This window comes from Bos javanicus, chromosome 29 (genome assembly GCF_032452875.1).
Source record: "Bos javanicus breed banteng chromosome 29, ARS-OSU_banteng_1.0, whole genome shotgun sequence".
NCBI classification, from domain to species: domain Eukaryota; kingdom Metazoa; phylum Chordata; class Mammalia; order Artiodactyla; family Bovidae; genus Bos; species Bos javanicus.
The window spans coordinates 9,326,312-9,398,400 of NC_083896.1; the positions used below are offsets into that span (position 1 = coordinate 9,326,312).

Genomic DNA, 72,089 nt, shown 5'->3' on the forward strand with positions numbered 1-72,089 from the left:
ACATCTCTGCATTACACCGTGAGTGCTCCCAAGGCAGGCAAGGACTGAAGAGGTCTTAATCTCCAGGTCACTAGCTTGGTGCTTGACACAGACTGAGAGTCAGTACTGCTACCCAGGGTAACACATTGTAAGTTCAGGGATTTCCCTGGTGGTCCAGTGGCTAAGACACACATTCCCAATGCAGGGGGTCCCGGTTCGGTCCCTGGTCAGGGAACTAGATCCCATGGTTCACAACTAGAAGATCCTGTGTACTGCAACATAGACCTGATGCAGTCAAAATAAATAAATACTTAAAAAAATAAATTACAAGTTCAGTTCCTACAGTAAAAATACCTATAAATCTTTTCACCCAAACATATCAACATTGCCTAAAGTCTTTTTTTCTTTAACAAGGCAGTCTCTCTCTCTATAGATATATATTCATACAATGCTATTATAGGAATTTATTATTTATTAGAGACAGAGAAGTACTCCAAGGGTGTGGCAGGGATGGGTTTTTCAAGCAAGTCAAGCAGTCCTGGGGCCAGGCTATTGTTTCAAATATTGGGGATGATGGAACCCCCATGGAGGGGTCTTCTGGGGAAATGGAAGGAAGAGGTTAATACAGGATGCGGGAGGGGAGAGCTTCAGACAGTTTCAGTCACCAGAGAGCATACTTGTTTCAACAGAAAAAGATAACGTAAGCAACAAAATTTGCCCAATATCAATTTAAGTAAATACTTTCCCAATTATTCAAGGCTCAAAACATTCCTATTTTGTATTTGGAGTAGGGCAAACAATGTTCTAGATTGTTGTTTAGTCAGTTATGTCTGACTCTTTGTGACCCATGGACTGTATCTTGCCAGGCTCTTCTGTCCATGGGATTTCTCAGGCAAGAACACTGGACTGGGTTGCCATTTCCTCCTCCAGGGGCTCTTCCTGACCCAGGGGATCAAACCCATGTCTCCTATGTTGGCAGGTGGATTCTTTACCACTGAGCCACCAGGGAAGCACAATGTTCTGTGTCTCCCCACGTTTCTTTCTAAGAAAAACGTTGCAGGCAGAAAGCAGAGTGTCTAAGGGACTTTCTGCCTAGCTTTTACATATCAGAAATCCAGACATCGCTCTGCTTTGTTCATTGTTTCACCTGAAGTGGTAGGACAGGACAGGGAGAAGAAAGCCAAAGGGTAAAGATAAGTGAAAAAAATTTGGTTAAGAACACATAAACCATAGGAGGTGAAAGGGAGGTTCAAGAAGGACGGGACATATGTATACCTATGGCTGATTCTTGTTGATATTTGGCAGAAACTAACACAATATTGTGAAGCAATTACCCTCCAATTAAAAGCAAGCAAATTTTAATTTTTTAAAAAAGAAAATATTTTTTAAAAAGAGCACATAAACCTTAACTGAAAATCAGTCCCTCAACACGAAGCTCTTCCTCACCCATAGCACGTACAGCTTAAGAATGGATGCCAGGTACACACGGAACCTAGACAAATGGTACTGATGAACCTATTTGCAGGGCAGGAGCAGAGATGCAGACATAGAGAACAGACACAGGGAGGGTAAGAGAGGGTGGGATGAACTGAGACAGTAGCATTGACAAATATATACTACTATGTGTAAAACAGACAGCTAGCGGGAAGCTGCTCTATAGCACAGGGAGCTCAGCTCGGGGCTCTGTGATGACCTAGAGGGGTGGGATGGGGATGTGGGACGGAGGGAGGCTCAAGAGCGAGGGGACATATACATACATATGTGTGTGTCTGATAACACTTTGTGTTAGTAGAAACTAACACAATTGTAAAGCAATTATACTCCAATAAAAAAAGATTGGATGCAATGAGAGAAGAAAGTGGACCCTGGCAAGCCAGCCAGGCTCCCCTCACAGTATTCACTTATCCAAACAATAAACCTACAGTCAGTAGTGGTGCAGAAACGGGCAGAATGGTGGAATGGTTGGCCAGAAGCTCACCAAGGGAAAAATATCCCTGAGATCCCAACAAGTCCCAGGTGTGTCATCAACTAGAAAACTCCAGAAGCATTGCTATGACCGCCTGAGGCAAATAGCCTGACCTACCTTTGGGAGGTTCACACATTTCCAGCCTTGGGAAAAATCTAGGGCTGGGGGAGGCGTGGTATGATTCACCATCACTTTCTGCACAGTCAAAAGTCGTACAAAGTATTTATTATGACACTCTTCATTATAGGTGAAGAAAAATAAAGGTTCCTAAACAAAGTCACAGAGCGGGTGGTGGGTTGGGTCAGCACCCCCCTCTCAAACACAGTGAAGCAGGGTTCCACTTCCCAGTCCAGGCTCCTTGGTGGCCTGGGGAGGGATGGGAGGGAGACGGGCAGGGAGAAGCCGTCTATAGGAATCCAATCTACTCCAAAAAGCACCAGAATGGCACAGTAATTTTTTTTTTTTTTTTTTTCCTCTAAAGTAAAAACATGAAGTTTCACCACCACCCTTTAAAAAAAAAAAAGAAAAAGACTTTCCCCAGGAGACGCAGGCCCGGACTCCGGGTTTTATACGAACAGCCGGGAGCCGTGCATGTACTTGTTGAGGGGCCACAGGTTGCTCTCGCCCCTGTTGGACGTGCGCCTCTGGCACTGCTTGCAGCGCCGGTACTTCTCACATTGGTCCAGCAGGAAGAGCTTGTCGGAGGCCCTGCAGAGACGGAAGAAGAGCGGTCATCGGCCAGCACCCCCTGAGTCCTTGCTGCGTGCCTCGCCTGGAAGCTGGAGCCAGGACGGCGTGCAGGAGCAGCGCCGGGTCCCTGCCCTCCAGGAGCTTCCGGTCCATCCGTGATCCCCTGCGCCGCCACCTGCTGGTCACCCCAGGAAAGGCATGTCCTGTGTCTCCTTCCGGGTCAATAACAGGCTCTGAGTGGTACCTTCCTGTCTGCCCCCAAGTCTTCTCCCCTCACCCAACCTAAACCCTCAGCGCACACAAGACCTGCCCAGAGTCACACAGTCAGCGGCAATGGGAAAACTCCAGAGGTTTGGTGTTTGCTGCTTGGCCCTGTGTGGGGCCTTCACCTGTCGGGCTTCCTAGGAGACAGCTTTTGAGAGAAGATCAAGCCATTGAGCTGCTGGTTATCAGCAAACAGTGAAGACAGGGAAGACTAGATTTCAGTGAAAAGACCCAGAGGGCCAGGAGCCTCTGGTGAGTGGAGGGCAGGAGAGAAAGTGGAGACAGAGAAAGAGGACAAAAGCAGTTGAAAGCAGAGATGAAGGGATGGCAATGGCTGCTTTTCCACTTCAGCCATTTTCCTCTATGATGCAGGACAGTCTCCATGGTGTTCTCCCCTACCCTATCAAAATTCCTGTACAGGTGGGATTCTATAAAAAAACACATCAGTGATAATCCTCCAAGGGGAAAAAAAAGACGGCCTTGTCAATGGGCAGGGGAGACCTACCTGGCTTCCTTTGGGGATAGGAAGGAGTATCACAAGCTAACTGCATAGAAAGTGAAAGTCGCTCAGTAGTGTCCAACTCTTTTCAACCCCGTGGATTATACAGTCCATGGAATTCTCCAGGCCAAAATACTGCAGTGGATAGCCATTCCCTTCTCTAGGGGATCTTCCCGACTCAGGAATCGAACCGGGGTCTTTTGCATTGCAGGTGGATTGTTTACCAACTGAGCTATCAGGGAAGCCAACTGCATACACATGAACCTTAATTTTGCTTTTACTTTGTTTTCTTTTTAACACCAACCAATTCCTCCTCCCTGTCTGCCGTTCACTTGAGTCCCTGCCCACAGCTTGCCCTACGTCTTCAGGTGAGAGGTCCATTTTGCTGTGGCCATGGAGCAGTCAGGCCATCCTGCCACTCAAGCGTGTGTTATGTCGCTATCCTTTATCGCAACATTAGCCAAGCCTTCTTCCAAAATCCAACTAAAATCTCCCTGACACTAATTAATCTTATTGCCTTTTACCTGCTTTTTCACATTAAGACAATGGTTTAAAATATCCAACTTCCCTTTCTCTTCCTCTTCTCTAGGCCAAACAACCCCACTTCTCTAGGCCAAACAACCCCACTTCTTTGAAATCTGTTTTCCACATCATCCCTCATACTTTCATTGTCACAAAATATGGGTTCTGCCCATTAGAAAGATAGGTGAGGAATGCCTTAAAATCTAAAAGGAAAAGGTTAGTTACAAATCAAGATCCACTGTAACAATTTTTTATGATAAAACATTGTTAATAATTAGCAATTGAATGTTACTTTGGTATTTTCAGGTTTTTGTAATGTTTGATTGTATAGACTTTGTTTCTTCAAGTTTTTAATATTCTATGAAATTGTACCTTACATGTGTAAAGCATTTTCAATTTTTAAAGTATAATGATTTTCTATCTCTTTATTTGATCCCCCAAATTCCTGTGTTAGCCAAGCCAGGCCAATGTTTAATTTCCCCACCTTAGAAATAAGAAAAAATAAGGCAAAAAGTATTAGCTGCCTCTCCAAAGTTAGTGTTAATTCTTAAAAACATCTGAATTCCCTGACTCTAGATTGTAAATAGATAGCAGGGGAGAGAGAGCGGGAATATAATACATTTCAGGAAGGTGTTCTTGGTTGGGCATCTCACTTTTCTGATTGCCAGTCTTAACCAAAGCCCCATGACTCTGTTCTTATGAGATCATTCCATAAACCTAACATGCATTCAGGCAGAAACACTCTATTTCTAATTCCTATTTCCAGCTAATTATTTCCAAAGAGAATTTCCACACTCTTTCCCTCTCCCCAGGCCTTCCTAGCCTCCACAAAAAGAAAACAAACCTATTACACAGAGGCAAAGATCAGCACAGAGGTGGCAAACATATAGCATACAACACAGCAGTCGCCGTCCCAGGTCACAGCAGTATTTCCCACTGAACCCAGAATTCTTTCCTCCTCTCTAAGCTCTCTAGGCAGTCAATGCTAATAAACTGAAGTTGACACTTAAAACCTATCTGTCATCCCAGGGTTAGTAGGAACTAAACAAGATGCAGAAGGGATTTGCTTTGCAAATAAAACTTCAGGTGCAATCAGGTATTACCGCTCAAAAGCCTTCTCCTCCAAGTCTCGATGCTTCTTCATGACAGCACTCCTTTCCCAATTGTCCTGTAAGCTTTGGTTGATTCTGTTCACTCGCTCAAGCTCAGCATTTCTGTCTGCCAAGTGCCTAGAGAGAACAGAATAGTCTGATTCCATTTGTAATACTGGGAAAGGCAGCAGCCTTAGGAGCCCCATTCCTTTTATTCTAAGTTAAACAGGAAACATCCTGGTTTTGTTCCCCACCCTTTGAAACAGACTAAGAGACATGAACACTGTAAAAACATGGTGAAACTCCTGCAAATAATTTATGGATCTAAGGCTTTTCATCATCAATCTGGGTTTAAATTAGTAGTATTAAAACCTCCTTCCAATTAAATTCAGCTTTTAAAGCCATCTATTTCCTTTGAGGCTAATTTAGCTGATCTGAAGATTCATCTCACATGGTTTCCCATACTTTGTTTCTTTCCTTTTAGTCCAGACTCTCAGTAGCCGGCCCACCAGTTCTTCCAGGAGTTTTACAAGACAATGTAGACAGGCATACAAATGAATGGTTAGAAAGGTGGGGGCGGGGGGGTGGGGGTGGGGGTTGCGGTGTGGCGGGGACAAATGACTAGGCAAAAGAAAGTGAATGGAGAATGTATCCAACATTGTGAAGAAGGTTTAAAAAACAAAAGTGTTTGAGGGTCACGTCATCAAAGAAATGACTGCAGTATAATATCTCCCTTCAAGTAGAGTGTTCCAGCATTCCCAATGTTGTTTCTACCTCTGATCTCCAAACACATACTCACGGCTGTTGTGAATCACCCTAAACTGGCCTCAATATAAATGTGTCTCTTTCTTGCCAAGCTAAAACTCTTACAGTCAGTTCTCATTAAATTCTGGAAGGGACTTCACTGAATGTGACCCTTGATTCAGCCTGCTGCTCTGAAGACTCTTGTGTTACTGGTACCAACCACCACTAGGTGTCAGGACCCGCCGATAAAAACCTGTCACGTGCTCTGTGCTGGTTCACTTCTAAAATAGCACGGCCACATTATCCTCTAACAAGCCTTGATTCAATAGCTACTGTGTGGTCATTATGGAGATTAAGTAGGATAACGTACAGAAAGTGCCAATTCCTATCACACAATGGGAGTTCAATGACTGAATGGTACCTATTATATACATTTTTCATAACATTTTTTATCTTTTCAGTTTTTTAAATTGTAGTAAAAAAAAACAACACATAAAATTGACTTTCTTAACCATTTCTAAACATACAGATATATGGTGTTAAGTATATCCCCACTGTCGTGCAATCAGTGGGAATATATCTAACATAAATAAAATATCTTTTTTCACCTTGCAAAATTGAAATTCTAAACCCATTAAACAACTCCCTACTTTTCCCTCCCCCAACCTGTCAACTACCCTTCTACTTTGTTTCCATGAATTAGACTACTCTAATTACTACTCTAATTACCTTATGTAAATTAACTCGTACAGTGTCTTTTTTTGTGTGGCTGGTTTATTTCACTTAACATAGTGTCCTCAAGGTTCATCCACATTGTTGCATGTGTCAGAACTTTCTTTATAAGGCTGCATAATAGTCCATGTATGTGTGTGCCACACTTTATTTATCCATTCATCTGTGATTGGATATTTGGGTTGCTATTCCTTGACTATCATAAATAATGCTGCTATGAACATAAGTGTACAAATATCTCTGAAAGAGTATGCTTTCAAATATTTTGGTTATGTACACAGAAGTGGAATTGTGGAATCATACAGTTCCAGAAAAACATCTATTTCTGCTTTATTGACTATGCCAAAGCCTTTGACTGTGTGGATCACAATAAATTGTGGAATATTCTGAAAGAGATGGGAATACCAGACCACCTGACCTGTCTCTTGAGAAACCTGTATGCAGGTCAGGAGGCAACAGTTAGAACTGAACATGGAACAACAGACTGGTTCCAAATAGGAAAAGGAGTACGTCAAGGCTATATATTGTCACCCTGCTTATTTAACTTATATGCAGAGTACATCAAGAGAAATGCTGGGCTGGATGAAGCACAAGCTAGAATCAAGATTGCCAGGAGAAATATCAATAACCTCAGATATGCAGATGACACCATCCTATGGCAGAAAGTGAGGAAGAACTAAAGAGCCTCTTGACGGAAGTGAAAGAGGAGAGTGAAAAAGTTGGCTTAAAGCTCAACATTCAGAAAACGAAGATCATGGCATCTGGTCCCATCACTTCATGGGAAATAGATGGGGAAACAGTGGCAGACTTTATTTTTTTGGGCTCCAAAATCAGTGCAGATGGTGATTGCAGCCATGAAATTAAAAGACGCTTACTCCTTGGAAGAAAAGTTATGACCAACCTAGACAGCATATTAAAAAGCAGAGACATTACTTTGCCAACATAGGTCCATCTAGTTAAGGCTATGGTTTTTCCAGTGGTCATGTATGGATGTGAGAGTTGGACTGTGAAGAAAGCTGAGCACTGAAGAATTGATGCTTTTGAACTGTGGTGTTGGAGCAGACTCTTGAGGGGTCCTTGGACTGCAAGGAGATCCAACCAGTCCATTCTAAAGGAGATCAGTCCTGGGTGTTCTTTGGAAGGAATGATGCTAAAGCTGAAACTCCAGTACTCTGGCCACCTCATGCGAAGAGATGACTTATTTGAAAAAACCCTGATGCTGGGAAAGATTGAAGGCAGGAGAAGGGGATGGATGACAGAGGATGAGATGGCTGGATGGCATCACCGACTCGATGGATGTGAGTCTGAGTGAACTCCGGGAGTTGGTGATGGACAGGGAGGCCTGGCATGCTGTAGTCCATGGGGTGCCAAAGAGTCAGACACGACTGAGTAACTGAACTGAACTGAACAGTGATTCTAATTTTTTTTGAGAAACCACCACTGTTTGCCATAGTGGTTGTACCAATTTACATTCCCACTAACAGCAACACCAATTTTAGGAATTTATCCAATAGAAACAAAACAACCAGTATAAGATATATAAGAAAAGTGTTTAATGCCAAATTGGTGTAGTGGCAAAATACCTGGGAATAAAGTGAATGTTCATCAATGGTGCAAAAGTTAAACTATATAAACCATATTATATATTATAGATAATATGCTGTTATTAAAGAAAAATGAATTTTTTTATATATGTACTGACCTAAATACAAATTAATGGCACATTATTAGGTTAAAGAAAGGTTGGGTTGTAGAGTAATATATAAGATCTCACACACCTTATTTTCATTTGCAAAATGGAAGGAAAATATATATATGTGTACATTTTTTAACGCATTTGTAAAAGAAATAGGAAAAAATGTAGAAAGCTAATGACTGCAGCCATGAAATTAAGAGATGCTTACTCCTTGGAAGAAAAGTTATGACCAACCTAGATAGCATATTAAAAAGCAGAGACATTACTATGCCAACAAAGGTCCATCTAGTCAAGGCTATGGTTTTTCCAGTGGTCATGTATGGATGTGAGAGTTGGACTGTGAAGAAAGCTGAGCACCGAAGAATTGATGCTTTTGAACTGTGGTGTTGGAGCAGACTATTGAGAGTCCCTTGGACTGCAAGGAGATCCAACCAGTCCACTCTAAAGGAGATCAGTCTTGAGTGTTCTTTGGAAGGAATGATGCTAAAGCTGAAACTCCAGTACTTTGGCCACCTCATGCAAAGAGTTGACTCATTGGAAAAGTCTCTGATGCTGGGAGGCATTGGGGGCAGGAGGAGAAGGGGACGACAGAGGATGAGATGGCTGGATGATATCACCGACTCGATGGACGTGAGTTTGAGTAAACTCCGGGAGTTGGTAATGGACAGGGAGGCCTGGTGTGCTGTGATTCGTGGGGTCGCAAAGAGTCGGACATGACTGAGCGACTGAACTGAACTGAACTGAATCTTAACATAGACTACTTGGTAAGAGAGATTATCAGCCTTTTTAAAAAAAATCTCTCCACCCATTGATAATTTTAGTGAGCATGAGTTGTTATATTTTTTAAAAACAAAAACAGGAAAGTTTAAAGAAAAAAATGTAAAACAAGTAAAATTACGTCAGCAGGCATCTTTGGATCACACGGACTAAATCATTTCTCTCTGAAAGAAAGTGACTTTCTATTTGCCACAGGAAGACCTAAATTCACATCTTGAGATGGGCTGAAGGTGGGCCAGTTGGAAAAGAAAAGAGAAGTGAGAGAGACTGGAATAATTAGTAAAGGATATAGAAACAGAAGACAAGGACCTGGCCCATACAGAAAAGGAAGTTTATGATCAGAGCTCCAACAAAAGAGATAACCAAGTAAAGACCACAGTCGTGTTTGCTCAGAGCTCTGATTTCCAGAATGTTCTCACCTTCAGCACCCCTGCACCAGCAAACATCAGCACAGCTTACTATATGCACAGTTCTCTGCAGAAGGGATTTAGTGGAGGTTGAGAAAGGATCTGAGTTTCATATCTTTGTGTCCACTTGAGCAGGACGGCACATTTGTGACTCACCTATGGACAATGCTGGGGTGGACAACTCTTTTCAGACATTGTCCTGAACAGGGAAAGAAAACTATGGACAGTTAACTTGAGGGAGAAGTAGGATCAAGAAAGTTTGTTTGAGACTTTGTCGCTATTGTTTAGTCTCTAAGTTGTGCCCGATTCTTTGCGACTCCATGGAACTGTAGCCCGCCAAGCTCCTCTGTCCATGGGATTTCCCAGGCAAAAATACTGGAGTGGGTAGCCCATTGCCTTCTCCAGGGGATCTTTCTGACCCAGGGATCGAACCTGTGTCTCCTGTATTGGCAGGTGGATTTTGTACCACTGAGCCACCTGGAAACCGCAACCAAGGAATACATAGTTCCAAAGGGACATCCTTCTGAACCAAACCTGCAGAACCTAGATGTCACCCGTGAACTTAGCTGCCCAATGCAATCACCAGAAAGCTTTTAAAACTATGAAATGCTGAGTACTTCAATTAAAAAAAAAAAAGGAGGTTAAAGAGTATTTTTAAAACTCTACAGTAAGAAAGCAAACAACACAAAATAGTAAATATAGCAAATAAATAATGTGATAAGAATTGGTATGAGACTCGAACAGATACTTCTCCAAACTTATGGTTACCAAAAGGGAAAGGGAGTAGGGGAGGGGTAAATTAGGAGTTTGGGATTAACAGATACAAACTACTATATATAAAATAGATAAGCAGTAAGAGAACTGTAGTCAGCATCTTATAATAAACCATAATGGAAAAGAGTATGAAAAAGATAATGCATTTGGAATTCATTATCGGTTATCTTACATCATTATATAATATGTATGCTTATTAATATTCCTTTTAAATGGGTCTGTTTTCGATGCACGATACTGGATGCTTGGGGCTGGTGCACTGGGACAACCCAGAGGGATGGTACGGGGAGGGAGGAAGGAGGAGGGTTCAGGATGGGGAGCGCGTGTATACCTGTGGCAGATTCATGTTGATATATGGCAAAACAATATTGTAAATTTAAAAAAATAAAATAAAATAAAAATAAATAAATGGCTCTGTTATTAATCTAAAAGCTTTTGTCCATAGGTTGAGTTGTAGGGATGAAACGAGATAAAGCATATAATAAGCATAGAACAATATTTTGCGCATGGTAACTCTTCAGCATGTTCCCTGTTATGACTGCTTCTCTGGAGGGCAGGAGAGGAGGAGGAGAGGAAAGCGCCAGGGGTCTCACTCTTGGTGTGTCCTCTGCAGCATTAGCAAATCCCGCTTTTGATCCACCAGCTGGTGCAGGATGGCTCTCCTCTTGTGGTTAGCTGCGGCCTCCATCTGATGCTTCATGTAGTTCTGGTCTCTCTTTCGCTTTTCCACCATCATCTCACCCTCATTCTTACCAAAGATGGGCTTAGAAGAGTCTGGCTCAAACACAGGCAGCTGAGGGCATCTGTTCTTTATCTGAGGCAGGGACACACAGAATGCAGATTATGGTTATACCAGGGACTAGACGTCAGGCACAGGCCGTGGCATGGCAAAAACCAGCACCTGGGCGGGAGGAACAAGGGCCTCAAAAAACACCAAATGGATAACACAGAAGGGCATTCATAACATTACAGGATTCACACATGTTTAGAATGCTATGGAAACACTGCACACCTTTTTAGGGGAGGGTGGGGATTCCAGCATTTCTATTTTTTCCGTAAACAAAGTAGGAAAAATAACAAAGGAATAAAACTGCAAAAGTAGTTAATTGGTAGAACACACACACACAAAATCTGGATAGGAGGAGAAGCTTATTTACAACAAGAAAACACATGTAAATTACAGTAGTTTGCAGTGTATACGGGAAACATTAAAACAGTTTAACATGTGCTACATGGACATCACTGTTTACAGCAATAAAGGGGAGAGAACACTTACTTGGGGACAGATATACCCACACGGTCCAGATTTTACAGCATCAGTGCAATCTATATTACAGCTAGTTAATCAGTTTAAGAATTGTTCCCAAATATGTCATGTTTCCAGCCCTTGGAGGTTCATTCCTACAGATTTCAACTACTCCATCCATGGGGACCAAAAGCAGCCAGAAACACTGCACAATTTTAAAGTAATAATATGTCCCCTTACCTGGGCATCCAGAGCCCTCTTGTAACACTGTGTTTCTTCCATCTTATCTTTTATATATTTGGCTCTTTGCGCAGCAAGTCTGGCAGTTACAAATAAGAGAAGGTGAGGGCACAGTTTCTTAGAGTCTTTCGTAGCACAGATTAACATCAACAGCACGTGTTTAATAAATATTAATAGGAATAAGAACCTGATAAACAAAAAGCGATACTTTTTTCCTTCCAGGAACTTTTACTTTAAGAAAGAAAAAGAAATCCAAATCCATAAGCTAGTAGACAAGGACAGCTGATGCTGTTGCTAAGTTACTTCAGTTGTGTCCAACTCTTTGCGACCCCATAGACTGTAGCCCACAGGGTTTCTCTGACCATGGGATTCTCCAGGCAAGAACACTGGAGTGAGTTGCCATTTCCTCCTCCAGGGGATCTTTCTGACCCAGGTCTCCTGCATTGCAGGCAGATCCCTATCGCTGAGCCACTGGGAAAGCCCGCAGACAAGGACAGACAGGTAGAGAATAAGCAACTGACCAACCATATTTTCCAAATGCACTGCCAGTAAGTCAGGCACCCCTTCTCCCCCCAGGCTTAAAAAATCTAGATAGGAAAGCAGAAAATGTCTGTAACACAATAAAATGATTCATCACAAGATTCCTTTATAAGAGTGATCTTCCTATTGTAACACGCATCTATTTTATGCCACCTCCACATGATCTGTAAAATGAATATAACAAAACATATGCATTTTCTAGAAAACAGCTTTTTGGCCACAGAATCTAGCTGCTTACTTGTTTTGGAGGTCTCTCTCTCACCCCAGCAGCCTCCCTAATTTCTCTCCAGTAGCAGAAGTGTATCCCCTCTAGCATGTTTGAACTCTGTGGCCCTGGCCCTAACCTAGGTCTCCAATAGCCCATGCAGGACCAATCAGATTCTTTCCTAAAAATTTGGAATTGAAATTCATCCAAGTGCCAGCTGGAATACAGACAATGTCACCTAAGGAGCTGTGGATATTAGCAGATGGAAAGCGTTTTTTACAAGGATTTTAGACCCTGGTTTCAGCCCTCCTGGGTCTCCCATACATTTCTGCCCTTGGGTTCCACGGGACCCCCCTTCTTAGTTATAATAAAACTCAGCTTTGCCTTGTGGTCATCTGGGAATAATGGAATGAAGCCTGCTCAAGCAGGTCCTTTCTGCCATCTACAAGGATTAGTGACCACAAAACAGTTCAAAATGGGGACTTTCCTGGTGGTCTAGTGGTTAAGAATCTGCCTTCCAATGCAGGGGACGCAGGTTGGATCCCTGGTCAGGGAACTAAGGTCCCAAATGCCACAGGGAAGCTAAGGCTGCAGCCCTAGAGCCTGCATACCACAGCTAGAGAGAAGCCCACAAACCACAATGAAGACCCGATGCAGCCAAATTAATAAAGTTTAAAAATAATATCTCACTTAAAAATACAAAATGATACTCTGTAATCAAAATGATTATAAGCAGCCATTGTTACTATAATGGTAGTTATAATAATGCTGGCTTTTTCTCGTTTCTAATGAAGTGTTATGCTATGGTACTGGCTGCTAGCTGGGTTAATGCGCACAGCTGTACTAACTGGACTGCCAGCGATGATTCAATCCTACAGGGGAAGAAGTGTCCCATGAACATTCCAAACCCGTCTTTTCGGAGACTCACTCCTCTGTGAGCTGCACTTGTTCCAGGCGGTCCATCAGCTCTCTGTTTTGCCTTTGCTTTATGTCCTTTTCCCGTCTGTGATCCATTTGTTTCAGGAGACTTTGGGAATACTCCTCTTGCTTAAAAGCATTAATCTCAGGACTGAGTGGCCGTTTATCAAACAGGAAGGATTTCTAGAATGAAAGAGAAGCAACTCATTTATTCTAGAATCATAAAAAGCATCAAAGAAAGTGAAAGTGAAGTTACATGGACTGTAGCTTACCCGGCTCCTCCGTCTATGGGAATTTCCAGGCAAGAGCACTGGAGTGGGCTGCCATTTCCTTCTCCAAAAAGCATCAAAGAACAAAGGTAATCATTCAGAAAATGTCAACCAGAAAACATTAAGTTATCATATTTGCCCAGTCTTCAACGTGGCAAATAGCTAGTGACCCACAGATTAATACGAGCACACTTAAGGATGAATCTGAATAGTACTGACCACAGCCCCATAACAGAGAGGGAGATGAAAAAGGACTTCAAGTAGTAGGTCCTCCACTTGTACGTACACATTCGTACTGAAAGAAGGAATTGAGTGAGTGCAGAAGCATCAGCAGGAATGCAAGGGGGTGGAAGAAGGAGAATATAGCACCTACTTGGGCCTGGCCACTCTCAACACAGGGAACCCAGCCGTGACCAAGAACAGAGACCAACAGAGAGCCTCACTCTCACTGATCCCACACGCTGGTGCCAGAGACAGCCAGTCAACAAGGAACAGTGCACAGATAATTTAAGAAATTAATGTGTGCTATGAGGGCTTCCTCACGGCTCAATGGAAAAGAATCCACCTGCCAATGCGTAAGATGCGGGTTCCATCCCTGGGTCAGGAAGATTCCCCTGGAGAAGGAAATGGCATTCCACTCCAGTATTCTTGCCTGGGGAATCCCATGGACAGAGGAGCCTGGTGGGCTTACAGTCCTTGGGGTTGTACAAGAGTTGGACATGACCTAGTGACTGAACAGCAGCAAGGTGCTATGAGGTCTTTGTCATAGCAAGTAACTGGATGGGAACGGGGTTAACTGGTTATTAGGGAAGGCTTTTATTAAGGTGGTAACTGGGTCACCTCCACTGCAAACATCAGGGACCCATACAGAAGGAAAGCAAGTGCAAAGACCCTAGACGAAAACAAGCAGAAAGAAGGTCTACATGGCTGAGGCATAGTGAGCAGGGGGAAAACACGGCAGGCGGGCTCAAAGAGAGAGGTGGGCCAAACCAGGGGGATGTGAGAGGTCAAGGTCAGGTGTTTAGGCTTATTTTAATTCAGTGGAAGGCCATTAGAGGCTCTATACGGAGAATGATCTGTTCTGGTGAACAGTTTTAAAAGATCACTTTGGCTTCTAGGTAGAGACTAGATTGTAGGAAGGCAGGCAGCGAGCCTAACTAGGAAAGCATCACAAAAGTTGGACCTTCTAGAAATGCAGCTTGGGCTAGGGTTGGATACCATTGAAGGTGAAGAGATGCTGGATACATTTTGGAGGTGAAGGCAAGTGGGCTTGAAGATGGCTGGATAAGGGGGGACGGAGGAGAAGGGATCTGGGATCACTTTAGGTAAGGGTGCATGAAACTGTCTGGCTGGTGATGCCACTTGCTAAAATGGGAAGGCTGGGAGAAGAACAGGTTGAGAAGGGGAATCGAAACTTCTGTTTTGATCTGTTTCACTTTAAGCATCTACAGTTATAACAAAGAGGAGATTCAAATTGGGCAGTGATAAACATATAATCTGAACCTTAAATATACCTAAGAGGAGAGAGAGATCGGGCCTACAGCTCAAAAGCATGGTGCTCTCTCTTCCTCACTCCCTGCTGCCCCTGACCGGAAGGTTTTGCCTCCATTCACTTCTTGACCTAACTCCTGTATGCCAGGAAGTCTTCCCAGATCTCTGGTCTCAGTTAAGTGACTCCCTTCTCTGCCCTGTTCAAAGATTTATCATAGCATTTAGTTTATCACACTCTTGTCTCTTTAAATCTGTTTCCCCCATTATCCTGAAATGTCTTTAGAGAGGGACTTTGTCTTATTCTTCATCCTTGTATTCTTAGCTACTGGTACAGTGGCCAGCACAAAATGAAATGTCTGATGTTAAATAAAGAAAATCTATTTTATTAGGTGTACATCCAGAGTGTCACATTACCTAGATAGTGAGGTAAAAAGAAGCAAGAACAAGCAGAAATAAAGGTGGGCACATCATGATTGAAAACAATTAATGGCAAGGCAGGTGGCTGACCTCCATCTGAAGCTGGACTTCTCAAACTTATTGCTTAGTCTTTCAGTCGTGTCCAGATCTTTTGCGAACCCATGGACTGTAGCCCACCAGGCTCCTCTGTCCATAGGATTCTCCAAGCAAGAATACTAGAGTGGGTTGCCACGCCCTTCTCCAGGGGATCTTCCAAACCCACAGACTGAACCTGCATCTCTTACATTGGCAGGCAGATTCTTTATCACTGAGCCACCTGGGAAGCCCCTCTCAAACTTAAGGAAGCTACAAATCACCTAAATATCTTATTGAAATGTAGATTCTCATTCTGTGAGGTGTGAGGTGGCACCCTAGATTCTGTATTTCCAGCAAGCTCCCGGGAGATACTTGTTCTCTATTTAGATCATCTAATCCTGGGGCAGGAATTAATATACTGTTCTCCTAACCCCACCTCTCCCAGGTCCCAGCTGAGAATCACCATCTGGGACAAGCACTGTAGTGACCCACAACAGGGACTGTATTGTGAGCGTGACATGCAGAGGCAGACAGTGGACCACTCCTGCCTTAGAAGGAAACTTCACCCCTGCACAGCCTTACCACTTTTTAAAAATGGCACAACATGCAATATGAGTAGACCCCAATGCTCACAACCAGGGCAGGTATCAGCAACAGAAATTTTGAATAGATTCTTACATAAAATTCAGGTTTCTCATTCTTGTGGATCCGTATAGCTTCAGCAACTCCAAGATTATAGGCGGCATTCTTTTGATTCTGTTCTCTACTAGCCAGATTTCTCATCTTTGAAAAAAAAATCATTACATGTTGAAATAGAGTCTTTAAAAATTTAATTCTACTGCATTAAAATAACCCAACTAAGGTAGAAACCTGCCTTTGGGAGGTAATGGTACTTTCTGATGTGTTTATATATTTTTTTTAAAGTGGGCTTTTGTTTCCCATTCTTGGACTCTAGGCACCACTTCTACAGGGATCGTAAGAAGGAAGGAAGGTTTCAGGAATGGTTCCCTATGATATCGCAAGAAGGCCGCAGAGCCAGTTATTGAAAAGTTCAGAAATCAGGACAGAGCAAAGATGAAGGTGCCATTCCATCTTTACTCAAGACAGGCCATGAACCTGAAGGGAGAAGACTTGCCTGGGGTTATATTTCATGATAAATCAAAAATAAAGCCACATACATCCAGGAATTCCACCTTTAAAACTCAGTCCTCAGGGAGGGGAAAAAAATCAGTAGCAGGTGCAAACACCAACTACATGGATATTCATCCCCGGGCTGTTTATTATTAGTGAAAACTTGGACATAACCTAAGTTCGAATTCAGCAGTAGGTAAATGATTAAATACACTACCATCAAGCTACACGCTGGAGCTTTTTAAATGGCCTTTGATAATCATGTTCTCCTGCCCCATGTTAAACATTCCTTAACCGAGGTGCGGAAGTACCTGCTCTTTGAAGATAGTCTCTTGGTCTTTCAACACGAGATACTCCTGGATGAGTTGCTCATCTTCCATCTCTCTCCTCCTCCTCTCCTCGGTGTAGTACAGCGGGGAATTTCGCTGTGCTCGTTGCAAGCATATGTAACACATTTCCTATAACATCGAGTTTTAGGGCAAATTGACTTTTACCTTTTACTTTTTTTGCTCTGCATTTCCTTCCCAAGCTCTCCAAAGGCTAGGGGTGTCAAGAAGTATACTTCATAAAAGGATGTATTCGTGATATTATCCAAATGGGATTTTTCAGAGAGGGCCCCACAAATATTCCAGAGGATTTATTCAAATCTTACTTGAACAGATGTGTTTAAAGCAACTGAAAATTAAAGATTTCCCAGACGTATTTCTGTTAACTAGTAGATTTTGACTAGTAGATATATTTATCACAGTCCCATTATAGGTCCTGTGTACTTAAGCCATACCCGTGTATTAAAGAAAGAGCAATTCCTCAAATTCTCTTTGAGAAACAGAAGTCAGAAGGAGATTCTGTCTGGGCTCTGTTTCTTTGAAGACACTGTACCTGTCCTGCCCTATGATGGTCCTTGCAAGAAGTGCCTGGAGAAATTTTAGGCTTCATTGCATGATCATTTTTCAGTCCACCTGGAAATGATGCACTATAAAAACAAGGCAACATTAATTAATATTAATATATAACATCAATTATAATCAATGATGAATGATAATTTTAGAAACAAGTATAAATATAAGAGGGCTTCCGAGATGGCACGAGTAGTAAAGAACTAGCCTACCAATACAGGAGACATAAAAGATGCAGCTTCGATCCCTGGGATGGGTCGATCCCCAGGAGGAGGGCATGGCAACCCATTCCAGTGACCCTGCCTGGAGAATCCCATGGACAGAGGAGCCTGGTGGTCTGCAGTCCATAGGGTTGCAAAGAGTCAGACGTGACTGAAGTGACTAAGCATGCATGCACAAATAAATATAAGAAAATAAAAAATATCTCAGCAGTTTTCTTTAGAGTATCTACATGTATAGAGATTAAAAACCTAACCTTTATATCAGATAAATTTGGGTTCAAAACCCGGTTTTCCTTATTAGAAGCTGACTGGCATTAGACAAACTGGGTAATTGTACAAAGTCTCAGTTACCAATTCAGTGAAATTGGGATAAAACTTACTCATTCTACAAAAATTTATGGAGTTTTACTAAGTGTACTGCTCTCAGCATGGGAGAGGCACTGAAGAACAAAACACACATACCAAAAAAAAGCTCTGTCCTCATGGAATTAACATGCTGATGGGAGTGGACAGTTAATAAACAAGATGAATGAATTATATAGTCTGTTCTATGGTGATAAATACCATGCAATGCTGGAGGAATGGAGTATTAAATCATGAATACAATGGCCAGGGAAGTTCTCACCAGAAAGTTGACATTTGAGCAACTTGAAGGCAGTAAAAGAATAATAATAATCATATATCTGATGGAAAAGAATCTAGTAGAGCAAATGAGTGCTAAGGACTTGAAGTGGGAGCATGTCTGTGTTCAGTGTGGCTGGAGGAAGTAAGAGAGAGATCAGAGATCAGGCAAGACATTGAAGGCCATAGTAATGACTTTAGCTTTCACCCTGGGTGAGAATGGGAGCCATCGAAGAATGAAGAGGGAGCCATTGAGAATGCAGCCATTGAATGGGAGCCATATCCAGTATTAGCAAAGCTACAGAGAACACAGCAGTTCTTCATATTTCTGTTACTGGGAAGATAATTTTTGGTATTATCTACTTGAGGGTAACTGGTGCATGGTGCATGCATGCCAAGTCATTTCAGTTGTGTCTGACTCTTTACAGCCCCATGAACTATACTACACCAGGCTCCTCTGTCCATGGGATTCTCCAGGCAAGAATACTGGAGCAGGTTGCCATGCCCTCCTCCAGAGGATCTTCCCGACCCAGGGATCCAGCCCACATCTCTTACATCTCCTGCTTTGGCTGGTGGGTCCTTTAAAACTAGCACCACTTCAGAAGCCCTGAAGATGATTGGTAATGCATATCAAAAACATGAAAAATGGACTTATCACTTATCTCTGAAATTTCACTTTAAAGCTTCTTTCCTATAGAATATGCAGGTGTGTGCAAAGAATTATATGATTATATTTGTTTCAACATTTATAAAAAACTAAAAATCATCTATGTATACAGGAGATTTGTTAAACAAAAGGTTTAATAAATGAGATGAGAAATCATTTGTTTATGTTTTAGAATATTTAAAGCCATAGGGAAATTTTCACCACTTAAGTTGTTAAGTATAGCAAAGGTTCATATGATATAATCTCAGTTTTCTTTAAAATGTATGTACATGTTTAAAGTATAAATATATGTCCGTGTTATAATATATATGCATTGGAATGAAGGATATATACTCATAACATTACAGAAAACTTCTTCTGTTTGGTGTGCTATGGGTGATTGTTTTTGTATCTCTTGCTTTTCTCATTTCTTCTAAAATTTCTTTGACAAATGCATATTACTTTAGTAATCAGCACACAAACAAAAACAAACAAACAAGAAAAAAACATTGGTTGTTTGGTCAACTTCTATAGGAAAACTTTACTAGGAATCACTAATAATTAGGAATTAGAATCCCAAAGGAAATCAACCCTGAATATTCATTGGAAGGACTGATGCTGAAGCTGAAGCTCCAACAGTTTGGCCATCTGATGCGAAGAATTGACTCATTAGAAAAGACTCTGATGCTGGGAAAAATTGAAGGTAGGAGAATAAGGGAACGACAGAGGATGAGATTGTTGGATGGCATCACTGACTCAATGGACCTGAGTTTGAGCAAGCTCTGGGAGTTGGTGAAGGACAGGGAAGCCTGGTGTGCTGCAGCCCATGGGGTTGCAAAGAGTCACACAAACTTAGTGACTAAACAACAACAAAGCCATGTTTGGCAAAAATGCTTTCCAATTTGATCTAAACATGAACCTGTATCATATTATAATATCCACACACAGAAAACAAGAGAGGCTTTCCCGAATTCATAAGGGAAGTTAGATGTTTCTTCCTCTGTGCTGTTTTGTTTCCACCTCCGTGGTAGCATTTATCCTACTGAATCATAACTTATTACTCTGGTTTTCCCACAGGTTGTGAGTGCTGGTCATCATTACCACCTTCATCACCTGGCATGCAAGTGTATGTTAGATGCTAGAATGTGGCATTAGGAATAGTGGATGAAGGAATGAATGAAAAAATGAATGCTTATTTAAAATTCCCTACATCAAGAAAGGGCGTGAAAATATATTTAGCAAAATGCAACAGAAAAAAAATACCCAGTGCATTACCTTTCAAGGTTCATATTCTTCCCACCACTCCCATTCTGCTCCAGTTTATTTGGCAAACGGACATTTGTCCCTTTGGCAGAAAAGACAGCCGGTCTATCTTGAGCTGTCTTGGGTGATAAAATCTCTGTAGAATGAATGAAAGCAAGTTTCCTTTTAACTCTAAATCAGTGGTTTGTACGTAACACAGATTTTAAAAACTCATAATTTTACTTGGGAAAATTTTCACATAAAATGCACTTTCTCATTTTAAATTATTGTCCCTTGGCCCTAGTGTGGTTAAAATATCTATTTTGCTGTATACTTATTACATGTAAAGGCTCTGGCTGGGCACTTTAAAAAATACAAGAGGCAAGTCTCTGCCCTTGAAGATCTTTCAATAAATATAGTTGGAGAGGAAAAATAAGATACAGACAGAAAACACAAGAGCTCTCAGTTGTGGAGGTCTTTCCACCTGCTAAAAATACTAAGTGTTTTATACACATTATATAAATAGCAACTCAGGACAAGGATGCAGAATATCTGAATCTCAGATAAATGGTGCCATCTTTAAGTCTGACAGAGGAGATGAAGGGAGCCAGTTCAGAATCCATTGATGAGAGAAGTTTCCATGGAGGAAGTGAAATGTGAAAGGGCTACTAAGAGAAATAGAGACACAGACATAGAGAACAAACATACAGACACCAAGGGGGAAAGAGTGAGGGGCGGAAGGAACCGGAAGACTGGGGTGGACATATCCCAATACTACTATACTATGGTACTATACTATGTACAAGAACTTCCCTGGTGGCTCAGACAGTAAAGTGTCTGTCTACAATGTGGGAGACCCAGGTTCAAGCCCTGGGTTGGGAAGATACCCTGGAGAAGGAAATGGCAATCACTCCAGTATTATTGCCTGGAAAATCCCATGGACAGAGGAGCCTGGTAGGCTACAGTCTATCCGGTACTAATGCTACTACACTATGGTACTATACTATGTACTCCAGTACTAATACTACTACACTATGGTACTATACTATGTACTCCAGTACTAATGCTACTATATTATGGTACTATACTATGTACTCCAGTACTAATGCTACTACACTATGGTACTATACTATGTACTCCAGTACTAATGCTACTATACTATGGTACTATACTATGTACTCCAGTACTAATACTACTATACTATGGTACTATACTATGTACTCCAGTACTAATACTACTATACTATGGTACTATACTATGGTACTGTACTATGTACTCCAGTACTACTGATGCCAAGTATAAAATAGATAATGAATGAGGACACACTGAATAGAAGAGGGAGTACTACTTAATGCAATCACTGTGGTGGCCTGAATGGGAAAGAAGCCCAAGCAAGAGGGGATATATGTACAGATACAGCTCAGTCACTGTGCTCTTGAGTAGAAACTAACACAACACTGTAAGGCAACTGTACTCCAATGAAAATTAATTTAAAAAGAAAAAAAAAAGGTTGATAAGAGGAGGGTAGGATTGGGATAGACTGTAAGAAAAGGAAGGGAATTCCAGGCAGGAGAAGAGTGAACAAAAGCTTGAAGTCAAGGAAGAGCAAGGCATGTTAGGAGAAGATGAACAGACAATTTAACCCTAGAAAGAGTCCATAGGAAACTGACAAGTGAAGCTAAAGAATGAAAGCATCTATCAGGCTAAAAGCTGATGTGTAATCCTGTAGGCCACACGTCACAAAACCAACATTCACAAGCCAACATTTACCCATCGATAAATGTTTTGTTTGGCCTAGTTAGTATTTTTTTTTGAATGTCAATTAGTAGTGAACACTGGACTCAGTGGGAGAAGGCAAGAGTGGGATGATTTGAGGGAATAACATTGAAACATATACCTTACCACATGTAAAAGAGATGACCAGGGCAACTTTGATGCATGAAGCAGGGCACTCAAAGCTGGTCTTCTGTGACAACCCAGAGGGGTGGGGTGGGGAGGGAGGTGGGAGGGGGTTCAGGATGGGAGGGGACACATGTATACCTGCGGCCGATTCATGCTGATGTATGGCAAAACCATCACAATATTGTAAAATAATTATCCTCCAATTAAAATAAATTAAATAAAAACAATTAATAGATTTCACAAGTCAGGATCTCTGCTTCTCTTGAAAAATCAGGCAATTTGCTACCACTTGGCTGACATTTGCACTCATCTCACATGCTAGTAAACTAATGCTCAAAATTCTCCAAGCCAGGCTTCAGCAATACGTGAACCGTGAACTTCCAGATGTTCAAGCTGGTTTTAGAAAAGGCAGAGGAACCAGAGATAAAATTGTCAACATCTGCTGGATCGTGGAAAAAGCAAGAGAGTTCCAGAAAAACATCTATTTCTGCTTTATTGACTATGCCAAAGCCTTTGACTGTGTGGATCACAATAAACTGTGGAAAATTCTGAAAGAAGTGGCAATACCAGACCACCTGACCTGCCTCTTCAGAAACCTGTATGCAGGTCAGGAAGCAACAGTTAGAACTGGACATGGAACAACAGACTGGTTCCAAATAGGAAAAGGAGTACGTCAAGGCTGTATATTGTCACCCTGCTTATTTAACTTATATGCAGAGTACATCATGAGAAAAGCTGGGCTGGAAGAAGCACAAGCTGGAATCAAGATTGCCAGGAGAAATATCAATAACCTCAGATATGCAGATGACACCACCCTTATGGCAGAAAGTCAAGAGGAACTAAAAAGCCTCTTGATGAAAGTGAAAGAGGAGAGTGAAAAAGTTGGCTTAAAGCTCAACATTCAGAAAACGAAGATCATGGCATCTGGTCCCATCACTTCATGGGAAATAGATGGGGAAACAGTGGAAACAGTGTCAGACTTTATTTTGGGGGGCTCCAAAATCACTGCAGATGGTGACTGCAACCATGAAATTAAAAGACGCTTACTCCTTGGAAGGAAAGTTATGACCAACCTAGATGGCATATTCAAAAGCAGAGACATTACTTTGCCAACAAAGGTCTGTCTAGTCAAGGCTATGGCTTTTCCAGTAGTCATGTATGGATGTGAGAGTTGGACTGTGAAGAAAGCTGAGCGCCAAAGAATTGATGCTTTTGAACTGTGGTGTTGGAGAAGACTCTTGAGAGTCCCTTGGACTGCAAGGAGATCCAACCAGTCCATTCTAAAGGAGATCAGTCCTGGGTATTCTTTGGAAGGAATGATGCTGAAGCTGAAACTCCTGTACTTTGGCCACCTCATGCGAAGAGTTGACTCATTGGAAAAGACCCCGATGCTGGGAGGGATTGGGGGCAGGAAGAAAAGGGGACGACAGAGGATGAGACGGCTGGATGGCATCACCCACTCGATGGATGTGAGTTTGAGTGAACTCCAAGAGTTGGTGATAGACAGGGAGGCCTGGTGTGCTGCAATTCATGGGGTCACAAAGAGTCGGACACGACTGAGCGACTGAACTGAACTGGCTTACATTTCCACAAATCAATAATCTGCTAGAGGAATAAGTCTCCAAGTATATAGTCTGGCAACCCCTGGGAACCCCTAGGAGTCTTTCAAAAAGTCTTTGAAATCCTAGGATTTTCCTCACATGCCCCAACCAAAACAATATATTACAACAGATTGTATGATGACACAGATATGAAAATCTGCTATCTTCTATAAATCCAGGTGTCAAAGATGTAAAACTACCACTCTTCATTTTTCATAAAAAATATTGATACATGTCTCCCTACCATGTGACATCCAGCCCAGTTCATGCATTTATGTTACCTGCCTAGATCTTCCAGGCAGCTGAGTTTTGAGTAGTGGGGAGTCAGCAAAGAGATCACAGTCTAAAAGTCTGAGTGTCATAAAATGGTTAGGGTGAGATACAGGATTCCAGGAATAGGAGATGTTTGTTAGAAGAATACAGTGATTATTCATGAAATGAACTTTATTTTGACCATCAGAGTTGCTAAGCAATATGGTGTGGCTCACAAGTAGTAAAGAGGAACGGATTATACCCAGAAATCAATGACCTACCTGGGACACCCTCTTCTTTGTCTGACTGGTCTTTTAATTTGTCCTTCTTCTGTTCATTCTGTCCATCTTCTTCTGCAATGGTCTCCATAGGTGGTTTGTTCTCCATCTCCTTGAGCTCAATCCTGGAATGAGCCAAGATGTGTCCATAGGCAAATGTGTAAAGCCAAGTTAGCTGATGGATTCTGAATGAAATAAGCTTACGTGCCTCAAGGAGGAGAAGTGCTTTTATTCGCTGAGTATGAATCATGGACTCATTCTCTTTGAGGTTAAGCCTGGGAGCCAACCAAGACCCTTTCCAACCCAAAGAAGCTCTTATATAGATAAACTGCTCTGAAGGCCTGGATTAAAGTTTTTGGGTTTTATTTCAGCTTGGATTCATTTGTCTTTTCTAGCTCTGTAAGCAGATGCCACAGTCCTGAAACAGTGGATGGTGGCCACTGGATAACTTGGAGGCATGGATTCAGGGACTGGTAGGCAGGGTATGCCCAGAAGTGAGCACTCCTCTCCTCCCTCTTCCTCCTCCTCACTGCTCCATTCTCTCCCCAGGCAAAAGTGAGGGGCTTACAAAGGCGAGGGGGAAGAGGTTTATTCAGTTGATGTCAGTAACTGCAGCTTTTCTCTGGTCCCAGGAATGGGGTGCTGGGTTAGAGGTGGGAAGGAAGGGTGGGGCGGGCATGGTGCTTGCAGTACATTCAGAGGCCAAGCTTCACATAAAGGAAACGCCTACATTTGCTTTGAGGATTCGAGCCCTCCTGTCCATTGCCAGGCTCTCTAATGGACAGGACCGTCCATCTGTCCCTTAACTAACTACAATTATTTCCCTCCTGGAGTGCTTAAGCCAAACTATGTCCAAGGGGACAGCCAAATCTGCCTCCCAAAATACAATCAAAATAAAGTTATTTTGAATCCATGGATTTCTGTTTAATGGGTAAGACAACATGCTGCAGTGGAAACAGCACTGAGATAGTCAGGGGCCACGGTTTCCGACTGGGCCCCCCTGCTGTGTAATCATTTCATCTGGAAGATGAAGAGGCTGGACTAATTAATCTTTAATGCTTATTCTCCCCCTCACACTGATTATGCTGAGGTCTGTATCATATAGCTTTTCCAGGAAGGACTGGTTCCAAACCAACAAACGGAAGAGGATGTCACAGACGCCCTCCCCCTCCTCCCCTCCCCCGCCGCCAAAAAATATGAGAAAATACTCTGAGACAAAAAAAATGAGAAAACTATTTTGGGAAATAGTTTACTATTTCCCAAACTTCCTTTCCCCAAAATGCATAGTAGTTAGTGGCACAGCAATTAAGATTAAAAATATGATTAAGAGCTCATAATGGGTAAGTAATGACCAAACTGGAAATAAAACCCAACTCTCCTGACTCCTATTGAAGTGCTTTTAATGCTGCATCCTGAAACTGCAGATGTGACTGCAGCCATGAAATTAAAAGATGCTTGCTCCTTGGAAGAAAAATTATGACCAACCTAGACAGCATATTCAAAAGCAGAGACATTACTTTGCCAACAAAGGTCCATGTAGTCAAAGCTATGGTTTTTCCAGTAGTCATGTATTGATGTAAGAGTTGGAATATAAAGAAAGCTGAGTGCTGAAGAATTGATGCTTTTGAACTATGGTGTTGGAGAATACATTTGAGAGTCCCTTGGACAACAAGGAGATCCAACCAGCCCATCCTAAAGGAAGTAAGTCCTGAATATTCACTGGAAGGACTGATGCTGAAGCTGAAACTCCAGTATTTTGGCCACCTGATGCAAAGAACTGACTCATTGGAAAAGACCCTGATGCTGGGAAAGATTCAAGGTGGGAGGAGAAGGGGACAACAGAGGATGAGATGGTTGGATGGCATAACTGACTCAGTGGACATGAGTTTGAGTAAACTCTGGAAGTTGGTGATGGACAGGGAGGCCTGGTGTGCTGAGGTTCATGGGGTCGCAAAGAGTTGGACACAACTGAGCAACTGAACTAACTGGAGTGATACTTCACTTGTTAAAAAAAAAAAAAAAGAATTAAAACTACATGCTGAACACCAAAAACTAACACAACATTGCAAATGAACTATACTTCAATAAAATTTTTAATTAAAAATAGAATTAAAGTTATAATTAATTTTGCTCCTTTATAAAATTATAATACGTATCTCAAGTGGTTGTAGTAAAGATTAAATGCAAGACTATTAAGAAAGGGCTTAACAATATCTGGCAACTAGTAAGTGCTCCATAGATGATTGCTATTATTATTGTCATTGTAATATTATCATTGTTATCATTATCATTATTATATTCAGCAGCATCAGCAGCCATTGAAAACACTCACTATGCTGTTGGGGTGAAGCTATACCTTGTCTAGCCCCTTCCGTGGTAAAAATCAAATCTTAGACAACTGTTAGTCTAGAGTGCATGATGAGGAAAGGAATAGGTCAGAGGAAGGGGTGAAAGGTAGAAGAAAGCCTAGTGGATGAGAAAAATTTTACTGATACTTGCAAGGACTAAGGTTGGTGGGAGGCAGTAAGAGAATTCCCAGGGAACCAAGAGTTGGTTTTTTTTTTTTTTTTTTAAGTGTCCATTGATTTTTAACTACAGAAAGTGCATACAATAAATTCATTTGCTGGAACACAGAGAGAGAGCAAGAGAGAGCTGCACTAGATAGAGCATGAGCTAGAGAATTCAGGTGCAAAACACTGTCCAATTCCATCAACAGGTCTGCAAGGACGGCCACGCCCGGAGGAACCTATAGAGGAAAGCACTGACCTTGGAAATGCAAGCACGTTGCTGGGTCGCTTCCCCAAGTTCTCTCTGCTAGACAACACTGAGTCCACTGTGTCAGGCCTCTGGGGACAGGGAAAAAGACAGGTTACATTTGGGCTGTGGTCCAGGACACAGACAATCAGAGCCACAGGCTGCTCAAAAGCCTCAGACTACCATGATACCCTCCACTGTTATTTCTGTTTAGGGCTTAAAGTCTAGAACTTAACATCCAATGAAGAATGATCTCATTTATCAAAGAAGTCACCTTGCTTGGTCCCATCCCAATTTCATTGATGCTGCCTTTTCTCAAACCATTTCCTCCTTGGAAACTGCCCTCAGGGTTGACAGCTCCTCATGTTTAAGAGGACAGCCAACTTCTTGAAACTCTCAGGAATATGAGCAAGCTGGCTAGTTCCACTCTTGACCCAAATAACTCTAAAACTGGGTAGCTGAGAGAAGGACTTTGGAGTCAGCTATCCTCATGCTTAAATCCCCACACTACTAACGCAAGAAGATCAAACCAGTCAATCCTAAAGGAAATCAACCCTGAATATTCTTTGGAAGGACTGATGCTGAATCTCCAATACTTTGGCCAGCTGATGCAAAGAGCTGACTCATTGGAAAAGCCCTGACACTGGGAAAGACTGAGGGCAAAAGGAGAAAGGAGTGACAGAGGATGAGATGGTTGGATGGCATCATCCACTCAAGGGACATGAGTTTGAGCAAGCTCCGGAAGATAGTGAAGGACAGGGAAGACTGGCATGCTGCAGTCCATGGGGTCACAAAGAGTCAGATGTGACTGAGGGACTGAACAACAACAGCTATAAAGCTTTAGACCCTAGATATGTGGGATCAAATTCACAGGACTTTTAGGAGGTACTATATATAAGTGGCTAGCACATAAAAGCACTCCACAAATAGTGACAATTACAATTATTATAAATAATATATATTTACTATAATCTACAAATCATATTTATAATATAATTTATAAAATTATTTAATAATTGTATATTATATATAATAATCACATTATTAAATTATACTAGTATAGAATAACAGGTAAAATTATTCTTTTTGGATTAATGATGTGGTTTACAAAAGGCTTTGAAGGAGATTCTAAAGATCTAAGTTTTAAAAATATTTTGAGCTAACGCAGCATCACTGAAATTAGCACACAACTTCCTAAGAGAACTCTTCTACAAGACAGCACTTGGGTTTACGTTATGGAACGTTTAGGGAAAAAACAGTCACTCTCACAACTTTACAGCAGTTTCCCGAAATGTGTTTTACAGGTATTAATGAATATTGACTCAACCTAAAGTTCCATGATTAAATACTTACAGGCAGTTAAAGCTGCTTCTTTCCAGCCAGACTTCTCAGGTACTTTAACATACCTATGTGCTTTGGCCTATAGAGCTTTTTTTATAGGATATCCATCAAAAGCAGTTCTTTTGGAAAACTCTCCTTAAAAGGTACATTTTAGAGTACAGCAGGCCAAATGAAGCATTATCCTGTCTTTTAAACATGTATCAAAGCTTACAAAGCTCTGCATTATCCCTGAGGGTGAGAGATGGAGCAGCACTTTGGCCTTGTTTCTGATTTTGCACATCCTGCCCATGTTTCAATAAAAACGAGAGGGTGATACTCACGTGTGTGTGTCTCCACTCTGCACACACAGGGTTGGCATCCCTCTGAGCCATCCTGTATGAAGCCAGGATGTGGAGAAAACACCAAGGGCCTAAGTATGCATGATTCTCCTAAACCCCCATCCCAGAGCACCACAAAAGGATAAATCAGAAGGGAGAATTAAACCATATGTATAACATTTTCTTTCATAGCTCTTTTTTAAAAAAAAAAAAAGAAAGTCAGGCTTTTGTTCTATGGGTCACAAGATTATATAACATTCATGATAATCCAATCCATCCATCCCAAATTAGTACATTCAGATTCAATTAGTTCTCAACAAGGACCTATTTGTATATATAGCACCTAGAACTCTGCTCAATGCTATGTGACAGCCTGGATGGGAGGGGAGTTTGGGGGAGAATGGATACATGTATATGTATGGCCAAATCCCTTCACTGTTCACCTGAAACTATCACCCCAAAACAAAATAAAAGATTTTTTAAAAGTTTCACAATTTCATTCACTTAAGAATGAAATACTTAAGAATATATCTACCTAAAGAAACAAAAGACCTATATATATAAAACTATAAACCACTGATGAAAGAAATCAAAGAGGACACAAATAGATGGAGAAATATACCATGTTCATGGATTGGAAGAATCAATATAGTGAAAATGAGTATACTACACAAAGCAATCTATAGATTCAATGCAATGCCTATCGAGCTACCAACGGGATTTTTCACAGAACTAGAACAAATAATTTCACAATTTGTATGGAAATACAAAAAACCTCGAATAGGCCAAAGCAATCTTGAGAAAGAAGAATGGAACTGGAGGAATCAACCTGCCTAACTTCAGGCACTACTACAAAGCTACAGTCATCAAGACAGTATGGTACTGGCACAAAGACAGAAATATAGATCAATGGAACAAAATAGAAAGCCCAGAGATAAATCCATGCACATATGGACACCTTATCTTTGACAAAGGAGGCAAGAATATACAATGGAGAAAAGACAATCTCTTTAACTAGTGGTGCTGGGGAAATTGGTCAACCACTTGTAAAAGAATGAAACTAGAACACTTTCTAACACCATACACAAAAATAAATTCAAATGGATTAAAGATCTAAATGTAAGACCAGAAACTATAAAACTCCTAGAGGAAAACATAGGCAAAACACTCTCTGACATAAATCAAAGCAGGATCCTCTATGACCCACCTCCCAGCGTATTGGAAATAAAAGCAAAACTAAACAAATGGGACCTAATTAAACTTAAAAGCTTTTGCACAACAAAGGAAACTATAAGCAAGGTGAAAAGACGGCCTTCAGAATGGGAGAAAATAATAGCAAACGAAGCAACTGACAAATAATTAATCTCAAAAATATACAAGCAACTCCTAAAGCTCAATTCCAGAAAAATAAATGACCCAATCAAAAAGTGGCCCAAAGAACTAAACAGACAGTTCTCCAAAGAAGACATACAGATGGCTAACAAACACATGAAAAGATGTTCAACATCACTCATTATCAGAGAAATGCAAATCAAAACCACAATGAGGTACCATCTCACAACGGTCAGAATGGCTGCTATCCAAAAATCTACAAACAATAAATGCTGGAGAGGGTGTGGGGAAAAGGGAACCCTCTTACACTGTTGATGGGAATGTAAACTAGTACAGCCACTATGGAGAACAGTGTGGAGATTCCTTTAAAAACTGGAAATAGAACTGCCATATGACCCAGAAATCCCACTGCTGGGCATACACACCGAGGAAACCAGAATTGAGACACGTGTACCCCAATGTTTATCGGAGTACTGTTTATAATAGCCAGAACATGGAAGCAACCTAGACGTCCATCAGCAGACAAATGGATAAGAAAGCTGTGGTACATATACACGATGGAATATTACTCAGCCATTAAAAAGAATACATTTGAATCAGTTCTAATGAGGTGGATGAAACTGGAGCCTATTATACAGAGTGAAGTAAGCCAGAAAGAAAAACACCAATACTGTATACTAACACATATATGTGGAATTTAGAAAGATGGTAACGATAACCCTATATGCAAGACAGCAAAAGAGACACAGATGTATAGAACAGTCTTTTGGACTCTGTGGGAGAAGGCGAGGGTGAGATAATCTGAGAGAATAGCATTGACACGTGTATATTATCATATGTGAAACAGATCTCCAGTCCAGGTTTGATGCATGAGACAGGACACTCAGGGCTGGTGCACTGGGATGACCCTGAGGGATGGGATGGGGAGGCAGGTGGGAGGGAGGGTCAGGATGGGGAACACATGTACACCCATGGCTGATTCATATCAATGTATGGCAAAACCCACCACAATATTGTAAAGTAATTAGCCTCCAACTAAAATAAATTGAAAAAAGAAAAAAGGAGTTTCAGTTAGCTCTGTTGAATGATTGTTTCACTGCCTCCTTAAAGTCTGCAATGTCCAACTTGGCATGAAGGTCACACCAGCTATAACAGTTAACGGTGAATGGTCAACTATGAAATTTCTTCTAAACAATGCAAATTAAAAGCTGAATATACATTTCTATGACTTGAATTAGATTTTTCTGTAGACTTTCATTAAAATAAAATAGTGTAATCGGCACAAAAAGAGTAATTAGGAAGTCTTGGCTTAAATTTCAGTTCCACTGCTGAACTCCTAGACTTCCCATACAACCTCTCTGAACCCCATTTTTCTCACTGGTAAAATCAGGATAATAATTCTGGTTTTATAATGTTTTGAGAGTCAAATGAAATAATATATGTAGAAAAAAAACTTTTTAAACTATAAGATACTATCCTATAAAATGTTCATAATTATGAGTTTCTACTACTGTTTATAATTTTTCAGTTGGCACTGACACAAAACTTAGTTCTTTAACCCTTCTAACTTTTTTGTCAAAGAGTTAATCATCTATAAACAAGCACTTCTTTGACTTGGGGTAACTGCCATTTAAAATATGTCAACCTTGTTGTTGTTTTAGTTGCTAAGTCCTGTCTGACTCTTTACGACCCTCTGGACTGTAGCCCACCAGGTCCCTCTGTCCATGGGATTTTCCAGGTAAGAATACTGGAGTGGGTTGCCATTTCCTCCTCCAGGGGATCTTCCCGACCCAGGGATTGAACCTTCGTCTCCTGCGTTGGCAGGCAGATTCTTTACCACTGAGCTACCAGGGAAGCCCTTGTCAATCTTAAAGATAACACATTTACAGATTCGGAAAGGGGTTAGGAGAAAGAAAACAGTAATTTACATTTGCTAGGGCTTTTGCCAAAGCCCCGCTTCCATCCATTGTACAAAGGAAGTCCTTATAGAATCTCATCTTGACTTTGCTGTCTTTGATCATGAGGACCCCGATTCCTTTGAATGTAAACTCCACATTTTGTTTGATGGAAATGGATCGTGACAAAAAAAGCAGCGTCTCCTTCACACATCCTTCCACTATATCTCTGCTAAATGGACCCTCCAAGGATATCATGACAAAATTAAGCGGAACTATTGGGATATCACCTAGAGGAGAAAGGGGGAGAGGAAAGAATTGGAGATTATAACAAAGACATAGCATACACACTCATAAATAATCACTTGATTCTCACTTAATACTTAAAAACAGAACTGTACCTGTGAAGCCTTTAGTTGTACTCTTTAATGCTCAATTAAATTTTCCCTAAAAGTAGAATGTTTTTGCTCAGAACAAGCACAATTAGCTTTCTAAACTGTGCTACAGACAAGCTTTTAATTCTCTCTTGTTGAAAGAGAAAGCCCACCCAAAGCAATGAAGACCCAGTGTAGTCAAAAATAAATACACTTTTAAATGGTTGAAAAATCCATCAAATTTACCATACAGAATACAGGCATAACAAATTCTAAGTATAGCTTGTTGGTATTTGTTTTTCCAATATATCATTTTTCGGTAGAAAGTTACTCTGCAAATTAACTTCCAGAGATGTTAACATAAAGGCAAGTTCCAGCCTTTTCACCTTGTCGGCATTGGGGGTAGACGAACTCTCTTCATCCAGATATAAGTTTGATGCAGGAGGGCATGATTAGGAAAGTCAAAAGGAACACAACCAGAAATTAGGAGAGAACCCTCCCACTCCAAGTAACCAGGGCAGGTATCACATAAAGCCACACCCTGAAACTGGAATGCAAGTATCCTGGAGAAGGCGTCATGTATCCCCCCATGTCTCTAGCACCTGGGACAAGACTGCCATGTCGTTGGCCCTTAGTAAATATTTGTGGAAGGGAAAAAGGAAGGAGGCAAAAGGAGGGAAGAAGGGAATAAGGAAGCAAAGAAAAGAAGGAGATTTAGGATGTGAGAGGTGTATAAGGTATTAAGTCTTTACAGAATTATTAACCTGCTGCTAAGTTGCTTCAGTCGTGTCCAACTCTGTGCAACCCCACAGACAGCAGCCCACCAGGCTCCGCTGTCCCTGGGATTCTCCAGGCAAGAACACTGGAGTGGGTTGCCATTTCCTTCTCCAATGCATGAAAGTGAAAAGTCAAAGTGAAGTCACTCAGTCGTGTCCGACTCTTCGCAACCCCATGGACTGCAGCCTACCAGGCTCCTCCATCCATGGGATTTTCCAGGCAAGAGTACAGGAGTGGGGTGCCATTGCCTTCTCCATTAACCTTCTAACAACTTTTAAATTTCAATAATTTCGATGATATACAATAGAAACTCAGTTGATCTTTTCCTAGTTGATATTAACTGTGATTCTTCCAACCAGTAATCCTAATTAACTTTCTCTTCTTTATAATCACTTTTAATTTCTTAGATCTGAAATACATATAAAATCTGCATGACTCCATGTGATGTGGCTTTTATATAAATTTGCCTTGATGTCATATCCGGCCTTGAGCTTCTGAGGTTGAAAATGACTTGCAAAAAGACTGTATATTATTCCCTACCTCAGCCCCTCCCTCTGACAAAGGTATCACATGAAAAGAGAGCTTCTCAAAGCAGAAAGCAGTAAAGCCACAATTGGCCAAGCATTGCCCTTTCATTTTCATCCCCTGGCTAGTCACGTTCTGGGAAAGTCTTTAAAATAAAATCTGTTTACCAGGAGTATATACTCTGTTTTGTTTGAGTCCATGAATCTGTACTAACTTCTCTGCCATGATAAACACGGGCCTCTGAATTAGGAAAAACTTCTTGTTTCCCACCTCAAGCTTTTGTCTCATGAAAGTGAAAGTTCCAAGTCCTGGAATCTGAACTCCCTGAAAAGACAAAGGGGAAAAAAAAAAAATCAACAGAGAGAATTCACTGAAATGTAAAGAAAAATAATCCTTAGCACTGTTATCCCAAAGCACATGAAGAAATTTAAGCATGTGCCTTAAAATTCAATGCTCTTTATGACCCATTACAGCTTTAGTATTTCATGACTCTAAGTTTTCAAAGAAGTATAAAATGTAATATCTCAATCCACAGTGCTTTTCTGATCCATCATCTCCATATCATTCAAAGGCTGTGAGGACTAAGAAAACATGTATGGGGACTTCCCAGCGGTCCAGTGGCTAAGACCCTGTGCTCCCAGTGCAGGGGGCCTGGGTTTGATCCCTGGTGGAGGAACTGTATCCCACATGCCACTACTAAGACCTGGTATAGTCAAACAAATAAACTTTTTTTTTAATGTATGGATGCCATAGCTGCTTTTAATCTTTATCTAAGATTACTTTGCCAACAAAGGTCCGTCTAGTCAAGGCTATGGTTTTTCCTGTGGTCATGTATGGATGTGAGAGTTGGACTGTGAAGAAGGCTGAGCGCCGAAGAATTGATGCTTTTGTGTTGGAGAAGACTCTTGAGAGTCCCTTGGACTGCAAGGAGATCCAACCAGTCCATTCTAAAGGAGATCAGCCCTGGGTGTTCTTTGGAAGGAATAATGCTAAAGCTGAAACTCCAGTACTTTGGCCACCTCATGCGAAGAGTTGACTCATTGGAAAAGACCCTGATGCTGGGAGGGATTGGGGGCAGGAGGAGAAGGGGACGACAGAGGATAAGATGGCTGGATGGCATCATTGACTCGATGGACATGAGTTTGAGTGAACTCCAGGAGTTGGTGATGGACAGGGAGGCCTGGCGTGCTGCAATTCATGGGGTCGCAAAGAGTCGGACACGACTGAGCAACTGAACTGAACTGAACTGAAGATTACTCTTGTCCTAAAAAGAGATGGAAATACCAGACTACCTTACCTGCCTCCTGAGAAATCTGTGTGCAGGTCAAGAAGCAACAGTTAGAACCAGACATGAAACAACAGATTGGTTCTAAATCGGGAAAGGAGCACATCAAGGCTGCATACTGTCACCCTGTTTATTTCACTTATATGCAGAGTACATCATGTGAAATGCCGGGCTAGATGACGCCCAGGCTGGAATCAAGATTACTGGGAGAAATATCAATAACCTCAGATACGCAGATGATACCAGAAAGCAAAGAAGAACTAAAGAGCCTCTTGATGAAAAGGAAAGAAGAGAGTGGAAAAGTTGGCTTAAAACTCAACATTCAGAAAACTTAAGATCATGGCATCTGGTCCTACCACTTCATGGCAAATAGATGGGAAAACAATGGAAACAGTGACAGACTTTATTTGGGACTTTCAAAATCACTGCAGATAGTGACTGCAGCCATGAAATTAAAAGACACTTGCTCCTTGAAAGAAAAGCTATGACCAACCTAGACAGCGTATTAAAAAGCAGAGATATTACTTTGCCAACAAAGGTCCATCTAGTCAAAGCCATGTTTTTTTCAGTAGTCATGTATGGATGTGAGAGTTGGACTATAAAGAAAGCTGAGTGCCAAAGAATTGATGCTTTTGAACTGTGATGTTGGAAAAGACCCTTAAGAGTCCCTTGGACTGCAAGGAGATCCAACCAGTCCATCCTAAAGGAAATCAGTCCTGACTGTTTATTGGAAGGACTGATGCTGAGGCTGAAACTCTAATACTTTGGCCACATCACCAATTCAATGGGCATGAGTTTGAGCAAGCTCCGAGAGTTGGTGATGGACAGGGAAGCCTGGCGTGCTGTGGTCCGTGGTGGGGCAGAGAGTCAGACACAACTGAGCGACTGAACTGAACTGACTGAAATTGTGTGGCATTTTAAATTTTAATCCCTTGCCATCAGGGGAGAGATTTTCTGCTTCCTCATTCTCTCTTAAAAAAAAAAAAAAAAAAAAAAAACGTTTATTTATTTACTTGTCTGCACCAGATCTCAGTTGTGGCACACAGTGTCTTGATCTTCGCTGCGGTGTATGGGATCTTTTAGTTATGGCATGTGGGATCTAGAATCCTAAATAGGGATCAAACCCAAGCTCCTGGCATTGGGAGCATGGAGGATTAACCACTGGAACACCAAGGAAGTCCCTCTCATTCTTTATGGTAGGTTTATTGTCCCTCACTTAAAATCAGACAACCGAAAACATCGAAGATACAGGCCCTAGTGTGGTGATCTTGGTTAATACGCAGAAGCAAAAGATTTTGGCTCTCACTCTAGAGCTCTGTCTTCCTGGAAACATCATACATCAAAGGTTACAAAGTCTAATGCTATAGGAGCCAAGAAAGGATGCAAGGGAGTGAAGGTACAGAGCCAGAGAATGTGATGGCTCAGGAGTGCATGCCCCATCTAAAGGGGAGAGACCCTTGTCAGCTTCAGCCAAGTGTCACATGTACTGAACAAAAACTGATTTTGTTAATCGGCTGATTTTTCAAGGAAAAAAAAATTTGTACAAACTCCCAATTTTAAATTCTGATGACTAATTCAAATTATCAGATCAAACAAATAGATTTCATGGATGAATTCAGATCAAAGGTTCTCATATTGGGACCTCTGAGTAGGATATAAACGTTTCACAATATCCCAGCACCCTCCAAACTCCCAACATCTCTGTTCAGTTCTGTGGCATCCAAACTCAAGACTTGATGGGGGAGAAATAGCCCAGCCCTGGACAAAAGTTCTCATTTTTGGCAAGTAGAGTTCAGTCCCTGACTGCCTTCATACATTTCAGTTAGAATCCATTCCCTGCAAGGAGGCAAGACAAGAAGCATCATATCCTTCTATAGCCACGCCAGGAACTACCAGATCACAGACGAACAGAATTCATCTACGTCCTCTGTACACACCTGGACTGATCAGCAATACACTTCCTATCACTGGAACAGCAGAACTTTCACATCGTTACCTAAGGGTGAAATCCGTGTCTGTTAAATCTACCAACCACAAGTCCTACGTGTGAGCATCATAGAATCACAAGACTGCAGGTTACACTGGATGGCTCTAAAATCTGCTATCTTTCTCCCAGCAAAACAATTGGAGACTAAGGAGGAAACATTCTTTGATGTCCTATGTTAAAATTAAAGTATAAATCTTACCTTGTGTAAGGATAGCTGCCGTTCCACAAATTCTGACACATTTCCCCAAATAGTAGAAACTTCTAAAATTCAAGGTAAATAAAATATAATGTATGAATAATTTATGAAAGCACACCTGTGATAGTTATCTTAGTGTTTGTAAACAAAAATGTGAATACGAAATACAGAATAAATAATTTACATTATTTAAGTGATAATAATTTCTAATTAATTAAAATTAACAGAAAATAAAGTCACTCCCCAAAGTTAATTTTCCTAATAAGCAAAGTTAACTCGCTTTAAATTCCAAAAATGTGAAAGAGGAGGCGAAAGAGAAAGAGAAGGTAGAGAGGAGGCGGAGAAAATCTTTGTAGAATAAAGGGAAGTGTCACAACTTGCCCTTTATTATATAAACATAGCTGTTGTTAGTTGTGTCAGACTCTTGGCAATCCCATGGACTGTAGTCTGCTAGGCTGCTCTGTCTCTGGAATTCTCCAGACAAGAATACTGGAGTGGGTAGCCATTCCCTTCTCCAGGGGATCTTCCTGATCCAGGGATCAATCCCGGGTCTCCTGCATTGCAGACAGATTCTTAACCATCTGAGTTAACCTAGTGTTATCTAGCCTTTTCTTTATATATATATATGTATTTATGTGGCTATGCTGAGTCTCAGTTGCAGCACAAGGGATCTTAAATCTTCATCGAGGCGTGTGGAACCTTTAGTTGTGGCACACAGGATCTTTTTTTAGTTGTGGCTTGCCAACAAAGGTCCGTCTAGTCAAGGCTATGGTTTTTCCAGTGGTCATGTATGGATGTGAGAGTTGGACTGTGAAGAAAGCTGAGTGCCAAAGAATTGATGCTTTTGAACTGTGGTGTTGGAAAAGACTCTTGAGAGTCCCTTGGACTGCAAGGAGATCCAACCAGTCCATTCTAAAGGAGATTGGTCCTGGGTGTTCTTTGGAAGGACTGATGCTAAAGCTGAAACTCCAGTACTTTGGCCACCTCATGCGAAGAGTTGACTCATTGGAAAAGACTCTGATGCTGGGAGGGACTGGGGGCAGGAGAAGAAGGGGACAGAGGATGAGATGGCTGGATGGCATCGCTGACTCGATGGACGTGAGTTTGAGTGAACTCCGGGAGTTGGTGATAGACAGGGAGGCCTGGCATGCTGCGATTCATGGGGTCGCAAAGAGTCGGACACGACTGAGTGACTGAACTGAACTGTGAACTCTTAGTTGCGGCATGTGGGATCTAGTTCCCCGACCAGGGATCGAACCAGGGCCCCCTGCATTGTGAACATGGAGTCTTAACCACTGGACTACCAGGGAAGTCCCTAATCTAGGCTTTTCTTAATGACCCATTCAACAAGCTTCTAAGAGTCTACACCATGCCATTTGATTAACATAAGCCTTCATTCTCACACCATTCCATAATATAGGAAGGAGGCCAGGGGCCACTAAAGCATGAAAGATCATTGTCCGTACATTAACTGTCTCTGCACTTTTATTTTTGCTTCATTCTTGACTGGATTTCACTCTCAGTAGTCACCATTGGACTCCAGCTGTCACTCCTCTCTGCTACGAGTGCTCTGCAGGCTCACTGCCCAGTCTTAATTCACTGCTTCTGATCAGCTATGCTCTTGATTTCAACAAATATACTAACATTATGTCTAAAATAATAATTTTTAAAAACAGACTTTTGGGTAAGGGTCCAAAGGGCTTTACTTTGAATTGGCACATAGACTTCACACTTTCTACTTTGAATGATCAGAGGGAGGCCTTCTATGCTTATTTTCTTGTTCTGAGCTATGTTCCAGGAAAGCTGTGGTAGAAAAATAAGTAGTTGTCAATTACTAAAGTGTTAATGTATGATATGAAAGAATACTCTGGGTATAACTAATACTCATAAATATAGAAAACCATGTCTATGTTGACATTTCCATTCCAAACTTAGTCATGAGTTTATTACAGATATTTTCCACTAGTGAACTCTCTCTGCAAATCAAGAGTCCTGTGTTTTACTCAAAAGAAAGGATCAAGAACAGTGGCAAATATCAGCTTACCACTTCATGGCATAGATGGAGTTGGGCACAAAAACCCATTCTTTCCCCAGTTTAGAAACTGCTTGATTTACTCTTGTAACTGCTTTTCTAATGGTTTAAACCATTACCTAATGTGGAAAATTGCACTCATTTAATTCTGTATATCAACACTGTAAATATTTTTATTAATATGCCAGAGAATGAACAGGATGGGCAATGAGAAGTAGCAGTGACTCATGGGTTTCCCTAATGGCTCAGTGGGTAAAGAATCCATCTTCAATGCAGGAGATACAGGAGACACCGGTTTGATCCTAAGAAGGTAACAGGCAGGAAGGCTGCTGCTGCTGCTGCTAAGTCGCTTCAGTCGTGTCCGACTCTGTGCGACCCCATAGACGGCAGCCCACCAGGCTCTCCCATCCCTGGGATTCTCCAGGCAAGAACACTGGAGTGGGTTGCCATTTCCTTCTCCAATGGATGAAAGCGAAAAGTGAAAGGGAAGTCGCTCAGTCGTGTCCAACTCTTAGCAACCCCATGGACTGCAGCCTACCAGGCTCCTCCGTCCATGGGATTTTCCAAGCAAGAGTACTGGAGTGGGGTGCCATTGCCTTCTCCAGGCAGGAAGGCTAGGGGTCTCCAAACAGAGGAAACAGACTGCAAGTGTCAGATGTTTTTTTATCTCCTTCTTAAGCGGCAGGGGAACAAACTACAAGTGTTAGATATTTTTCCCTTCTCTATACAAATTTAAAAGGAGGTTTCTCTTAAAATTTTGTGTTGCCATGATGACACCTGGTTCCACCTGAACTTAACTTTTCTCAAACCTTGAGCTAACCAATGAATTTTTCTTATGGAAATATTTTTCTTAAGCTATGTTAATGAACTATGTATTTACCCTAGACTCTGACTTTCTCCAAGTCGGTTCCACTTAAGACACAGAACTGATAAGGGCTCAACAAACCAGTATGTTTTACTCGTACCTTGTTCTCCCAATCTATGTTAATGAAACTGTATATATACTTGGAAACCTGCCTTTCTGCAAGATTCATGTCAATCATTTTATGGCCTGGGATGACTCACCTGGTACCAATGTTATCTCAAAATGTATGTTGTGGGTATGTTGTGGGCCTGGTGACAGTCTCTGAGTTTTGAGACATTTCCTTTCTCTAATTAGCAGCTGGTAGGAGAAGGCAATGGCACCCCACTCCAGTACTCTTGCCTGGAAAATCCCATGGACTGAGGAGCCTGGTGGGCTGCAGTCCATGGGGTCACTAAGAGTCGGACACGACTGGGTGACTTCACTTTCACTTTCCACTTTCATGCATTGGTGAAGGAAATGGCAACCCACTCCAGTGTTCTTGCCTGGAGAATCCCAGGCACAGCGGAGCCTGGTGGGCTGCCGTCTATGGGGTCGCACAGAGTCAGACACGACTGAAGTGACTTAGCAGCAGCAGCAGCAGCTATATAACATCCAGCTTAAGAGTAGCAGGGGGCACTCTTTCTGCCCCCTTCTGATGTCTATATCAGAAGCTTTTCTCTATCTCTTTTATACTTTAATAAAACTTTATTACACAAAAGCTCTGAGCGATCAAGCCTTGTCTCTGGTCCCAGATTGAATTCTTCTCCTCTGGCGGTCAAGAATCCCGGCATCTTTCACAACTCAGCAACAGCCTTTCAATCCCTGGGTTGGGAAGATCCCCTAGAGGAGGAAATGGTAACCCACTCCAGTATTCTTGCTGAAAAATCCTATAGACAGAGGAGCCCGGCAGACTACAGTCCAGAGTCGGACATGACTGAGCATGCGTGCACAGATGGAAGTGACTCTTATGAGCCTCGAGGAACAAGTTGGGTGATGGAAACTCACTCACCAAGAAAACTAGGACTGCATGCTACAGCGAGCTGGATGCCAACTCTGCCCTTCACTCTAAATCATGGATATACAGTTTATTAAATATACTCAAGTATTCCTTCTACTCTGTCCCATTCTACTATATATCCCATTCTTCCTCACCCTTACAGACAAAAGAATTCTGTCTGCTGCTGGCTGCTAAGAATTAACAGTCTCAACTGTTTCCTGAATTCAAATTTTCATCATGACTAAAAATATTTAATTCACTAGTGATACAGAATCTCAGTAGCCAGACTTACATGAAGACTTTTGAAAGTCAAAACTGTTAAGCCTTTCACCTAGAGTGATGATATGCAGCTCACATTTCAGGAAAACAATCTGTACCAAAATGAAATGATTTAATTACGGCCGGGAGAAATTGTATAGCTGGCAACCAGACCCTACTGAAAAGACCTGAGCTTAATTAGAAATTTGAAGATCCTCTTTCTTCATTTGAAAGATACATTCAAGTCCAACTGTGTCATTTTACCCTATAAAATCTAATGGGGTGGGAGTGGGGGGCCTCCCTAGTGGCACAGTGGATAAGAATCTGTTTGCCAATGCAGGAGACACGGTTTCCATCCCTGATTTGGGAAAATCCCACATGCTGCAGGGCAGCTAAGCCCATGGACTACAACTACTGAGCCAGGGCTCTAGAACCAGGGAGCTGCAACTACTTAGCCCATATATTGCAACTACTGGAGTCTGCGGGCTTCCCTGGTGGCTCAGCTGGTAAAGAATCCGCCTGCAATGAGGGAGACCTGGGTTCAATCCCTGGGTTGGGAAGATCCCCTGGAGAAGGGAAAGGCTACCCACTCCAGTATTCTGGCCTGGAGAATTCCATGGACTGTATAGTCCATGGGGTCACAAAGAGCAGGACACAACTGAGTGAATTTCACTTCACTTCACTTCACTTCACTTCACTGGAGTCTGCACACCCTAGAGCCTGTGCTCAGAAACAGGAGAAGCCACCACAGCGAGAAGCTCTCATGCTGCCCATAGAAAGCAGCCCCCTCTCCCTGCAACTAGAGAAAAGCCCACGAGTGATGAAGACCTGGCACAGTCAGAAATAAATAAATAAAATAATAATTTCTTAAAAATCGAATAGGCAAAGTCTTATAAGAGCAGAGTTTATTATTCTAAGCTGAAATTTGATATTTTTCACAGAAGGAAAAGGAAAACATGTACATCATTTCCTTCAGGAAATGAAGCCTTTAAGCCTCTGTAATTCAAATGGAACAGACCTGGAAATCTTGCAGACTATGATTTCTAACTTTGATTTTTTTGCATACACCAAAGTGTCAGGAAAAGAATCACTAAATCTCAAAAGAAAAATACTTCTAATCCAGTCTAAAAAGCAAATTAAAGAATATGCTACTGTTATATTTTTAGGAAAGCTGAGGTTTTTATTTATTTTGACCAAACACTGAAATACCAAGAACCACAAGAAATCATCCCTGGATGTACCTTCCATATTCAATTCAACCTTCATTTAAGTTCAGATTCTAAACATTTTGTGCAATTCAAAACCGTATTTTTAAACACAATGCCAAATGTATTCCAGGTAGGAACACTTTATCTTATATATAATCATTATTAAAAAAAAAAAGACCAAGTGCCCATTATGTATATTACAGAATAATATATATTTGAAATAGATACTAATATCAAAAGGGAAAGATAAGTCCCCTAACTTTATTAAACTAAAATCCTGATATACAAACAGAGCAAATTAGTATAGAGTGATTTAGACAAGGAAACATATTCCCAGAGCACAGTGCAGTGGGAAGGGCACGCTGTGCTGTGTGTCTGGAGACCTACAGCCTTCCCGCCCCCACGGATTGCTCGCTGTGCAGCCTTCAGTACTTTCAATCGGTTCGCATCTGTAAAATGATGACGGTTCCCTCTAAGTACTAGTGTTGTTGTTTAGTTGCTCAGTCATGTCCAACTCTTTGGTGACCCCATGGACTGTACCCCTCCAGGCTTCTGTGTCCTTGGGATTTCCCGGGTGAAAACACTGGCATGGGTTGTCACAACTCCTGAGCTCTCGGGCCGAAACTGCTGAAGTCGGTTCACCTAGAGCCTGTGCTCTGCAACAGGAGACAGTGCGGTGAGAAGCCGGAGATCTGCAACAATGAGTAACTAACCCCTGCTCGCCACAACTAGAGAAAGCCCGGGCAAAACAATGAAGACCCAGTGCAGCCAAAAATAATTTTTTTTTTAATCTCGGTGTCACTTTGGAGTTACTCTTCTAAGAAACTTTCTAAGCAAGCCTAGCAAATTTTCTATAGAACATGTCAAGTCTTCTTCCAAACAGCCATTTCTTTTTTTTAATCTGTTTTTTGGTGTTTTTTTTTTTTTTTTTAACTTTTTTGGCTGCCACAGGCAGCATGCAGTATCTCACTTCCCCAGCCAGGGATGGAACCCATTCACCCACTCCCCTCGCTGCAGAAGCCCAGAGTCTTAACCACTGGACCACCAGGGCAGTCCCTTGATCTCACTTTCTTAACACAACCCTGAGATACCAAGGGCAACAAAAGTAGCCTTGCCTTTGCCTGAATTCTGAGGAGGAGCCATTTGGGGGGGTTGTTTGTAGCCAGCATTTATTGAGACTCCACGCTAGTCCCGGTGTGTACATTATCTTATTTAATAAAAACCCCCTCAGCTGGCCCCTTTCTCTCATTAAAGAACTCAGTAAACAAAAGTGTCTTAAGACTTAGTGCTCCCAAGTGCACGTGGTCTGGGTTCCATCCCGGGTCAAGGAAGCCCCTCCCACACCGAGCAAGTAAGTGAGTTAGCAAGCGGCACCTAAGACCCAGCGGAGCTAAAGAAATGGAAAGAGCCTTTGGACGTGCACCGTGAATCGGCTGTGATTACCGGCTGCGTGACAAGGCAACACGGGCCCTTCAAGGCCCTCCAGAGACAGGGGATGGGGAGAAGCCCTCAGCTTTGCCCCAAGCAGGTAAAGGTTCGTCCCCAGCCCCAAGCCCCTGTCGCCTACCCTCCTGGCTCAGCGAGGGCAGCGTGGGCAGCAGGTGCCTGCCGACGTCCTGCAGCGAAGGGAGGATGGTGTCCAGCATCTCTGGTCCCGTCAGGTGGATGCTGCGTCTTTTCTTCTTCAGATGGAGTTTACACAAACGTGGTTGTCCCACTCTCCAGCCCCCCTCTCCTGGGAAATTTGGATGTACCTTAAAAATTACCAAATCTCGATTTTTTTTTCTTTCTTAAACGTTTTTTTCTTGCCGTCCCCCACACCCCGCCCCCGACTCTGGCTCTCCCTGAAATGTGCCCACCACAGGAACTCAGAGAGCTGTTCGGCACTTGAATTAAAAAGCGCAAATCCAAGCTCTGGGGACCTTTAGGAGGCCCACTGAGAGGGTCAGCCGGAGCACGGAGCAGGGTAAGGGGACCGCGGGAGGGCGGGCCCGCAGAGAGTAAGGGAGAAGCGTGTTGCTAGGACGCGACAAAGGCTCGCTCCGTTGCTAGGGAGTCAGAATAGGGCCGTGGCCCAGCCCCCTAGGTGTGTCTGGTCCCAGGTGGCCCGGTTGAATCAGAGCTCCAGGCAGAGAGAAATTGAGAAGTAACAATGTTTTTTATTTTTTTCCCTTTCCTTCTTGCCCTGAACAGCGAAGAGACGTGTGGCTTTGGTAATCACCCTGGACAAACCTGGAAATAAGCGTTTGTCCCGAGTGATGGACTTTCTGAGTCTCTGGGTCTGTTTGAGAGCTTGAGTGAGAGCTGGAATTTGTTTGTCTCCTGTTTGGTTATTCCTAGACTCCCCTCCTAGGAAATGGAGGGCAGGAGGACTGGGGAGGGAGTCGACTTTTTTTTTCATTATAGTCAACTTCTCCTTCCTTCTACACTGAATGACTCTCCTCCTGCAGAACTGTTTTCATACTCTCTCCTCTGCTGACAATGAATTATCACAAAGCAAGCATACCCATGTAAACCCCATTCAGGTCAAGAAATAGAACTCCACCATTACCACAGAAATGCACCTCATTCCCCCTCCTGACATTATTCCAACAAATACCATCAATTAATTTTACCTGTATTTGAACTTTTAGAAGCATACAGTATGTATGCTTCGGTTGTGGCTCTGTCACTAAACGTGAGATTCCTCTGTGATTTCTTCAGTAGCAATTTGTTCATTTTCACTGTTGCATGTTATCCCTTTGTGTGACGATTGCACACTTTATTTATCCATTCCACTGTTGACAGAGACATGAATTGTTTCCCTTTGGAGCTATTCGGAATAATGTTGCTGCAAACATTCTTGAACAAACTTTTTCTTTTCGGCTGTGCTGGGTCTCGGTTGCTAAGTGCTGCTTTCTCTAGTTGCCGAGATCAGGGGCTTCTCAATGGGTGACTTCTCCATGTTAACTCTCATATTTGAGATATGAAGAGAATGTAAAAGCAGTACAAGGAGGGGGAGGTTACTTCTGAGATGACTGGTCTGAATGCTTAGCAAAGAGGTTTGGGATTTACTTGGTGTAGATGGCTCCTGAAGGCTTTGGGATAAGATGACGTGATCACTCACACAGACTATTATATTCTTCAGTATTAAAATGGAGTTGGTATTTCATTATGTGGCATAAAGAATCTATATGTCAGATGGAAACTATTCAGTTGATCCTCAAACAGTACAAATCTGAACTGCCCGGGTCCCTTTGTGTGCAGATTTTTTTCACTAAATATATATGCTATAGTAACACGGATTCTGAAATAGCTGAATCCATGGATGTGGAACAGCAGATATCAGGGTGGGGGTAGAGGGGCATGAGGTATCAGTTCAGTTCAGTTCAGTTCAGTCGCTCAGTCGTGTCCAACTCTTTTCGACCCCATGAATCGCAGCACGCCAGGCCTCCCTGTCCATCACCAACTCCCGGAGTTCACCCAGACTCACGTCCATTGAGTCAGTGATGCCATCCAGCCATCTCATCCTCTGTTGTCCCCTTCTTCTCCTGCCCCCAATCCCTCCCAGCATCAGAGTCTTTTCCAATGAGTCAACTCTTCGGATGAGATGGCCAAAGTACTGGAGTTTCAGCTTTAGCATCATTCCTTCCAAAGAAATCCCAGGGCTGATCTCCTTCAGAATGGACTGGCTGGATCTCCTTGCAGTCCAAGGGACTGTAAAGTTGTGGGGAGGGGTTGGTTCCACTGTGGGGAGGCTTGTCACTCCAAACCTCACCCCCTCCCATTGTTCAAGGGTCAACTGCAATCAGAGAAATTTCTGAGAGAGATGAGGGATAGCCATCCAATAACTAAAAGCATAAGACCATGTCTTGGGAAGATTGACCCCAGAGTGATTAATATCATTGGGAGTGACAGCTGTTTATAAATGTTTGACAGATGAAATGGCAAAGATGTAACACAACTGAAGAAAGGTAAATTAGATAATATGACAAATGAGGATGCTTTGAGACTAAGCTATGGAATGATCTCCCAAGGAAGAAATGTAGGAAAACTCAAGTCAGACTATTAAAAAAAAAGAACATGTCAAGTAATAGATAGCACACTGTCACCACTCTACCTGGTGCACCTGCAGGATGAAAGTCGTACAACAGAACTTTCCCGTGTTTAATAGATGTGACCTCAATGAATAATAAATATGATAATGATACCTATGTATATAACATTATTAATGGATGCTAAGTTAATATTTATGCCGTACTCATCTGACCTGTCATTCTTATAAACATTTTGCATGTTTTCCCCCCATTTCAAATAAGAAAAAATAAAAATTTTGGCAGTTGAAGACCTGAGTTCACACCTGATGTTAGCATAAATAATTTGTATGACTGAAAAAATGTTAATACTTCAGAGCTTCAGTTTTTCACTCATAAGACAGGAATAATGATAATAGAGGAAGTTGCAGTACGCTTAAGGAAACAATAGGAGGGACTTCCCTGGTCATCCAGTGGTTAAGAATCCACCTTCCAATGCAGGAGGCACGGGTTCCATCCTTGGTCAAGGAACTAAGATCCCACATGCTTCAGGGCTATTAAGGCTGCGTGCTGAAACTAGAGAGAAGTCCACACAATGCAATGAAAATCCAGCAGGAAGCCAACTAAGATCAATAAAGCCAAAAATTTAAACAATAAATAAGAAACAATGGGAAAAATTAAATGAAAAAAAAATTTTGGCTTCCAAACATACTAAACTTGGAGCTAGTACTGTAGGTTAGTCAGATATAGAAAAACAAGCATCATACGATATCACTTATACATAGAATCTTAAAAAAAAAAAAAGAATACAAATTAACTTATTTATAAACCAGAAGTAGAGTCATGGATGTAGAAAATAAACTATGGCTACCAGGAGATAAGTGGGTGGAGGGATAAATTGGGAGATCGGGATTGGCATATACACACTACTATATACAGAATGGATAACTAATAAGAACCTGGTGGATAGTACAGGGAACTCTACTCAATACTCTGCAATGGCCTGAATGGAAAATAATTTAAAAACAAAAATAAGAGCATATGTATAACTGATTCACTTTGCTGTACGCCTGAAACCAACACAACATTGTAAATCAACTATACTCCAATAAAAGGTCTTTTAAAAAATGAGGGAGTGGAAATTCCCTTGTGGCGCTAGCGGTAAACAACTCACCTGCCAATGAAAGAGACTTAAGAGACGTGGGTTCGATCCCTGCATTAAGATCCCCAGAGGAGCGCATGGCAACCCACTCCAGAATTCTTGCCTAGAGAATCCCATGGACAGAGGAGCCTGGTGGGCTACAGTCCACGGGGTCAGAGACAACTGAAGAGACTTAGCACACAGAGCACAGCACCAGTGGTTAGGCATTTTTATTGCCTAGAGTCTGAGTTCAATCCCTGGTTGGGGAACTAAGTTCCCACAAGCCATACGATGTGACAAAAAAAAAAAAATGACAGAAAAATCAAGATATTCCCAGATAAAAACTGAGGATGTTTATTACCTTTAGACATGCCCTGCAAGAAATGCTAAAGTGAATCTTGCAAACTGAAATGAAAGGACATTTGAAGTAACTCAAAGCCATGTGAAGAAATAAAGACCTCAGTAAAGGAGAGTACATGGGCAGTTACATAACCCAGTACTAAAGCTGGGCTTTCCAGGTGGTGCTAGTGGTAAAGAACCCGCCTGTCAATGCAGGAGACATAAGAGACCTGGGTCAGGCAGATCCCCTGGAGGAGGGCATGCCAACCCACTCCAGTATTCCTGCCTGGAGAATCTCATTAACAGAGGAGCCTGGCGGGCTACAGTCCATAGGGTCTCAAAGAGTCGGACATGACTGAGCAACTTCGCACGCAGGCACTCATGCATTACTATTGTAACAGTGGTTTGTGATTTCAGTTTTTAGTTTTCTACATGATTTAAGAGACATTTTTTTTTAGAAAGGAAATTGACTATCTACAGCAAAGATAATAACAATATATTTCAGTGTTTATAAAATATACGAAAGTAAAATGTATGTCAACAGTAGCACAGAGGCTGGAAGAGAGGAAATGGAAGTATACACTTGTTCTTATATGTAAAGTGTTATCACTTGAAGCTAGATTGGGACAGGTTAAACAAGTATACTATAAATACAACAGAATTGTAACAAGTAAGCCCCCTCAACATGGAATTTAAAAATCAGTTAGTCCAAAAGAAGGCAGAAAAAGAGAACAAAGAGAACAAAAGCCAGACGAGACAAAGAGAAAACAAATAGCAAGAGGGTAGATTCGAATTCAGGGCTTCCCAGGTGGCCCTAGCAGTAAAGAGCCCACCTGCCAGTGCCGGTGGGTGTAAGAGGCACGGGTTCAGTCCCTGGGTCGGGAAGATGCCCTGGAGGAGACTATGGCAACCCACTCCAGTGGTCTTGCCTGGAGAATCCCCTGAACAGAGGAGCTTGGAGGGCTACAGTCCATAGGGTCGCACAGAGTCAGACACAATTGAAGTGACTGAGCATGCATGCATACAGATTCAAATCCAACCATGTCGATAATCATATTAAATATAATCTGAGTGGTCTAAACATATCTAATTAAAGGGCAGATATCATTAGATTAGTCAAAAAGCAAGACCCCACTATAGGTTGCCTATCAGAAACATATTCAGAATATAAACAAAAAGGCAAAAACTAAATGGGTGGTAAAAAGTATACCACACTAACACTAATCAGTAAAAACTAGAGTGGTTATATTACCATCAGACAAGTTAGATTTCAGAGCAAAGGATGTTACCAGAGATAGAGTACCATTTCATAATGATAAAGGGGTCAATTTATGAACAAGACATAAAAATCTTAATTTTTACATCCTAATTACCCTATCACATTTATGCTCTTAATAACAGAGCTTCAAAATATATGAAGCAAAACCCAATAATTTGAAGACTACTAGTTTTTTTATTTTCTTAGTACAAAGACATGATTTTTGTGTTTGTTAGTCTCTCAGTCATGTCCAACTCTTTATGACCCCATGCACTGTAGCCTTGGGTCTCCTATGTTGTAGGCAAATTCTTTACCATCTGAGCCACCAGGGAAGCCCAATAGAAAGACATACCTATAATTTATTATTTTATATAAACTTCAAACTCATCTCAAGCTATAATAATATTTCTCTTGAACAAGGACATTACTTGTAGAGAATGACTAAAATTTGATGTGCTGACACAAATTACTTCCAAATTTTCCCACAAAAAACAGCAGACCCATATGGCTTTAATGGTGAATTCTTCAAAATATTTAAGGAAAAAATAATACTGAATTTACAAATACTCAAAAAATAGAAAAAGAGAGAAGACTTCTGATCTCAATTTTTTAAGATCAGTAAAACATTCATACCAAACCTAAAAAAGACATTACAAAAAAGAAAAATTACAGGCCAGTGTCTCTTTTGAATGTAAATGTAAAAATCCTGACAAAATATCAGTAAACAGGATTCCAGGGATATTAAAAAAAAAAAAAATGTGATGCATCACAGCCAAGAGGGGTTTATTCCAGGAATAAAAGGACAGTTTAATGTTTTAAAATTCCATGAGTGTCATTCACAACATTAACAGAATTTTTAAAAATAGGGGGAAAGTGCAGTCATGTCACTAGACGGAGAAAGCACATCTGATAAAACTAAAATGCATTCACAATTTCAGAAGGAAGAATCCTCAACAAGGTAGAAATGGGAGGAAATAGGGTTTTTGAAAAATTATCTAGTAATAAAACCCTATAGGTAAGGACTTGCCTGGTGGTCCCGTGGATAAGACTCTGTTCATAGTGCAGGGGGCCCAGGTTCAATCCCTGGTCAGAGAACTAGATGCCACATGCAGCAATGAAGCTCTTGTGTGCTGTGACTAAGACCCAGTGCAGCCAGATAAATTGAAAAGAAATTTATTTTTTTTAACACCATTTTCAGTGGTGCCACAGTCAAAGCTTTCTCCCCAACAAGATGAGCACCACAGCTTTTATTATCATTGTGCTGGAGGCCCTACATGGTGCTATAAGACTAGAAATAAACAAAAGATACACTGCTGGGAAAAAAGTACAGTGATTTTTCACTCGCATTTTACATGACTGTACAAAATCTGAAAACATATCAACTATTAAAATCATAAGTTTATCAACAAGCTCTTTAGATATAAGCTTAAGGTATAGAAGTGAAAGTGAAAGCCACTCAGTCGTGTCCGACTCTTTGAGACCCCATGGACTGTACAGTCCATGGAATTCTCCAAATTGGAATATTGGAGTGGGTAGCTATTCTCTTCTCCAGGGGATCATCCCAACCCAGGGATTGAATCCAGGTCTCCCGCATTGCAGGCAGATTCCTTACCAGCTGAGCCACAAGTGAAGCCCAACGTATAAAAAAACAACTGTATTTCTATGTACTATCAAGAAATGATCAGAAAATGAAATGTTTAAAAATGCCACTTATATTAGAATGAAAAAATCAAACATCTAGGAACAAGTTTAAGAAGTTTCATAAAGCTAATGTTGAAAACTGCAAAATATTGCAAGTTTGTACTATAGCTGCTGCTGCTGCTGCTAAGTCGCTTCGGTCGTGTCCGACTCTGTACGACCCCATAGGCTCCCCCGTCCCTGGGATTCTCCAGGCAAGAACACTGGAGTGGGTTGCCATTTCCTTCTCCAATGCATGAAAATGAAAAGTGAAAGTGAAGTCGCTCAGTCATGTCCGACTCTTAGCGACCCCGTGGACTGCAGCCCACCAGGCTCCTCCATCCATGGGATTTTCCAGGCAAGAGTACCGGAGTGGGTTGCCATTGCCTTCTCCATTGTACTATAGAAAGAAATTTAAAATGACCTAAATAACTGGAGAGCAAAATCATGTTTATGAATCAAAAGACTGAATATTGATGTCAGTTTTCCCCAACTTGCATGAATATTTAGTGGCTACTGACAGGTTGAATCTTAAATTTATCTGGAAATACAAAGAATCTAGAATAGCCAAGACTATCATAAAGATGAATAAAATCACAGAACTTATACTATCAGAGTTCAAGATTTACTATAAAGCTGCACTAATTAAGACAGCAGGCTTCCCAGGGGGAGAAGTGGTAAAGAATCCAGCTGCCAAGGAGAAGACATGAGTTCAGTCTCTGGGCCAGTGAGATCACCTGGAGGAGGAAATGGCAACCCACTTCAGTATTCGTGCCTGGAAAATTCCATGGACGGAGGAGCCTGGTGGGCTATAGTCCACGGGGTCACAAAGAGTCGGACATGACTTAGCAACTAAATAACAACAACAACAGTTAAGACAGTGGAGCATTAGTGCAGGGATAGACCAATATAACAAAACAGAGATCAGAAATACCCTGTATTTATAGTCACTTGGTTTATGACAAAAGTGTCATCACAATTCAGCAGGGAACTGATAGTATTCTTCATTAGAAGCCTCTTTAACAACTTCATATTCATATGGGAAAAGCAATAAACCCTACCTCACATCAAGCTCCAAAATCAATTCAAGGTGGATCATAGATCTAAACATGAAAGCTAGAAAATAAAGCTCTAGAAGAAAAGGTAGGAGAGTAACTTCACAGGTTTCGAGTAGGCAAAGATTTCTTACACGAAACAGAAAAAGCACTGACTTCAGAAGACAAAATTCTTGAATGTGACTTCATTAAAACTGAGAACTTCTATCATCAGAACACATTAGCAGGAAACTGGATAGGCAAATTACAAACTGGGAGAATATATTTGTAATACATATATCTGACATATCTGATAAAGAATTATACCCATAATATATAAAGAACTTCATAGATCAATAAGAAAGCTTTTAAAATTGACAAAATACTTGAACATGGACTTCTTACAAAAGGAAGCGAAACAGACATACCTTATGACATCGATTTCACTCCTAAGTATATCTTCCCCTAAACAACATATCAAGTACATATGTCTATAAAAACTTATATAAGAATATTTTCACCACCTTTACTCCTAATAGCCAAAAACTAGCAACAACCTAAATACCCATTAGTGGGTGAATAAATGAACAAACTGTGGTGTGTTCATATAAAGGACTATGACAACCATAAAAATAAGAAACTACTGACATGCAGAACACAGATAAATCTTCAAAATATTATGATGAGCAAAAAAAAGAAAAATGCAAGAGTACCAACTATAGATTATGTGTATCTGAACCTGAAAAATCAGCAAACTAATTTATGTGATAGAATTCAGAAAACCTACCTCTGGGACTCACTTGGTGATCCAGTGGCTAAGACACCATGCTTTCAACGCAGGGGAACCAGGTTCCATCTCTGATCAGGAAGCTAGATCTCTCACGCCACAACAAAGATCAAAGATCCCATGTGCCACAGCAAAGACCCAGTGCAGCCAAATAAACAATAAATAATTAAAAAAGAAAAAAGAAAACCTACCTCTGAGAACTAGGGTATCAACCCGAAGGCAGCACAGAAAGTTTCCTCAGGGGCTGAAAATGTTCTGTATCTTGATCTGGGTGGTGATTACACGAGTATATAGACCTGTGAAAACACACACGTGCTTAATATTTATTTTACTATATGTACATTAAACTCTAATTTTAAAAAGAGTACGGACCATCAAGGCACATATTATTTAGCATGTGGCATGCACAACCTTTGCACAGCATATTCTTTAGTATCAGGAGATTTAAAAATTAAATCTTCTTAGTTCTGCCTAGGAACACAATAAAAGTTAAGACTTTGGGACTGAGAGTCAATCCTTAAGCATAAAAAATTTGTTGAGCTTCTTATTATTTGCTACATTTAAACAGAGACCTGAAAGATGTAAATATCCTCAGCTATGAGAACATTTAATGGAAAACTAAGCCTGAGGCCTTAAATTTTCTGTTCTGGAAAACCTGGGCATGCTACTCAATTTCTATGAGTCTTAGCTCCATTGTCAGTAAAATGGGATCATAATCATTCTAAGCTGTATTAAGGATTTAATGAGATAACATAAAGAGTTATTATCATAAGCACACAATAAATTATAATTGCTTAAGTCATGGAATGGCCTTCCCAGGCGGCACAGTGGTAAAGAATCCGCCTGCCAATGCAGGAGATGCAAGAGAAGAAGGTTTGATCCCTAGTCTGGAAGATCCCCTGGGGGAGGAAATGGCAACCCACTCAGGTATTCTTGCCTGGGAAATCCCATGAACAGGGAGCCTGGAGGTCTGCAGTCTGGGGGTTCACAAAGAGTCAGACACGACTGAGTGACTGAGCATGATGTATAAAACATGTAATAAGTTACAAACAGAATGAATGCGTCAGTAATATAGCATGGGCTTTTTCTTAGTCTTCTCTATATATAGTGTAGATGTTGCATAAACATTTGGGATCTGGTGTATTTTAACGGAACACCTGTTTTGCAATGTGTCTGGTCCAGTGCAGCTCTAGCACAGAAAATGAGAGGATGAGAAAAATTGGGAAGCTGAAGAACAGTTATGGCTAAGGAAAACAGGGGATAGAATTAGAATAGTTACTTCAAACAAACAGCTCACTTTTCCAAGTTCAGATCACAGGATACAGAATTGAAATGAGTCAGACTCAGCTGGTAAAGAATCCGCCTGCAACATGGGAGACCTGGGTTCGATCCCTGGGTTGGGAAGATACACTGGAGAATGGAAAGGCTACCCACTCCAGTATTCTGGCCTGGAGAATTCCATGGACTGTAGAGTCCATGGGGTCGCTAAGAGTTGGACATGACTGAGCGACTTTCATTTTGAGCGTCCCTTGCAGCTCAGTCGGTAAAGGACCTGAAATGCAGGAGACCCAGGTTCAATTCCTGGGTCAGGAAGACCCCCTGGAGAAGGAAATGGCAACCCACTCCAGTACTCTTGCCTGGAGAATTCTATGGACAGAGGAGCCTGGTGGGCTACAGTCCATGGGATCTCAAGAGTCAGATACAATTAGTGACTAAACCACCAGACAATAAACTTAACAATTAAATAGCCATCCAGAGTTGAATCTAAATGTATGTGTACGTATTCACACCTTTAGGCTCTTTGGTGGTTCTCCCTTACGTTAGAATATCCCTCCAAATGCCTATCGTGTCCTGGTGCCCCAGTCTCAGCTGTTAATCGGGAAACTTGCCATCCCTATCTGCGTAGGTAGGTTCAGGATCCCTCATTTGGGCTTAAGTTTCTCATTTCCAATAGGAGCTCAATATTTCTTGAATGAGTGAGTGAAGTGAAAGTCGTGTCTGACTCTTTGCAACCCCATGGACTATACAGTCCATGGAATTCTCCAGGCCAGAATACTGGAATAGGTAGCCTTTCCCTTCTCCAGGGGAATCTTCCCAACCCAGGGATGGAACCCAGGTCTCCCACATTGCAGGCAGATTCTTTACCAACTGAGCCACCAGGGAAGCCCAATACTGGAGTGGGTAGCCTATCCCTTCTCCAGCAGATCTTCCCAACCCAGGAATCGAACTGGGGTCTCCTGAACTGCAGGTGGATTCTTTAATTTCTTGCATTGCAAGGTGGATTTTTTTAATAATTGCTACACAAAAGCACTTTGCCGACATCAGGAGCTTGGGAACTTCCCCAGGATCCATGCTTCACTCTTTATATGTAAAGTGCCATCTGGTGGTGAAAGAGGGTGACACTATTTCCAAGTCACCAAGACGTGCTTTCCATACTCCGAGCTTTCAGAGAGCTTTAAAATCATGTTAGACAAAAAGTCACCATTACTCGTATACAGACATACCTACTGTCAAAAATTAATTTTCCTTGAGTGAATGTTTCCTGCTGATTTTACCTCTTCCCCATTTCCTCCCATCCTTACTCCTCATCCCTTTCTCCTACATTTCACTGGTTCCTTCAAACACAGTTTTCGGTTGGCATTTGTTGTTGTTTTGGCTGCCTCAAGAGCATCAGATTTCCTTTTGGAATTCATCCATCCAGACTGTGGGTAATCTTGATGCGGCAGTAATTCCTGGTGAGCACGTTGATTACCGGAACGGACGGAAACAGATGCTTGCCCTACTTGACTCAGCAGACCAGGAACATGACCAAGCTCAGTTATCAGATGCTCTTTCTTAGACAGTTGAGCCAATGACAGAGAGACAATAGAAAAGTCTGTGACATGCACACTGCAGGGGTGGCATGCTCTCCCCACTCTTCTGCTTTACAAAGATTGCCAGGGTTCCTAATTCCTAGCCCCTCTGCAGTCCCCATGATTCCTGCCCGTTTGCAGTGTGATCCTCCCAGTTCCCATTACTCTGTGAGCTTCCTAGTAGCCTTCCAGTAACTCCCTTAAGTTAGCTCGTTAGTATCTGTGGTCTTGTCTGCTTGTTGTGGTTTAGTCGCTAAGTCGTGTCCCACTCTTTAGCGACCCCATGGACTGTAGCCCACCAGGCTCCTCTATCCATGGGATTTCTCAGGCAAGAATCCTGGAGTGGGTTACCATGCCCTCCTCCAGGGGCTCTTCCTAACCGAGGGATTGAACTCGTCTCCTACACTGGCAGGCAGATTCTTTACCATTGGGTCACCTGGGAAGCCTGTCTGCTTACAAGTTTGTAAAACAGTTAATATTAGACTAGAGAGTGTAGTAAAACAGGCCATCCATCCTCTCATCCCATTTTCAGAGAATAAACTTGAGGATTAAAGAGAAACACTTAAATCCTAGCTTTAACTAGTCAGAGGGGCTTAAACAGAGCCATGTGCAGGCAATGTGACGGTCCTTTGAAATGAAAACCAGAAAAAGAAAGGGGCAAATGTCAATAGGAAGATTAGAGGCTTCTAATGCAGATTAGATCAGATAGTCCTGAAATGAAAATTAATTCTCATGATAGCACACTAATGCAAGGTATTTTAGGAGAAAAAGAGCCATAGCTGTGAAGCACTCAGTGGACTCCCCCCATAATCCCCCTCTTAACAGAACCACTCTCCCTGCAAAGATGAATGGAGGGAAAAAACACATGTACACATTCAGTGAGTACATTATGCAAGAGAATTTATGATACGCAAAAGCAAACAGGGGCTAAAATATCTTTATTCTGCGGACTGAAGAGTGGCTTGCCAGAAAGACCAAGAAACATGATGAGTGTCTCTGAGTTACTTTGTCACCTGATGACTTATGCAATGAGGTCCTTCTCTGGTCTTATGCAGGGCAGGAAGCAGTTAGCTAGACCAAAAGCTGGATGCCTGCTCCCTGCGTATGACTCCATGGGATTTCGGAAGACGCATTTGACCTGCTAGTCAAGAGCAGTTTAACATTCTATAGAGGACTAGTGTGTACTGAAAGAACCTATGAGGAAAAGGGAAATAGAATGCTGCTCCATGGCTGCTGAGAGCTCGTCAGGTCTCTCTTTCCTAGATCATGCCTTTGGTGCATATAAAACGTCATCACCATACCTAAGGCCATCAAGATTTTTCTCTTACATTATCTTCTAGAAGTTTTATAGTTCTAAATTTTGTATTTAGGTCTATGCTCCATCTTAGGTTTGTTTTGTGAAGAGTATAAGGTTTGTGTCTAGACTGATTGACTGAAACTGATTTTTGCATGTGGATGTCCATTTGTTCCAGAACCATTTGTTGAACAAATTATCTTTACTCCCTTGCATTGCCGTTTCTCCTTGTCAAAGATCAGCTGAGCATATTTATGTGGCTGCTATTTCCAGCTCCTATTCTGTTTCACTGATCTGTTTGTCTGTTCCTTTGCCAGGACCACACTGTCTTGATGACTATAGCATTACAGTAAGTCTTGAAGTTTGGCCTGTCACCCCTCCAATTGTATTCTTTCCTCTCAGTATTAAATTGGCTCTTCTGGGTCTTTTGCCTCTCCATGTGAACTTCAGAATCAGTTTGTTGATATCCACAAAATAATTTGCTGGGGTGTTAATGGGGTTGCATTAAATACATAGCTCAAGTTAGGAAGAACTGTCATCCTGAGAATATTGAGTCTTTCTACCCATGAACATAGAATATCACTCCATTTACTTAGTTCTGATTTCTTCCATCAGAGTTTTGCAGTTTTTCTTACATAGGTATTATATGTATTCTGTTAGATTTATATCTAGGTATTTCATTTTGGGGGTGCTAATGTAAATGGTAATATATTTTTAATTTCAAATTCCATAAGCTCATTGCTTGTATATAGGAAAGTGACTAGTTTTTGTTTACTAACTTTGTATCCTGAAACTGTAGTATCATCACTTAGTATGTCTGGGAGTTTTTTGTCAATTCTTTCAGATCTTCTACACAGACAAATGTGTCATCTGCAGAGACAGTTTTATTTCTTCCTTCCCAGTGAGTTTGTCTTTCATTTCCTTTTCCTGTCTTGTTGCATCAACCAGGACTTCCAGTATGATACTGAAGAGGAGTGGTAAGAGGGGACATCCTTGTATTGTTTCTGATCTTAGCAAGAAAGCTTCTAATTTCTTACCCATAAGTATGATATTAGCTGTACCTTTTTTTGTGTGGATATTCTTTATCAAATTAAGGATATTGAGTATTGAATCATGAATGGGTATTGGACTTTGTCCAGTGTTTTTAGTACATCTATTGATATCATTGGATTTTTCTTCTCTAGCCTATTGACATGATAGATTTTATTAACTGATTTTCAAACGTTGAAACAGCCTTGCATAAAACTTGGTCATGGCGCACGGCTCATTTTATACATTGTTGGGTTCGATTTGCTAATATTTTATTGATTTTTGCTTCTGTGTTCACAAGAGGTCTGTAGTTCTTTTTTCTTGTAATGTCTTTATCTAGTTTTAGAATGAGTTAGGAAGTATTTCTTCTGCTTCTATCTTCTGGAAGAGACTATAGATAATTGGTATAATTTCTTCCTTAAATATTTGGTAGAATTTACCAAGTGGACTCATCTACTTCCTGGCACTTTCAGTTTTGGATGGTTGTTAATTACTGATTCAATTTCTTTAATAGATATAGACCTATTCAGATTGTATGTTCCTCCTTTTATGTCCCCCTAGTGGTCCCCAGGCTTTGAAAGACTTTTGTCTATAACTATCTTTTCCATTTTTCTCAAATCTCACTAAAAAGTACACAAGTACACAAACCACACTAAGAAAAGAAAATTCCAAACAAGAAACACATGTTGATGCAGCCCTATTATTATGCATTTTTCCTTTAAAAACGCAATACATACCTAGTATTCAAATAGTTGTTGCTCGTTTCACCATTCACGGGAAGTCCCAAAGATATATAATGATCTGACTGCTCGTTGATAGAGTTTTAGTAATTCATAACACATAGCTACCACACAGGATACACCAGGCACTGGTCTGCTCTGTGTAAACCGAATCGTCTGTACCACGAGACTAAGGCACATGCTGTCGTCGCTTTCCTCTACAGTTAAGGAAGCCAAGAGAGGTTAAGTAACCTGAGAATATCAGGCAGTGCCTGGCTCTTTGCAACGCCGTGGACTGTATCCATCTGGCTACAGTTTTGAACCCCAGCCATCTGGCTCTAGAGGCCATTACCTTGACCTTTACATAATAAATTTGTACAATACAGTTTTATTGTTATCTATGTACCTTTGAAAAAAGAAAAACCTTTGTGGGAGAAAAAAAAGCTACTTGCTAGTGCTATTAAAATCTAAGATAACTGCAGTTCCTGGTTAGAAAATATTAGTTTTTGATCAATTAAATACAGAAAAGTTGAATTTTGTGATGGGTCAGATCTCTGATATGTATTTAGTCCATAATAGGTCCTAAATGGAAAAAAAAAAAAAAAGGAACAGCAGGCCATGAAACTGTCTCAATAAATGCTTAAATCAGAACATATTTTGATAATTTTTATTCCATATTTAGATCTATTAAGCACTATGAATTTTAAGAAGGGGGAGATTATGCTGTTTCTTAAAATATTTGACCTCAGAAACTTTTTTTTTCACAGCATCTAGCAGATTAGCAGTTTATCAAATGCATTTTAAATAACATTACTTATATTATGCGATATTGAAGAAATTCATGTTCATATTACATGTGATATTTAAGAAATAGGGTATAAGTTAAAATCTTGGGAAATATTCCCTGCTGAAAAAGAAAACTGAAACACCTCTCAGTCCTCAATTTCTTCCTTTGTAGGTCCTTCTGAAACCCTCAAATTGGAAGCCAGTGGGGATATAAGACCATTTTAACAAAGGAAGCACTTATTTCTCCACAAAGCATACTGCCCTCATACCTTGTTCAGTCTTAAATATATATATATATATATATATATATATATATATATATTGAGCATCTACTATTTACCAACAATTAAAAAAGAGAGTGAAGGTGAAGTAGCTCAGTCATGTCCAACTCTTTCCAACCCCATGGACTGTAGCCTACCAGGCTCCTCCGTCCACAGGATTCTCCAGGCAAGAATACTGGAGTGGGTTGCCATTTCCTTCTCCAGGGGATCTTCCCGACCCAGGGATCAAACCCAGGTCTCCCGCATTGGAGGCAGACGCTGTACTGCCTGAGCCACCAGAGGAAGTCACAGTTCCTAAGCTCAAAAAGATAAAAATAACAAGTAAATAGCCAATAATAAAGTAGTGTGATGAGGTGTCACAAAATGCTATAAGAAGGGGAGTCAAAGAAAGCTTTCCTGTTCAAAATATGGTTAAGGGAGCAGCAGGACCAACGGCAGTTTCACCTGAAAACTTGTTGAAGTGCAGGCCTACCCTGGACCTACTGAATCAGAATCTACAGTTATAAGCTCCCCAGGTGACTTGCTGGTACAGTAGAGTTTGAGAAATACTGGCCCAAACTGCCTAGTAGATGCAGAATTAGACAAGAGAACAAATTTAAGAACTATTTGAAGGGAGATGTGACTGTACTCATTTAGCATAATTGTTGACTAGATAAGGTGGGAAGGAAGGAGAAATCAATAGTGGAATTTAAATTCTGGGCAACTAGCCTGATAGGAATTAATACCACTTCCTAAGATAAGAGGTCGGAGAAGGCAATGGCACCCCACTCCAGTACTCTTGCTTGGAAAATCCCATGGGTGGAGGAGCCTGGTAGGCTGCAGTCCATGGGGTTGCTAGGAGTCGGACACGACTGGGTGACTTCTTTCACTTTTCACTTTCATGCATTGGAGAAGGAAATGGCAACCCACTCCAGTGTTCTTGCCTGGAGAATCCCATGGATGGGGGAACCTAGTGGACTGCCGTCTCTGGGGTCGCACAGAGTCGGACACGACTGAAGCGACTTAGCAGCAGTAGCAGCAGCAAGGTAAGAGGTACAGGGGACAAAGAGGCAGAGGAAAGAGATGAGCTCAGTTTATGAGTTTGGCTTTTCTTATAGGACATGAGGCTTTTCAGAAAACAGCTGGAAATAAGACTCTGGAATTTAGAAAAGAGATCTAGAGTCATCAAGATGTGCTGGAATAGATTAGATCACTCTAGACTGCACTTTCCAATATGGTAGCCCATAGCTCACTGAGCACATGAAATGAGATTAGTGTGATTGAGGGACTGAATTTGTCAACTTTAGTTAGTTTTAATGAATTTAAAAGTCAAAGCAGTGTAAAACATTTTTGCAATAAACACAACTTTATTGTTTTGGTAATACTATATTTCACCTTAGCCTTTCGAAATTTGGCATCCAAACTGAGATGAGCTGTAAATACAAAATACACACCAGATTTTGAAAAGTTCATTTAAAAAAAGTGACATGTCATTAATTTTAAAATTGATTACATGTTGATATTTTGCATATATTAAACATATATGATAAAAATTAACTTATTTTTTAATGTGACTACTGAGTGAGTGAGGTCGCTCAGTCATGTCCGACTCTCTGTGACCCCATGGACTGTAGCAGACTCCTCCGTCCATGGGATTTTCCAAACAAGAATACTGGAGTGGATTGCCATTTCTTTCTCCAGATCTTCTGACCCAGGGATTGAACCCGGGTCTCCTGCTTTGCAGGCAGACGCTTTACCCTCTGAGCCACCAGGGAAGTCTAATGTGGTTCCTAGAAAGTTTTAAATTATGGCTTACATTATATTGGAAAGCACTGCTGTAGAAGTATATAGTGTAAAACATAGAGGGATTAGGATAGAATTCCATGGGTCTTCACAGGATGCTATAAGTAGACAGGTAAGACAAAGCCCAACCATTTTAAGGATATGATTAAATAGGCAATGCTAAGTAAGATTAAGATTGAAGTGTCCAAAGAGGCCAATAATGATTTTGTGGATTAGTTTGAGTGTGCAAACTGAAGTCAGATTGCAAGAGGTCGAACCATTAGGAAAGTAAAGCTAGCAAATCCATTGAGAAATCTGTCTGTGAAAGAGAGTGAAGCAAGAGAGGGAACAAATATGTCACGGAGGGCTTTTGGTTTGATAGAAGAGGCTTAAATCTGTTTAAATGTTGTTGGAAAGGAGTGAAGAGAGGGATAAGATATACGAGAGAAGGGGGATACTGAAAGAGATCCCTCAGAAGTTAAAGCAGGATGGCCTTTCAGACAGGGATGATCCTTGGGTATGTGGAAAGAATACCTCACCCATAGTGACAGAAGAATGGAGAAGAGGAAGGTACAGATGCTGGGCTGCAGGAAGTGGAAGCATTCCCATCTGATGGTGTCTACTTTCTCAGAAAGTGACTAACTGCCAGTGGATGAATGGGATGTAAGGGAAAGGAATTTTATAAAAGGAATTTTAATTTTTTAAAAAATAAAGGAGGTCATTTTAAAACTGCTGTGGGAGATCTGATCTCCTTTTAGGGATGTAGAAAGCTGGATAAACAGATGCTACCAAACTTACAATGAACAAACAGCAAGTTCACAGCCTTCTTGAATCCATCCAAGTATTGATATTGTAGAGCAACTAACAAAAAACACAGATGTGGCTTACCACATCTTACCTATCACAGATTCAAGAAGCTCAGAAACACAAGCAAGCTTAAAAAACAAAACCATCTAGGCAAATCATTTACAAACTGCTGAAAACAAAAAACAAAGGGAAAATCTTAAAAGGCACTCCAAGAAGGAAAAAAACACTGAGTGGCAAGTGAGATGGGAGAGTTTGTCAAAAAACATAAGGTTGCTAAACAGCACTACCAACCAAGGTGAAGTCAAAGATTGTGGTTACAAGATTTTTTTAAAAAGAAATCATCAGTGGCTTTCTCTAAAAAAAACCAAAGTACAAGTGGTTGGACTTTAGAACTCAGGACAAAGAATGGGATAAGGGGACTGAGTATCAGTCCTGCTGCTGCTGCTAAGTCGCTTCAGTCATGTCCAACTCTGTGCGACCCCATAGACGGCAGCCCATCAGGCTCCCCCGTCCCTGGGATTCTCCAGGCAAGAACACTGGAGTGGGTTGCCATTTCCTTCTCCAGTGCATGAAAGTGAAAAGTGAAAGGGAAGTCGCTTAGTCATGTGCGACTCTTAGCAACCCCATGGACTACAGCCTACCAGGCTCCTCCATCCATGGGACTCTCCAGGCAAGAGTACTAGAGAGGAATACCATCGCCTTCTCCAATCAGTCCTGAATATATGCTAAATAATTAGTGGAAGTAAAAAATGCCTGAGAACATCTAACTCTACAGGCTACAACAGTGCAAAACAATATCACACTATACTTTCAAGAAACAATGTGTTTAGTGCAATTTTTTTTTGATTCCTTCTAATGCTGAGTGGAAAAGGATGCAATACAGTGTACAATTGTGAAGGATAACTTTTTGAGGTTTTCTCAAAAACTAATTAAAGAGATTAGGCTGGTTTCAACATGTAAGTATTTGAAGGGTCTTTTAAATCAAACAGAAATTGGCAAGCAGCAGTCACTACAATTCTGCCAGCATACTTCTACAAGCCTATTTTAAACACAGCCACTGCTGAATAGTAGTCCTTCTCTCAATTTCCATGAATGTGGGCTAGAAAACCAGTAAAGAAGATGAATAAAGTGCATAAGCCCTAAAAATTTCACATGCTCAGTCTAGATTTAACACATGATCACTATCATAATGATCAAAGTAAAAACTCATCTTGAAATTGGTATGAGCTAGCTTCAATAAAAATTTATTTAAGAAAAATAGAACCTGTTAAGGGAAAAGTATACTTATTAAACCAAAAGAAACTCAATTAAAAAAAAAAACCCTTTTATCAGCTCTATGCAATTTCTAGTAAATCATACATGGCTTATGAAAACATTTTAATAAATAAAGTGAAAGGAGATATCCTTAAATGTCACAAACTGCTCATAATTCCATGACCTGATGTATTATTAAGAGCTAACTAAAAAATTAAACTAATACTCAACAAAAAAAGAAGCCCAAAATATAGAAACTAAAGACCACCACTCTAACTTAGGCAATAAATGTAGTAGTTTATAAAGATTTTCTTTTTAAACTGTGGGTATTTTCTTAAAGTACTGAGAACTGAAACAGAAACTCCAACTTACCCGTGACTTGCAGATACAGACTTAATATACATTGAAACTTAACATACAAAACAAACCATCTTAAATTAATGCAGACCCTTATAGTCTAAGGGTCTGGTGAGACCAAACAAACTGGTCCAACATTAACCACACTCAGGTTTATGTGTTTTAAAGACCACTGACTTCCAACAGTGTATCCCTGCTTAGATGATCCAAGACTAGCTCTGGCTCCCAAAGCCCCTCCCATTAGAGAAGTCCCCTTGTTGCCTCAGTTTACATTCTCCTTTGCTGCAGCAGAACTTTGAATAAGGGTGTGCTACTGCGGCTGCTGCTGCTGCTGCTAAGTCGAATCAGTCGTGTCCGACTCTGTGCGACCCCATAGACGGCAGCCCATCAGGCTCCCCCATCCCTGGGATTCTCCAGGCAAGAACACTGGAGTGGGTTGCCATTTCCTTCTCCAATACATGAAAGTGAAAAGTGAAGTCACTCAGTCGTGTCTGACTCTTAGTGACCCCATGGACTGCAGCCTATCAGGCTCCTCCGTCCATGGAATTTTCCAGGCGAGAGTACTGGAGTGGGTTGCCAGTGAGTTGCAGAGCTTAATAAGTTTAGATCCCACTGGGATCCTTGCTACTCCATCCTAGACCCTCAACTGGATGGGAATGTGCACTTCTGAAACCCCTTTCATTTCCCCCTAAGCGTCACCCTTGTGCTAAAATTGAATTCAATGGTTTCAACGAGTTCTCCAGTGATGGATTTTGGGTTTGTCCTAGGAATAAATTCCCCTGAGACTCTTGGCCTATCAGACTAAATATATACTCTTTTTCCCTGGTGAAAAGTTAAAGTCGCTCAAGTTGTGTCCAACTCTTTGCAACCGCGTGGACTATGCAGTCCATGGAATTCTCCAGGCCAGAATACTGGAGTGGGTAACTGTTCCCTTCTCCAGGGGATCTTCCCAACCTAGGGATCAAACCCAGATCTCTCACATCGCAGGCGGATTCTTTATCAGCTAAGCTACAAGGGAAGCCCAAGAATACTGGAATAGGTAGCCTATCCCTTCTCCAGGGGGTCTTCCTGACCCAGGAATCGAACCAGGATCACCTGCATTGCAGGCAGATTCTTTACCAGCTGAGATACCAGGGAAGCCCCTGGTGAAGGTCTGCCAAATCTTTGATTTACTGTGAGCCGTCTTGCCTATTGTCTACAGAACTGCTACATGTCTAAAGAAGTTCACAGAACATAAGACAGCTACAGACCCATTAAACCTGTCCTCCAAGCTTCTTTCCAAGAACCGGTAAGTTCACAAGGTCTTGATAACTTGGCATCATTTGGGCAAACTTTTCAAACTTTGACCTTTTTAAGATCATAAATCAATACACTTCAGTCTTGTCTGTGTGTGAAAAACTGGCTCTGGGAAAGATATTCTCTTTATATTCTCCCTGTCGAGGGACTAGGAAACTGCTGAGTAATGACTAGAGACTCACAAAAGCAGTACTTTCCCTTTTAACCTAAATGAACTGTTTGTCCTATGGTTCATTTCAAAAGAAACAGAACTGCTAACAGAACTCTTCCATCTTCTCAGTCTGCGCATACCTTTCTCTATGACAATTTCACCAAAGCCAATTTAGGATTACAAGTGGCAACTTCGGGAAACTTGCTCATTTAAGGAGTACATTAAAAACCAAAAGAGGAATGAACCAGATAACTCTTAAAATCTACAGGAGCTCCTGTTCTGATTGGTTTGTATGATATGTTCACATAAATCTCAAGAAATAATTCAAGAAACTCCAAAGGGAAGGGCAGAGCCTTCTAATCCTTTACATTTTTGGCTCTTCTAAGGAAAATATTTCTGCTTCAAACGTAGCAGGAAAACATTTTAACTGCTATTAGTTAAGCAAATAATTACAAGAATAAAATCAAGGCATTCAGAACTTTTAAATGTAATTTAAAGTCTTTTAAATTTGATTTATGTATGCAGGTTAATAAATTGTATTAAAGAAAAACTTCTCCATCTATTAGTGTCCTCTTTGATTTCTTTTACCAGTGTTTTATAGTTTTCTATATATAGGTCTTTAGTTTCTTTAGGTAGATATATTCCCAAGTATTTTATTCTTTCCGTTGCAATGGTGAATGGAATTGTTTCCTTAATTTCTCTTTCTGTTTTCTCATTATTAATGTATAGGAATGCAAGGGATTTCTGTGTGTTGATTTTATATCCTGCAACTTTACTATAGTCATTGATTAGTTCTAGTAATTTTCTGGTGGAGTCTTTAGGGTTTTCTATGTAGAGGATCATGTCATCTGCAAATAGAGTTTTACTTCTTCTTTTCCAATTTGGATTCCTTTTATTTCTTTTTCTGCTCTGATTGCTGTGGCCAAAACTACCTGACTTCAGACTCTACTACAAAGCCACAGTTATCAAGACAGTATGGTACTGGCACAAAGACAGAAATATAGATCAATGGAACAAAATAGAAAGCCCAGAGATAAATCCACGCACATATGGACACCTTATCTTTGACAAAGGAGGCAAGAATATACAATGGACAAGTGGAGCTGGGAAATCTGGTCAACCACTTGTAGAAGAATGAAACTAGAACACTTTCTAACACCATACACAAAAATAAACTCAAGATGGATTAAAGATCTAAACGTAAGACCAGAAACTATAAAATTCCTAGAGGAGAACATAGGCAAAACACTCTCTGACATACATCACAGCAGGATCCTCTATGACCCACCTCCCAGAATATTGGAAATAAAAGCAAAAATAAACAAGTGGGACCTAATTAACCTTAAAAGCTTCTGCACATCAAAGGAAACTATTAGCAAGGCGAAAAGACAGCCTTCAGAATGGGAGAAAATAATAGCAAATGAAGCAACTGACAAACAACTAATCTCAAAAATATACAAGCAACTCCTACAGCTCAACTCCAGAAAAATAAATGACCCAAACAAAAAATGGGCCAAAGAGCTAAATAGACATTTCTCCAAAGAAGACATACAGATGGCTAACAAACACATGAAAAGATGCTCAACATCACTCATTATCAGAGAAATGCAAATCAAGACCACTATGAGGTACCATTTCACGCCAGTCAGAATGGCTGCGATCCAAAAGTCTACAAATAATAAATGCTGGAGAGGGTGTGGAGAAAAGGGAACCCTCTTACACTGTTGGTGGGAATGCAAACTAGTACAGCCACTATGGAGAACAGTGTGGAGATTCCTTAAAAAACTGGAAATAGAACTGCCTTATGATCCAGCAATCCCACTGCTGGGCATACACACTGAGGAAACCAGAAGGGAAAGAGACACGTGTACCCCAATGTTCATCGCAGCACTGTTTATAATAGCCAGGACATGGAAGCAACCTAGATGCCCATCAGCAGATGAATGGATAAGAAAGCAGTGGTACATATACACAATGGAGTATTACTCAGCCATTAAAAAGAATACATATGAATCAGTTCTAATGAGGTGGATGAAACTGGAGCCTATTATACAGAGTGAAGTAAGCCAGAAGGAAAAACACCAATACAGTATGCTAACGCATATATATGGAATTTAGAAAGATGGTAACAATAACCCTGTGTACGAGACAGCAAAAGAGACACTGATGTATAGAACAGTCTTACGGACTCTGTGGGAGAGGGAGAGGGTGGAAGATTTGAGAGAATGGCATTGAAACATGTAAAATATCATGTATGAAACGAGATGCCAGTCCAGGTTCGATGCATGATACTGGATGCTTGGGGCTAGTGCACTGGGACGACCCAGAGGGATGGTATGGGGAGGGAGGAGGGAGGAGGGTTCAGGATGGGGAACAAATGTATACCTGTGGTGGATTCATTTTGATATTTGGCAAAACTAATACAATTATGTAAAGTTTAAAAATAAAATTAAATTAAAAAAATAAATTAAAAAAAAAGAAAAACTTCATTAAATACACCTGAACACAGATAATTTTACACAAATTAGAGTTAATTAATGTCACTTTTTTCCCTTATCACAATGTAAAAATATTCAAGTTTGTACAAGACTAGGGTGTTTTTTTTTCCCCCCATGTCTTAAAGTTTCTAAATATCTTGTATAGGTTTTATGGGTTAACACTGTTTTCCACAAATTATTACTACAAAAATCTAAAATTGTGCTTAACAAAATGGAATGGTTATAATAAGTATCTTTTGAGAGAGATTAAATTTGTGGAGTTCTTATGGTTCCATTAAGACTTCCTGCATCAGCCTAATTTTTAATTTCCAGAGCCTTAGTTATCTTTAAGAATATTAATAAGTATAGGGATTTCCCTGGTGATCCAGGAGCTAAGACTCCTTGCCTCCAATACAGGGGGCCTGGGTTTGATCCCTGATTGGGGAACTAGATCCCACATGCTGCAAGGAAGACCCAGTGCAGCCAAATAAAGGAATATAAATTTTTTTTTTTAAAAAGAGTATTAATTGATAATCCTGGATAAGTAGAAAATATAATTTTACTACCAGGCTCCCCCGTCCCTGGGATTCTCCGGTGCAAAGAACACTGGAGTGAGTTACCATTTCCTTCTCCAATGCATGAAAGTGAAAAGTGAAAGTGAAGTCACTCAGTGGTGTCTGACTCTTAGCGACCCCATGGACTACAGCCTACCAGGCTCCTCCACCCGTGGGATTTTCCAGGCAGGAGTACTGGGGTGGGTTAGAAAACTGCAAATCAAACAGGAGATATCACTTCACATCCATTAGAATGGTTACAGTCAAAAGACACAATAATTAGTGTTGTCAAGGACATGGAGATATTGAAATCTTCATATACTGCTCATGAGAAAGTATAATAAAAGCTTTGGGAAACAGTTTAGCAATTCTTTATAAAGTTAAACATAGTTACCATGTAACTCAGTGGGGCTTCCCTGACAACTCAGCTGCCTGCAATGCAGGAGATCCCGGTTCAATTCCTGGGTTGGGAAGATCCCCTGGAGAAGGGAATGGCTACCCACTCCAGTATTCCTGCCTGAGAATCCCATGGACAGAGGAGCCTGGTGGGCTACAGTCCATGGAGTTGCAAAGAGTCGGACATAACTGAGCAACTAAGCACACACACATATATACTGCTTACGGCAAAGTATAATAAAAGCTTTGGAAAACACTTTAGCAATTCTTCAAAAAGTTAAACATAGTTACCATAGAACTCAGTAATTCCTCTTTTAGGTAACTGAAAGCAAATATCCACATAACAATTATACATGAATATTTACATGAACATTACTCATAATCACCCAAAACCGGAAATAACCCAAATGCCACCTGACATATGGACAAAATGTGGTATAATCATACAATGTAATATTATCAACAATAAGAAAGAATAAAGCTCTGAAACATGCTATAATATGAATTCTGAAAAACTATGCTAGCTAGAGGAAATAAGTCACTAAATACCACACACTACACGATTCCATTTATATAAAATATTCAGAAAAGGCAAATCCATGATGAAAGAAAGTAGATTCATAGTTGCTTACAGCACTGGGGATCCTGGAAGCTGGAGATTAACCACTAATGGTCATGGAGTTTCTTTGGGGGAGATGAAAATGTTCTAAAATTAGATAATGATCATGGTTGCACAATACCATTAATATACTAAAAGAAACATTGAATTATACACTTTTCAGTGAATCTGATGTTATGAGAATTATATATTAAGGTTTTTAAGGAGGAAAATGTTGAAATCAAGTATACACAAAAAGGTTATATAGAAAATGCAAAAATGAGCAATATTTTATCATTCCAATAAATCCATAAGTCTAAAAATGAAAATCTCTCTCAACTATGGAGCTACAAAGACAGCCATTCTCCAACAAAATTACTGTCAGTTTTCAATTAATACTTCATGTATTGCATTTTGATGATGCAAAACCAGATGGTAGTAAAGTAGAACCTATTAGATCTATACCTGAAATCTAGAATGTGCATTTACAAGATGGATATGCTCCAGGTTCATACATGACAACTCATGTACAGCTAGTTAAATTCAGAAGACAATGCCTTTATTGGGTACAGTTCAGTTCAGTTGCTCAGTCGTGTCCGACTCTTTGCAACCCCATGAATTGCAGCACACCAGGCCTCCCTGTCCATCACCAACTCCCGGAGTTTACCCAAACCCATTCCAATGAGTCGATGATGCCATCCAACCATCTCATCCTCTGTCGTCCCCTTCTCCTCCTGCCCTCAACCTTTCCCAGCATCAGGGTCTTTTCAAATGAGTCAGCTCTTCCCATCAGGTGGCGAAAGTATTGGAGTTTCAGTTTCAACATCACTCTTTCCAGTGAACACCCAGGACTGATCTCCTTGCAGTCCAAGGGACTCTCAAAAGTCTTCTCCAACACCACAGTTCAAAAGCATCAATTCTTTGGTGCTCTGCTTTCTTCATAGTCCAACTCTCACATACATACATGCCTACTGGAAAAACCATAGCCTTAACTAGATGGACCTTTGTTAGCAAAGTAATGTCTCTGCTTTTTAATATGCTGTCTACGTTGGTCATAACTTTCCTTTCAAGGAGTAAGTGTCTTTTAATTTCATGGCTACAGTCACCATCTGCAGTGATTTGGGAGCCCAAAAAATAAAGTCAGCCACTGTTCCCCATCTATTTCCCATGAAGTGATGGGACCAGATGCCATGATCTTTGTTTTCTGAATGTTGAGCTTTAAGCCAACTTCTTCACTCTCCTCCTTCATCAAGAGGCTCTTTAGTTCTTCATCTTCTGCCCTAAGGGTGGTGTCATCTGCATATCTGAGGTTATTGATATTTCTCCCAGCAATCTTGATTCCCGCTTGTGCTTCATCCAGCCCAGTGTTTCTCATGATGTATTCTGCATGTAAGCTAAATAAGCAGGGTGACAATATACAGCCTTGACATACTCCTTTTCCTATTTGGAACCAGTCTATCGTTTCATGTCCAGTTCTAACTGTTGCTTCCTGACCTGAATACCGATTTCTCAAGAGGCAGGTCAGGTGGTCTGGTATTCCCATCTCTTTCAGAATTTTCCATAGTCTATTGTGATCCACATAGTCAAAGGCTTTGGCAGTCAATACAGCAGAAAAAGATGTTTTTCTGGAACTCTCTTACTTTTTTGATGATCCAGTGGATGTTGGCAATTTCATCTCTGGTTTCTCCTGCCTTTTCTAAATCCAGCTTGAATATCTGGAAGTTCACGGTTCACGTATTGCTGAAATGTGGCTTGGAGAATTTTGAGCTTTACTAGTGTGTGAGAAGAGTGCAATTGTGTGGTAGTTTGAGCATTCCTTGGCATTGCCTTTCTTTGGGATTGGAATGAAAGCTGACCTTTTCCAGTCCTGTGGCCACTGCTGAGTTTTCCAAATTTGCTGACATACTGAGTGCAGCATTTTCACAGCATCATCTTTTAGAATTTGAAATAGCTGAACTGGAATTCCATCACCTCCACTAGCTTTGTTCGTAGTGATGCTTCCTAAGGCCCACTTGGCTTCACATTCCAGGATGTCTGGCTGTAGGGGAGTGATCCCACCATTATGATTATCTGGGTCATGAAGATCTTTTTTGTACAGTTCTTCTATGTATTCTTGCCACCTCTTGTTAATATCTTCTGTTTCTGTCAGGTCCATATCATTTCTGTTCTTTATTGAGCCCATCTTTGCATGAAATTTTCCGTTGGTATCTCGAATTTTCTTGATGAAATCTCCAGTCTTTCCCATTCTACTGTTTCCCTCTATTTCTTTGCATTGATCACTGAGGAAGGCTTTGTTATCTCTCCTTGCTGTTCTTTGGAACTCTGCATTCAAAAGGGTTTATCTTTCCTTTTCTGCTTTGCTTTTCACTTCTCTTTACAGCTATTTGTAAGGCCTCCTCAGACAGCCATTTTCCTTTTTTGCATTTCTTTTTCTTGGAGATAGTCTTGATCCCTGTCTCCTGTACAATGTCACGAACCTCCGTCCATAGTTCATCAGGCACTGTTATCAGCAAAGCATGAAAATATGAAACCATATTTGAGTTTGCTATTTTCTAACTATTTAAAATTCTAATAAAGCCCCTTGCTATCTTTTAAAATTTTTTATTCAGTGAATTATTCAGTGACTTACACGCATTTTAAAAAATGGATCCATTGGGCACAGATGGTAAATGATATTACTATTTTTCCCTGTAAACCGATATAGATATTGGCTTAGACTATTTCTTGCCTTTGGATATTTTTAACTCAAGTTCGTATCTTGTCTCCTCTGACAA

General features: G+C 41.0%; 1 protein-coding gene across 2 annotated transcripts; it reads right to left on the bottom strand.

The window, feature by feature from the left end:
* Positions 1–2,150: 2,150 nt before the first annotated feature.
* Positions 2,151–44,465, bottom strand: CCDC81 (coiled-coil domain containing 81). 2 transcript variants are annotated; one of them, XM_061406028.1, is made up of 16 exons: positions 44,314–44,465; positions 44,022–44,208; positions 37,119–37,180; positions 33,815–33,971; positions 32,005–32,261; positions 27,099–27,178; positions 24,336–24,457; positions 20,333–20,456; positions 17,553–17,646; positions 16,985–17,131; positions 16,221–16,325; positions 13,301–13,473; positions 11,628–11,706; positions 10,735–10,955; positions 5,024–5,149; positions 2,151–2,653 (listed from the first exon to the last, which is right to left on the bottom strand). In XM_061406028.1, exons 2-16 carry the CDS (start codon positions 44,098–44,100, stop codon positions 2,512–2,514), a joined length of 1,968 nt encoding a protein of 655 aa, XP_061262012.1. In that variant the 5' UTR covers positions 44,101–44,208; positions 44,314–44,465; the 3' UTR covers positions 2,151–2,511. The 2 variants fall into 2 exon arrangements, with proteins under 2 accessions (XP_061262012.1, XP_061262011.1); XM_061406027.1 differs by having other exon boundaries at positions 44,022–44,465.
* Between the last annotated feature and the right edge of the window lie 27,624 nt (positions 44,466–72,089).

Excerpts from the sequence above, each read along its gene's own strand:
- CCDC81 (XM_061406028.1), bottom strand. The coding sequence starts at position 44,100 with ATGCTGGACACCATCCTCCCTTCGCTGCAGGACGTCGGCAGGCACCTG. Across the intron at positions 10,956-11,627 it reads AGAGGGCTCTGGATGCCCAG|ATAAAGAACAGATGCCCTCA; the intron begins GTAAGGGGACAT and ends TCCCTGCCTCAG. Across the intron at positions 5,150-10,734 it reads CTGCAGAGGACACACCAAGA|GCACTTGGCAGACAGAAATG; the intron begins GTGAGACCCCTG and ends TGTTCTCTCTAG.